Genomic DNA, 70,757 nt, shown 5'->3' on the forward strand with positions numbered 1-70,757 from the left:
ATTTTCTTAGAATGAGATTTTACCATAATGAAGAAACTCCGGTCGCCCCACAAGGATATTTGTTTCCTGTTAGTGACTCTACAATACAGATGGCCTTTGCCCAGGCCATGTCCATATCGCCAGAAACCACCTAAGGAATCGAAACCCAGACGTGTTAAGTTGCCGGACTTCTACTTCATGACGTTGATGCCAGGGAAGAAGCCAGAGAAAAATAAGGGCCTGTTTGGTGTGGCTTTTGGAGGCTTTCCACCAAAAAAAGCAGCCTAAATGAGCCAAAGGGCTCGGCTTCGCGTTGGGCTTTTCCAAAAGCCACACCGTTTCCTTCATACGGGGAAAAGCACCTCAAACGGTGCTTCCCGAGGTTCCGAAGCGAGCGACTCGTCTCTCCTCGTTTTTTTTCCCGAGCTAGCCCCTGCTCGCCTGCCCCCCCGCTAGGGTTGCCGCGCCTCCCCCGCACGCCGCCGCCGCACGCCGCGCCTCCCCATCGCCGCCGCCGCCGCACGCCGCGCCTCCCCATCGCCGCCGACGCACGCCGCGCCTCCCCATCGCCGCCGACGCACGCCGCGCGTCCCCATCGCCGCACGCCGCGCCTTCCCAGGACCGCGCCGTCCTCCCCATCGCCTCCCGGTCCAGGACCGCCGTCCCCTCCACCACCCCACAGTCCCGCCGCAGGTGAGCACACCCAGCCCCCCCCCCCCCCGCCCATTTGTTCAATTGTTTGTTGTTTTCAATTTCTGAATTGATTTGGACTGTGAATGAGTATGAATTGACTGCCCATATTGCTGCTGTATAGATCAAGTTTCTTCTTGCTTGCTTATAGCACATTGTGAATGAGTATGAATTGATGCCAGTACATTATTTTTATGTGTTTCTTCTTGCTTGCTTATACCACATTGTGATTGTATAACTATTTCGTATAGTAATTCTGTAGTTATTTGTGTGTTATAGCTTGTGTCCCCCGTTTCCATGGAGAAGGCAATTTGGGATGCACACTACCTTCGTTTTTTTTGCGACATTTTTATGGAGGAAGTGAATGCAAACAATAGGGATGGAGGTTGTTTGAGTAGGAAGGGGTACAAGAATCTTGAGGATAAATTTGCCGAGAAAACGGGAAAAAGGTTAACAAAGAAGCAATTTAAGAACAAATGGGATTCTCTAAAAAAAGAATACACCGGTTGGATGGAGTTGCTAAATGCAACCGGCCTAGGTTGGGATCCGGAAACAAAGACTATGGATGCAGATAATGATTGGTGGCAGACTCACCTACTAGTAAGTTATATATTCATGTTATGTGTTATCTTCTTGTCTATTGTGATTCGATGATAATAGTTCCCTAATTTATTTGTTGTACTCTATTTGTAGTATCGTCCTGAGCATGTCAAGTTCAGATATGGACCACCCGCTAACTTGACACAACTTGATGTCATGTTTAATAAGGCTCATGTAACCGGAGAATCTTCGGCCATCCCGGGGGAAGAGGAAACGGGAGCGGACAAGGAAGCTGCAATTCCAGTGGATGATGACGATGATGCGTCCAAAAAAACACCAAACTTCGTGAAGCGCCTCAAGTTTGGTGGTGGAGAGAAGGAGAAAGAGAGCCCCTTTTACAGGGACTACAAAACAGCCTTGACTAGCCTTGTTTCATTTGGAAGGGGGGATGCTGGAGGTTCAAGCGGCATGGGTGACTCTGTCCCAACAATGAAGGAGTTTCTATCTATGGTTCGAGAGTGTGGAATCAAAGAAGGCATTGACCTCATGTTCACAGCTAGTAAGCTAGCAGTGAAAAGGGAGCATAGAGAGTTGTTGGCGGCATTTGAGACATCTGAGGGGAGGCTTGACTATCTTCAAAGGATGCACAATGAGATGAACAAGTAGAACCATCACTTGTGATCATTCTAGAACCATAACTTGTACTATTTATTTGCTGAAACTATTTGTGATCATTCTAGAACCTTGTACTATTATATTTGTGAACCATATGTAAGCTTTGTGAACCATATGTATGCTTTGTGCTACCTTCCATTAACCATTATATGTGTTGTTTGTTATCACCTGACAATTGTTGCCTTTATTTAGCTATGCCATGTCCAAAAATTTGACATGATCTTATATGAAATTTGTAGGATGGATGGTGGTGGCGACAATGGAAGTGATGAAGAAAGGATTCGACACCTCCTTGGGGTGGCGCATGACATGGCTGTGTTGGGCTACCTTGGTAATCTCTATTCAGATAAATATTTGAACAAGGCACCTCAGCGGATTCCACAACAAACTGGGAATGAATGGGTGCATGAACAACTTGCTGATAGAAAAAGGTGCTACAAAATGTTTAGAATGTATCCTGATGTGTTTCACAAACTGCACAACCTCTTAGTTACCAACTATGGGTTAATTTAAACTAGATACATGGGATCTGTTGAATGTCTAGGGATGTTTCTATGGACTGTTGGAGCACCTCAATCATTTAGCCAAGTCCAGAACCATTTCAGTCGGTCTCTTGAAACAGTTCATAGAAAGTTCCATATGATGTTGAATTGTTTGTACAAACTGGGTAAAGATAATATAAAACCAGTGGATAGAACTTTCAAGGATGTGCATCCAAGACTTCAAGATGCACGTTTTTATCCTCATTTCAAAGATGCCATTGGTGCCATTGATGGCTCACACATCCCTGTTGAAGTTGCAAAAGATGAAGAGGTCAACCACACAGGAAGACATGGGTACACATCACAAAATCTGTTAGCGATATGTGACTTCGATCTCAGATTCACATTTGTGGTTGCTGGATGGCCAGGTTCGGTACATGATAACCGCATTCTGCAACACAGCATGGAGAAGTATCCACTTCAGTTCCCAACCCCTCCTGATGGTAGTACTCTAATTTTCATTATGCACACTTGTTTCTATGCATTATTGTTTTCAGATTTCTTAAATTTGTTCTCCTGTGTGTAGGTACATACTATCTTGTTGATTCTGGTTATCCAAACAGAAAGGGATTTCTAGCTCCTTACAAAAACAACACATACCATATTCCTGATTTCCGTCGAGAAGGGCCACCAACGAAGAAGGAAGAAATTTTCAACCATGCCCACTCATCGTTGCGAAATTGCATCGAGCGCATCTTTGGGATCTTGAAGAATAAGTGGCGCATTTTGAAAGGCATCCCTCATTTCGACTTGGTTACACAGAAAAAAATTATCATTGCTTGTTGTGTGCTTCACAATTTCATTAGAGACTCCAACTTGCGTGATAAACAGTTTGATCGATGTGATGCTGATGAGGATTACATGCCCAAGGCCCAGAGGCAAATAATTACCTTGCCTAGTGATCATGTGTCGGGTGAACTACACACAAGAGGCATGAACGGAACACGTGACGACATTGCCAACACGTTGTTCATTTCTAGACAACGGAGGAATTAGCTAGTATAATGTAGTGGAAATGTATTTTGGACAAATATATTCCTAATGGTTATGTAATGACAATTGTATGGCGACTTGAATTTTAGATGCATATTCTATTTATTACACGTGAAGCAGCGACAGTACACCTTTTCATTAATGTAAGGGTGTTTCAGACAATTCAACAGTTTACAGCCAGACAGCCAGCTGGTTTGCCAAAGACTTCCACTCAGAAAAGCAGCTTCTACTAGACAGCAGCTTTTCTGCACAGCACCCACAGCCAGCCACAGCCAGCCACTCCAAACAGGCCCTAAGTGTGGGATCATACTTCCTACACCAAAAGGCCAATAACGAAATATCTATAATATGAAAGTTTTTGCACCCCAAAGCTTACACGCAGCTCCGCCACATGAATGAATGAACCTTTCTACCAAAGCATTAAACTAATTATTTTGTTGTTTGAGATGTACCTCTGCTCTAGAAAAAAATATATATATGAGAAAGAGTTATACTATCAATATACCCAAATTCTATTCTTTGCCTGGGCACGCTCTGGTCTTAGGCGGTGCTCCCGTCTCTCCTGCGTCAGATCCGGATCTAGGGGTCTGGAAAAAAGCGTACCAATCAACCTGCACGTGGCTCTCCTCTCATCCACGCAACCCTTATCCCCGCGACCTTCCCCACCCACGAATTGCCGGAGACCCCGAGCGCCCTCGCCGTCACTCCCTTCTCCGGCGACCTCATGTTCGTCAAGCCTCCGCGCCACCCCGCCGGAAATTCCTGCTCGCGGCGGTCTTGCCCTCCGCCTTCTTCCGCCAACTCTCCACTTCCCTTCCCCAACCTCCCGCGAGTTTTGTCCCTCGCGCAATGGCGCCATGGTCGCCCATATGTCGTTGACCTCCGCCCCGGCGAGCCGCCTATAGCTGTTGCGGAAGAGTAGGAAAACAACGGCGGGGAGGAGGAAGAGTTGAAGCTCGATCTCGAAGACTCGAACTCCGCGTCGAGATCTGACATCCCAGCATCCCGCCGTGCTCAACCCCGTCTGCCCATGCCACTGGAGCGCCATCATACTCTTCCACATCTCGGCGGCAAGCTGGAGCTCCTCGATCTGGGGGAGGATGCAAGGGCCGCAACGCCGCGCCACACTTTGTTTTTCCCAGCGCGCGCCATGGCGCCCATTGTCCCCGCCTTGCGCTGGCTCCCGATCGAGAACAGCAGCGCTACAGCCATGCCCGTGCACGCAAGCAGGCCAGCAGGCTACCTTTTCCTCTCCTGTGTGTATGTGGCGTCCTCTTCCTCTCTTGTATTTTCTTGCCGCTGTTCATGCGCTGCTACTTATAATTACCACTTGATCTACTCTATTGCATATTGGTGATGTGGTTTTTTACTTCCAGATCAATAGAAGGATCTAAACTATGTCCACTAGATGTATTTTTTGCACACTAACTTTTGCCTCTTAATTTTTCTTATTTCCAGATCGGTAGATGTATATTATTTCAATCTATGTAGTTTTTGGAGTAATTTTTGCGTCTTAAATTGTTCACTTTCAGATCAGTAGATGGATGTAACAATATTAATTTCTCTCTACTTTGGATGTAATTTTTATCATTTTCTACATCTAGAATTTTTAGTAGATCAAGGTGTAAATCACTAATATATTTGTGATCCCAGTATTTGTGACTTTGGATGTAATTTTAATCATTTTCTACATCCAGAACTTTGAATACATCAAGTTGTAAATCACTAATATTTCTGTGGTCCCAATATTTGTGACTTTGGATGTACTTCTTATAATCTTTTACATCCATATTTGCATTTTTTACATCCTCAATTAGATCACAAAATAAGTGTTATAAGCTGTTTTTTACTAAGGATGTTTTTTTTTTGGAAAAACTACGGAGTAGATGAAATTTTGCGTCTAAATTACAAGGGTCGGAATAGTGTAGAGGGTGTTTTTTTTCTCGTTCAATTGCATGTGCGTGATTAATTTGCATGTGCGTGAGCAGGGCCTGTTTTTTTTTTTCTTGGACCAGTCGGGGTCTCGCTCTGGCATGCATAACAGAGGAGAAAACGTGGGGCGGGGTGGGGACCAAACTTCCCTTTTTAGTAACATGTGGGCAGACACAACTGTTTCTTTCTATTTTAAGATGGGGCACCGTCTAAGACTATACAGTGCCTGAGCACCGTGTAGCAACGTCCATCAATATATCATGTTTTGGGCAATAATAAACATGGTACCGTAGTTTTGGGTACTGAATAGAAACAATATTTGGAAAAAAAATTTAATTATTCGTAGTTCTCCATTATTTCTTAGGTTGATTATCTATTTGTCACCCAATTTGATCTTGGCCCCTTTTTGACAAAGGAAAATACTCACTTTGCATCTGGTTGTTTTGGCATATTTGGTGGTCCTTGTTGGACTCCGTAGCTTACCTTAAGGATGGTTGGACTTCGCTCTAAACTAGCCTAGTGCACCCTGTTACCCTGCCCAATTCACTTGCCTTGGCTCCTAACAACTTGGGCACCACCGCACTAGAACCGTTGCACCATCTTTTTACATGTCGTTAGCCTGTCGTGACTGGTCCAAATGTGTTTTGTTTGTGTTACTGTCTGTTGTGGTAAGTTGAACTGTTGCATCACCTCTTTACATGTCTTTGGCCGGTCGTTGACAGGTGATTGATCATTTCTTTTCTTTGTGTGTGGTGCCTTATGTAAAAAGTGTATCTAAACACCTATGATTTGTTCTGATTTCTGAAAAGTGTATCTAAATGTCCATGATTGGTCTATCCGTCTATGCATATTCGTGTGTTTTATTTTGCACCTCTCGCTTCTTATACTGCAACTTTCTGCCTAATAAAATCGACTATGCCTATACTGTTAGCTCTGTTGTCTTTCACCACCGTTATTCGTAACCGCTTACCTGCCATTTTGTATGCTCAATTTAACAATTTCAGACACTTTTACAAACTTTGAAGACTATGCACGAAGTTAATGCAACTTTTCTTTATTTCTTTGTTAATCCTGCAAGCTCCCATTTAATATTTGAAATAAACATGAAACGTTTCAAACTTTCTCAAATGTCATGAAAACTACTACTACATGAATAAGGGTGGCCGCAAATTGGGAGTCACTTACCCTGTACAAATTACCATCTCTTATTGAATCAAAGTTTTTTTACGCAGCTTCTGAATGAATTATCCGTTCTCCTGAACTCCGATCCTTCCATCTTCCACTGCATCAAGTCAGCACCTGGAAATAATGCAAACAATTCACCGTTCTTAAACCTATGTGCTGCTAGAATAAAAGAGGCCATTAACTATGTTGATATTTAGTAAAAATGATATATGACATAAATGCAAAGGAAGATTTTGTACCTGCAATGCAAGGAAACATTCAGTTATATGTAAGGAAAATAATAGCTGTGCAATAGCTGCTGGGACAGCCTCCCATGATGATAAGCCCGTTTCTGCCGCTATGATCTACGTCCGCTAAAGCGCCGCTAATTACCGCTAAACAGTGTAGCCACAAGAGGAGCTATAGTGCTCCTAAAAAGATTGCCGCCCTAGGCTAGAATTTTAAGCCCAATGCATGTTTGCGTCGGCCCAAAATCACGCCCCCGTTGCATAGTCGATTGCTCCCAGCCGTAACCCTAGCCATTCCTCTCGTCTCCACTTGACCAGCGAGGAATTGAAACGAGATGCAGCTGACACCATCCCCAGATGCTAGAACCAAGCCGGCTGTGCTCCACAGCTGCTGCACCGAGGCCACGACGACCGGTGGCCAGGGAGACATGTGCTGAATTGAGATGACCAACAACACCGTGATGTCACATCCTGAAACCCAAGATGGATTATTTCTACTCCTTTGTCCTTTACTCCTTGTTCCTTGGTGAATTGTTCCAGTTTCCAGACACTAGAACTCCATAATTGATTTGTATATGGAAGCTTGCTTGTTCCATTCGGACACTAGAACTGCTACATCGGAGCTTGCATCTCTGTCCTTTTCCTCTCTGTTCTATACTCCTATATGGAACAGAAGCGAGCATGTCGTAAGAAACAAGACTTATTGGGTTGAGCTGCAGTCGTAAGAAACGAGACTTGCGGTTCCCCGTTCCCCCTCGTCGCTCCCGTGGGCGACGGGAGGGAACCCTAGCCGCCACCTACCCAGGCCCCCTCCCTCTCCTCGCCGCCGCCGGAGGGCGTCGCTGGGCAAAGCCCGGGCGCTGGCGGCAGCGGGGACTCCTCTCCCCGTCGCACGGAGGACTTGGCGCGGGCTGACGGGGCCGGTGAGGGTGGCGCGCTTGACGAGGGGTGCGGCGGCGCGGCTGCCTCGGCAGCGGCGTGGCGACTTCGTGGTGTGGCGGCGTCCCCGTGCTGGAGGTGGCGGCTGCTCTCGGGCGGCCACCAAGTCCGGTGGCGGGCGGTGCGGCCCAGGTGGTTTCTCGGATGGCCAGCGATGGCGACGGCGCTGGGGATGTTGGCGACGTCATTGGGGATGACGGCAACGGCGCTGGCGGCAAGCGGTGTTGGGCGACCGGAGATGGCGCCATGGCGGCGCGCTCTGGGCCCTTCGGGCCCGATCTGGGTTTGGTGGGCCCCAGCCGTTCTGCCCTCCCCCGCATGGGTGCGGTCAGGCATCTCCTCCTTGTCCGTCCTCCTCGGCTCCGAGCGCATGGTGCTTCTGCTCTGGCTGGGTTGAGCGGAACCCAACGCCATCTTGACGTGGCGGCTCATGGCGTCTGTGCGGCGTTGGCGACAAGTTGGACGGGGCTAGGTGGGCGGCGATGCTCTCTAAGGTGGTTGTGTGCAGACCCGCAGCGACCCATCCCATGGTGGCACCTGCACCGCTCGCGGCTCAGTGGTGCCCCTCTTAGCCGGCTTGTCCCTTTGTGGGCATGGCTACCCCCGACCTGGCGCACTGGATGTGTTGCCGGTGGGTTGCACTGCCAAGGCTAGCGGTCAGCGCGGAGAATGGACAGTGCCTGCAGTGGTGAGGTACCATGCTCTGGGCGAAAGCCCTGCCATTCGGGGCCGGTGACGGCGACGCCTAGGGCGCCGTTTCCTCTGTGGTGTCATTGAGGAGTTTCGGCACCTTCCTTGCCTAGGGTGAAAACCTCAGATTTGGCTTGCCAAATCGGGCGACGACGGCGTCTTTGACGTCATGCCCTCCTTGGAGGCGTCGTCTTGGGAACTTGAGTTCAGGCCGTAGTTCTTACTCGTGGATCTCAGCGCTGACAACGTGGGAGGTGCCTTGCGATGCAGGTACCGCGCCGGCCGCTCAAGTGGTATCGCGGTGGCTTGCGCGACAAGGATCTTCCTCGAACAGCGCGAGCATGCCTCTAGATGAGCAGTGGTGGCTGGCCTCTGTGTTTGTTGGCGGGCTGCTGAAGACTGCACGCTTGCACGTCTGTCGAGGTTGTCGGGAGCTAGCCGCTGCGCCGACGACGTTCCTTGGATTTGGGCCGAGGCTGGAGCAGCAATGCTCCCAGCTGAGCCGTGGTGGGCTCGCGTGATTCAGGTGGTACGCACTGGCTGCGGCTGGCTGGCTCTTGGTAATTTCGACGATGCACAAGCATTGCGACTTTCATCGGCAAGGGTTCTGTCTTGCGGAGGAGCTCACTCTGCAACGTCTTGGAGGAGCACTCGACAGATTTCGGCCTTTTGTCGTAGTCTTGTTTTGAGTGTTGGGTGTGTACTGTGAGTGTTCGGCCTTTTCTTAGGCTTGTAATGTAAAGCTTTTTGCGTTTTCGCGAAAATACATGGAACAGAAGCAGCCCGCTTATTCCATTCCATCCACATGCCATTTGTTCAGAAAAAAGGATTGTAGATAGAAATCATTGAATTGGCGTATCTTTATCAGGTCTGTAGCAGATTATAATAAGCAATGTAATGGTCCTGAAGACCAAGAAAATTATTATTTTCCATGATGTATGCTAAAATTCCCTGTTTCTATGCCATATAATGATTTTTTTAGAAAAACCGCTAAATGTTTTAGCTGCCACTATTATACCGGTACAGCTTCTATAGCTTCTGGAGGCAGCAGCTAAATCAAATAGCCAGCTATTTTTTTCCTTGTTTATATGACACTCAATAGTGCATGAGCAAAACATGGCAGTAAGTGGTATTCAGAAAGGGGCATTCAGTTGTGTAATAGGTGTAGCCTCAGTTAAAATTTCAGTTATGTAATTGGTAAATATATAAGATGATCTTTATCTTATATGAAAGCTGACCACAAATAGATTAATATGGCAATGTCAGATTATATTAATTACATCATCCTATAGATGGTTAGCTTACTATCTTAAATATTGCTCATTGTACTACTCTTTCTGGAGGACGAACAAATAAGCATTTCACAAACTACCCAACAGGGTATCTTTAAAGTTTTGATTTACCTTGAACAACTCTCCTTGTTGTATCTGCTCTAGCAAAATCATCAGAAATCAGACTTGTGTAATGGCCTCTATAAAATTTGAAGCATTCAACTATCACCAGCATGAGTCAAGAAAAAAGAAAATATGATGGACAATCGAGAATAAATTCGTAACACATTTAAGAAAATAAAAGAGTTCTGTACTGAGGTAAATAGCAATAACTTACAGGGATGATCTGATATAGAGCCAACTATGCATCTAAAAAGCATTTTTACTAACCACAGACAAAAAAAACGTTCATAAGACGATTATCAGACAGATCAATAGTCCTGTCAGTTATTCAATAGAGCAATGCTAGCATAGGAGCACGACTTGATAAGTTAAAAAAACAGAGTTTGAAAAGGAAACATATTCTTATAGAAGGCTTTCCAGGAGCTCTAGCAAACTACCTACAGATTCCTTGAGTATCTGGCCGGCTGCACCAAAGGTATATGATTATCTTGATTGTCACGACAATAATCCACACAATTGACCAGAGATCTTTCCTGTGGCTAAAACTAAAGAAATGTTGTAAGACAAATATGCATGATTGATTATCAAACCTAGTAAATAATAATAATAATGATAATAATAATAAATAGATATGCCCATCATTGCAGAGAAACAATGCAACCCTTCATACGGCCAAACTGTCTCTTAAAAGAATTGGCTGTCGTGAAATGAGAAAAAGTGGATATTTGATCTTTATCTGAGCAGAATGGTTTGAAAGATGTGATACTTAAGTGAAGTAGGAATCTGCACCACTGAGGTCTCCGAAAGAATGCTTCTGAAATGGACCGGAGAAATTGTTGTTTTCCAGACGCAACACCTTGAAGCAAACATGAAGTTAAACGATGGGCATTGCCACTGAGTGTATTGTAACTTGCATCGAACACCTCCAGAATGAGGAACAATGGTGTTGGATCACTCTCAAACACCTCACAGCAGATTATTTCAACTGATTGCAACTAAAATCAACATGAATTGGGAGCTGCAGCTGTGCAAATATATCATCCAACTTACCAACAATCCCTCTCCCTCCACCAGCTCCTTCCCTGCCGTCGCCGGTGGTCTCCGCCGGGCAAAGCCCGCGCGGAGCCGGCGGCGGCAGGACCTGTTTTCTCCGGCCGGCGGAGGGGCTCGCTCGCAGTTTGGGGAAGCTGCGGCGGCGGGATGAAGCTCGGGGCGTGGCGGGAGGTTGCGGCGCACCGGCCGGCGGAGCCGGTGGTCGCGGTGGAGGGTGTCTGCGGCGGTCTGGTGCGTGGCTGCTGGCGGCGGCGCGGCGAGCCCGATCTGGGCTTGGCCTGGGCCGGTCGGGCAGTGGCTGGTCGGGCCTTGCGTGGCTGCTGGCGGCCGGTGCTGGGGAAGATGGTGGCGCGACGCCGTGCGGGGGCGGCGGCGCTGGGGGTGGCGGGGCGTGGCCGGGCCGGATCTGGGCCCTGCAGGCCGGCTCCAGGCGCGGGTGGCCTGGGCGTCGCGGATGGCTGGCGCGGAGGGCCTTGGCCGTGGTGCTGCTGCATTGGTACAGCGGCTAGGTGCTGGCAGGGGTCGGGGGCGGCGGCCCCGGGCAGCGGCGGGGTGTTGCTGGGCAAGGTGGAAGAAGGTGGTCCGATCTTGGGCACGATGCAGGATGGCGCGACAAGTCCCGGGCTAACGCCTTGTCTCGGTTGCTGGCCGGCCGGCAGCTGGCCGAGACCGGCGATGGCGGCGGCTTCAGGCGCCGCTCCCTTCTTGAAGGCATCGCCCTGGTGACGTTGTGGCTTCCTGTCTGGGTATGCTCCAGGGAAATCCCTAGATCCACTGTGATCGGTCGATGGGCGGCGCTCTTGTGTCGTCTTCCCTCTTGAGGGCATCGATTTGGAGCTGCTTAAGTCGGAGGGACCCGTGGAAGATGGATGGTGTTGGCGTCGTGGGTTGCGTGGCGACGATGACAATGGTGAGCGGATCGGAGTTGCGGCATGTCCTTCGTCACCCCTGCCGTGATTGTGAAGTCGGAGCTGCGAGGCGACTTGTGGCAACGATGCCACTTTATTGGTGCTTGCGTCGGTGCAAGGCGTGCAACTTTCTCCTATGAAGATCACGGTTGAAGTCGGAGCTGCCTCCTCCTCGACGTGCTTGTGGGTCGACTGTTTGGCATAGGCTCACTTGGGTTCCGATGTCGTTTGCGGCGAGGGTCTCGGTGGCGGTTGTCTAAGGTGAAGTCGGAATCGCTGGCTCGTGGAGGAGTGACGATGATGACGCTCCATGACATCCTCAATGATGGTCTTTCTTCTCGATGGCGTGTGTGCTTCGTGTGAGTAGCCAGGTTGGCAAGGGTGCTAAGGGTGTGTTGTTGGTTTTCGCCCGATTTTCTCCTAAAAATTGGGCACCTTCTTCTTAATTAATAGAATGAGGCAAAGCTTTTGCCTCCGTTTCAAAAAAAAAAAACCGTTGCGAGAGGGGGGGGTCCAAATACTTCAATTTTCCTCATTAGACAGATGCAGATTTTGCAACAAAGTCACCCAATGCACAGGGAAGAACATGAATTGGGCGCTGCAGCTATGCAAATATGTCATCCAACTTACCGACAAAACCGTTGCCACGGGTCCTAATACTTCAATTTCCTCAAGTTTCAGAAACCCAACGGCAATGTGCCACCAAACGCTGCAATGAAGTAATAGAACCCGTCATTAGTCAGATCCCTTCCGGATTTTGTAAAAAAAAGGAAATATAAACCAAAAATGCAAGGCGCTAATGTCATCGTTAACTATGTAGAAAATATAGCATAAACCCTAGAAATTTGGAATTGTAAAAGAGAAATGTGAAACAAAAATCCAGGCACTAATGTCTAGCGCATGCCAGCACGAGGGTTGCAATTGCGTTTTTTTTACGACTGTGCCCTCATAGTGGTTCATTTTTTTCGTCCGTGTGCAGTTATCGGAGGTGGGTCACGATGGGCTCGGAGGTCTTCTTTTCTCACATGTGCACTTTTTAGCGCTGGGTCACAGGCTGAAAGATAGTGTGCATCTTATTTATTTCAACCTTCTCACCAGTTTGGTAAATATCTGAACGAACAACATTGTAACTCCCTCTGACAATATCTGAACGAACAATATTTGTTAGCATCACCACATTCACTGAAGAAGTCCATCTCCAAGAGAAAAGTGCAACAGAGATTATAACTCCCTCCACCTATTCACTAATGCTACACTAGTCCTAAATAGGTTGGCTACTCTCCACCACTCTATCTCAACAAAGATTTTACTAAACACCAACGCAGGTGAAGGAGTTGCTCCCTCAAAGACGGTGTCATTGCGGTGGAGCCACACGTACCAACAAACCAAAGCTATCCGTGTCCAAAAGTCATGGATCATCCAAAAGTCACGGATCATGTCTCTTCCGCCACACCATCCCTGCAGACAATCCATCAATGAGGTCCCTACAAATTATTGTTCAGCAGTCGCAACACCTTGAGCGAAATCATGAAGTTACACGATAGGACACTGCTACTAAGCGCATTGTAACTTGTATCGAACACCTCAAGGATGTGGGAAAATGGCGTTGGATCACTCTCAAATACCTGACTAGATTATTTCAACTGATTGCAGCTGATATCAACATAAATTGGGCGTTGTAAATGTACAAATATGGCATTTTCACCTCTAGAATGTAGATCAATGGTGTTGGATCACTCTCAAACACCTGACATCAGATTATTTCAAATGATTGCAACTGAAATCGATTGCAGCTGATATCAACATAAATTGGGCGTTGTAAATGTACAAATATGGCATTTTCACCTCTAGAATGTAGATCAATGGCGTTGGATCACTCTCAAACACCTAACATCAGATTATTTCAAATGATTGCAACTGAAATCGACATGAATTGGGTGTTGCAACTGTGCAAATATGTCATCCAACTTATCGTTGCCACGGGGGTCCAAATACTTCAATTGCCTCAAGTTTCAGAAACCCAACGGCAATGTGCCAGGCAACGCTGCAATGAAGTGACAAAACCCGTCATTAGTCGGATCCACATGCTACAACGAAATCACCCAATGCACCGAGAAGACCCCTTCGAGAGTTTGTAAAAAATTAGAAATATAAAACAAAAATGCCAAGTGGTAATGTCTATTTAGAAGGATGAATTAGCCAACGTGAAAAATATAGCATAAACCCTAAGAATTTGGAATGGCATGCCAGCACGGTGGGCTCGGACGAGCTCCGTCACGGGAAGCTTCGATCGCTGCCGTTCCAAGGTCACCCTCGAGCCAAGATCATCACGGTTGATCGGGAAATCCGATTCGCCGCCGATTTCTGGTCAAGCGGAGTCCAACGCGCTCCGTCCAACAACCTCTCCATCGTCGGCACGACGAAGGCCCGCCGCGCCATTAACGATACGTTCGCCGGACTTGTAGAAGAAGAAGTAGTATAAGTTTAGGCTAGCTCCGACTTACTTAGCTTACCACATGGGTGCAGCCGAAAGTATGTCACCTAGCTCACCAAAATGTACTGGTAGTTCTCCGAATAGTCCCGAACCCAGCTCAGTAGAACCAAGCTGTCCGGAACCTATAGCATTCCTGCCACCATATATTTTCGACACCAAGTTAGCTCAACCATTCTCCGGCTCTTCCAGCAACGCATTAAGCCGGATCCCAACTCTCCAAGAGATCCAAGAGGAACTTGAAGGCCAAGCTAGGATGGCAGCTAAGGTGCAGGAGGCGGAGATGAAGAAGGCTTCCAAGGCCCGGAGCCGAGAGGGTGAGAAAGGGCAATGGTGGCCTTGCGAGATCAAGGAGTCGGAGCTCAGAGACCTCCAGAGCGAGGGTATGATATCTCCAAATTGGAGCTTCATGGTGGACTCCACTTCCCCCAAGCCAGATAAAGACGAATGCGTCTTGACCAAAGCTTGGGTCGAGCGCGGACTTCCAAAGAACAAAGAAAACGTGAAGTTCAGAAAATGTTAGGAATCATCCAAAAATGAGACTAACAAAGAATTTATGTATGAAAACAGAAAAACTTTGCAGGGGCATATGTGGATTTAGCATATTTACAAATTTCATATAGGAATACGAACATATTTAAGCCGTTTCAAACGAACACTTGGTGTTTCTGCGAAAAATAACCAAAGGAAGTTGCAAAAAAATTGATCAAAATTTGCATTAGATGTTTTTCTACAGCACATGATCTCTAATTTGTTGCAGAGCAGATGAGAAACTCAGCCCTACTACCTGTAAGATGGAAAACCTCATCCCCCAACCCTACTTTGGTCTCTCTTCTAACACTACTGGGGTAACTGGTGGTTACATAAAGCAATTCACATCTACTAAAACCTCTCAGCAACCCAACAAGTATCATCTACGCTACACGTGTTGCCTCAAGCTGAATTTCAATTACCAGAGCTCGAGTCCATCAGCTAGGTCCAGTATTGTGCAATTTCGGTTGCAGCTATCGAGGCACGATCGTCAAGGTGTACCGAGCATGCTACATATTTACGTCCAGGGAGAGTGTTCGCTAGATGAGAGCACTCCAAACAGAAGAATCTCCTTCACCGCATCGGGCATGTACATCCTTGAGCCTCTCGACAGACTTGCATATGCCGCTACAGCTCCAATCAAAAGACGCGACACAAACATTGCCAGCTTGCCCTTTCCACTCACAATCTGCAGAAGTGTTGATGCACAATTAGGACAGGTCAGAGAAGTGCATGATAAGGGTAAGAGAAGTTAGAGAAGTGTATGATAAGGGCTGTTCAGCGGTGAGGAGACAGACCTGGTGGAGTTCCACAACACATGTTCCTTTCATCTATATGATTAACCTCTAAACCAATAAACCAGGACCCAAGTGATACATCTTCATTTGCATACTTGTGTAAAATAGGCCTGCCAAAGATCATAGGCATCATTAGATTTACTTCATTTGTATCCAGGGGATTATTTTACAATATGACCATCGACAAAAGATACTGATTTATTGAGATATAGGTCGCAAGGTCTTTTGAGATGTCATATATTTGTCCCGTAGCATGGCGAAAGTACTTGTTTCCATCCTCCCCAAATTTCCAGGACTCAGGTTCATGGTACTTCAAGTTCCTATATGACAAGAGCAGGTTCAGCAAGAAATTTATAGTTTGTACGTCAAGCTAACATTTAACTTCAAGCAAGTTCAGTTAGCATTACGTGTCAGCAAGAACTGGACCTGACTTCATGCAGCCAATGTAAGTTCTTGGTTTCGATTTATGCCGAACAAGGGTAGTGGCAAGCATTCCTGTTTTTACCATGTGCAACATACTGATAAGGTGATAAATAGAACTGGGTTGGGGATTTTCTCTAAAAGAAGGCTATAACATCAAAGAAATAAAATGCACCTAAGTTCACATGCACGTCATCATCGACCTTGACGTAGAAGTCAGCATCCCAAATGCCCACTGCTGTGGAGAAGAAGATTTTTGTCTTTGCGGAGAGTTCATGATACCCTTCAACATGGTCCTGGATGACAAATCAACATCAAGAGGAACATGGTCAGTGCCAATGCAAAAAAAAAGTATGATTGAATGTCACAACATAGTTGAAGAGTAGACCCTTACCAGTCTAAGAAAGTCGTGATGCTGCGCATCTTCTGCATCTATTGATTTGTCCAATATACTATTGGATGTAGCACTGCACAATCACCAAAACAGTTCACATTTGTAAGGAACTACTTTTTTTTTAGCTTAGGAACTACTAATTTTCAAACAGAAAGGAAGAACAACATGGATGAACAAGCTAACACCCATTATTGTGAACCTTGACCCACAGCAGGATAATTACTATACTCAAGACAGCCGACAGCATGAACTAGATGAGATAATATTTGAGAGAGAATAGACTTATTCTTTTTCGCTTGCCTCAAAGATAGATACATGACCTTTCCTAATATGGTACGAACTCCTAACGGATTAGACTCCTTCAATCATAGATTTTCTAATACACCACTATTACCTAAAGGACTCCGGATCCCCTATGTGACTCCCTGCTGCTAGTCCACAGTAACTGTGTGAAAGAGGGCGTTGAATTAAATCAGGGCTGTGTCACTGGTTAGCCATTGCAACTCAAACAGTCAAGGTGCTCGGCTGGCAAATGGACAAATCGCAATTTGGTAAGAGTTTTTTGCAAGTCTTAAGTGCAAAAATTCGTGACAATTGTTGTTTATAACTTATTTCTGGATGCCTGCACCCTGCAGGAATACTAATATGTTCTATAATATGTCAGCAAGATAGCAACACCAACTTGTGTAGAGTTTTCAACACACACATTATCTACGAGACTGTAGAAATGTTAACAGAACTTGATTCATTCTAAAATAGAAAACAAAATGCATCCAAGTGTCAAAACAGGCTCTAGGCAGAAAAAATTGGAAGACCAGAAATGATTAAACAGTACAAATGATCTGGCGGTAACAAGAAACAACTGATTACCTATGCCCTATAGTGAAGCGGATAACTATTCCCTTCTGTTCTTCAAGCTGTAGCAACTTTTCACCTAAGTGCAGTAAAAGAGCTTTATTAAAACAAAAATAGTGGACTGTGCTAACATTTGGAACTCAATAAAAATGTAACAAACATCAAGCTGGAGGTTATTATAATGGTTATGGCTGACATTACAAAAAAAAAAACGCAAAGAACAATATACATATATAGAGTTCACACCTACTTAATGAACAGCATTTGCTACAAGAAAAAAACAGCAAGTTATCTTACGAAGTAATCATACGGCTAAATAACAAGATACACAGGTTATTAAATAAGTGTCGTGTACCAAATCCTAAATTTTTTTGGACAAGCATAGATAATAGACCTCTACACTAACCCCATAAGCTACCACCATTGCTCACCAGCTTCTACTTCTCTATGATCGCAGTGGATAAAAGTTACAAGGCCAGCAGCTTGCCGTTTCATTGCAGTTAAGTTATTATGATTATATGTTTGTCAGTGCCATGTACTGCATCAGGGGCATATTCCGAAAATCAGTCCAATAGATCTATTCAATCATGCCGTGATAGGAAAACATGGTGACTGTGATGCTGCTAACTGCAAATAAATGGCTTGTGGTACGAAATACAACCACAATATGCGAATTAGCTCATCAACATCCAAATTCAGTAAGCACAAACATGCTCTTATTCATCTAAATTAACAACAAAGAGTTGCCAACCTTGTGGCATCCATGTCTCCCGGACTGAATCACGACGCTTGCGGCTAGTGACTGCAGTGTTAACTCCAACAACCACAAATGCCTTTTTCCTTCGTTGGCTAGTTTCTGAAGTTACTGGCACACCTTTGCGGACCAGTTCCAACGTGCTTCGCTTGGCTGCAAGCTCCATCTGCAGTGTTGAGATTGACTTATCCAACAATCTAAGACCACAAACAGGCCCAGCAGAATATTCAGATGAAACTAGTCTGGACGCAGTTGAATTCTTTGATTTAACACTAGATGGGATCAAACGAACTTATTGTATGGCTTCGTGGGTCCTGGTTACCTCTCCCATTATATCCTTGTCTACCCCATGCTTCTGCAATCAAAGTGTAGTGTTGAATCCAAAAGCAATGTACAAATTGATGGTGAGATCATGCGAATTAACTGAACTTGGAGACCCACCCTCTTTGTGTTGCAATCCTCTGACACGAGTTGCATGATGTGGTTACTGGTATCTGGTGCTTGTCCAGAAGCTGTAAAAGCACCCGAAATGGTTCGTCAAGATATAGCAAAGAGCAACCAAGAAGAAGCATCTCAAGTCCCTTGGACTTTGAGATCAAGAACTGAAACGTTTGTTGCCCTCTGTGCTATCTATTTCAGCCCCTGAACTTTCAGGAGAGCAACTCAACCAACCAACTTTCACAATAACTATTCCCTTCATCCAACTGACCAACATAAAACAAAAATGGCAGGCGCTAATGTCTATTCGGAAAGACGAATTAGTCATCATTAACTATATGGAAAATATAGCATAAACCCTAGAAATTTGGAATTGTAAAAGAGGAATGTAAGACAAAAAGGCAGGCGCTAATGTGGAAAATATAGGCTCACCTTTACTATTCCGCAATCACCTTTACGTCTCCGCAACCAACATAAAAAGTTGTAAAAGCTAAAAATTTGGTAGCTCCTATTCAACCCCTGATACGTCTCAAACGTATCCATAATTTCTTATGTTCCATGCTACTTTTATGATGATACTCACATGTTTTATACACATTATATGTCATTATTATGCATTTTCCGGCACTAACCTATTGACGAGATGCCGAAGAGCCAGTTGCTGTTTTCTGCTGTTTTTGGTTTCAGAAATCCTACAAAGGAAATATTCTCGGAATTGGACGAAATCAACGCTCAGGGTCTTATTTTTCCACGAAGCTTCCAGAAGACCGAAAGGGAAACGAAGTGGGGCGACGAGGCGCCGACACAACAGGGCGGCGCGGCCTAGGCCTTGGCCGCGCGGCCCTGGAGTGTGGGGCCCTCGCGTCGCCCCTAAACCTACCCTTCCGCCTACTTAAAGCCTTCGTCACGAAACCCCCAGTACCGAGAGCCACGATACGGAAAACCTTCCAGAGACGCCGCCACCGCCAATCCCATCTCGGGGGATTCAGGAGATCGCCTCCGGCACCCTGCCGGAGAGGGGAATCATCTCCCGGAGGTCTCTTCATCGCCATGATCGCCTCCGGATCGATGTGTGAGTAGTTCACCCCTGGACTATGGGTCCATAGCAGTAGCTAGATGGTTGTCTTCTCCTCATTGTGCTATCATGTTAGATCTTGTGAGCTGCCTATCATGATCAAGATCATCTATTTGTAATGCTACATGTTGTGTTTGTTGGGATCCGATGAATATTGAATACTATGTCAAGTTGATTATCAATCTATCATATATGTTGTTTATGTTCTTGCATGCTCTCCGTTGCTAGTAGAGGCTCTGGCCAAGTTGATACTTGTAACTCCAAGAGGGAGTATTTATGCTCGATAGTGGGTTCATGCCTCCATTGAATCTGGGACAGTGAAAGAAAGTTCTAAGGTTGTGGATGTGCTGTTGCCACTAGGGATAAAACATCAATGCTTTGTCTAAGCATATTTGTGTTGATTACATTACGCACCATACTTAATGCAATTGTCTGTTGTTTGCAACTTAATACCGGAAGGGGTTCGGATGATAACCTGAAAGTGGACTTTTTAGACATAGATGCATGCTGGATAGCGGTCTATGTACTTTGTCGTAGTGCCCTGATTAAATCTCATAGTACTCATCATGATATATGTATGTGCATTGTTATGCCTTCTTTATTTGTCAATTACCCAACTGTAATTTGTTCACCCAACATGCTATTTATCTTATGGGAGAGACACCACTAGTGAACTGTGGACCCCGGTCCATTCTTTACATCTGAAATACAAATCTACTGCAATTGTTCTTTACTGTTCTTCGCAAGCAAACATCATCTTCCACACTATACAATTAATCCTTTGTTTACAGCAAGCCGGTGAGATTGACAACCTCACTGTTACGTTGGGGCAAAGTACTTTGATTGTGTTGTGCAGGTTCCACGTTGGCGCCAGAATCCCTGGTGTTGCGCCGCGCTACACTCCATCACCAACGACCTTCACGTGATCCTTGACTCCTACTGGTTCGATAACCTTAGTTTCATACTGAGGGAAAACTTGCTACTGTACGCATCACACCTTCCTCTTGGGGTTCCCAACGGACGTGTGTTAACTGCACGCATCAACCCCCCCCCCCCCCATCTCTAGTCGCTAGTTCACCCTTTCAGTAGGTATGGTGGGTGTTTGGTTTGAGGTGTATGGAGACAAATCTTAGCTTGTTTTGAGAATTTGGGCAAGCAAAAAGATCTAAAAGCATGCCATAGTGCCCACAGTGCCAATCATTTATTATTAACAAGGCTCCTTAGTATTAAACATCCATGTATATGTGCAAAAGGTAGCACTATATAAGGGACTAGCAAATTATCATTCATCAAAGTATTTGAAACTAGCAACACTAAGCATAACTTTGAATTTCAGCTTTTTTTTCCTTTCATTCCCTTTTCTTTTCATAGCACACACCTCAACGACGCCTCCAAGGAGGGGAACGACACCTGCAGGCGTCCTCGTCGCGGGCACCAACCGAAGATGGGCAAGATTTTCATCCGTATCGCCGCACACCTCCTTCTCAATCCACCGGAATGGGGTAAGCGTCCACATTGTCCACATAGCTGCCACCACAGCAAATCATCATCATGATCGAAGTGTCGCAGAACTCCCGTGATCCGCACGGACGTGAGCATTCCCTTTCCTACTTCTCCAACATGGCTGAGCACCCGCAGCCCTCCTCCGTCTTCCACCTCCTGCAGGTCAAGGACTTGCCGCCGACGCAGTTGTCGCGGTCCGGATAGCTACGAAACGGTAGAGGCCCTAAGACCTAGATCCGGCCCTGTTGGGCCCCGATCTGGCCCATACTTCCACCACCATGGCCATCGGCCCTGCTCCTCTGCGACCTTCGCCGCCTCCTGTAGCCATCGGCGGCGGTCATGGCACCACCACATCCTCCTCCCGATCCCGGGGAGGCCCGCGCCACCGCTAGGACGACGCTCGGTTACCCTCGCCGAGCTTCGGCCTCCATCGCATCTAGCTCCGCTCCAAGGTGCTCCGCCATATCCAGCTCTAGCCCAGCTCCTCCTCCGGCCATGCGCCGCCGCTCAACACCGCCTCCAAGCGCCACCCATTGACATCTCCACAACTGCACGTCGTTGGCCCGTATGGGCGCGCCCTCCCTCCTCCATGCCTCCTTCGACGACCAGGGGGCGCCACCACCGCCGATGGCAGCGACAGGGGAAGCGCGGGGAGGTGGCGGCTGGTTAGGGTTTTGGCCCCTCGGGGTCACCCGCGTGTGCGACCCTGGAGGGGAGAGAGGTGTGACCGGGATCGATATCGATCCTTCCGCATTGGATCACTCTGAACTGATTATTTCAAATGATGGCAACTGAAATCAACATGAATTAGGCATTGCAACTGTGCAAATAGGTCATCCAACTTACCGACAAATTCGTTGCCACGGGGGTCCAAATACTTCAATTTCCTCAAGTTTCAGAAACCCAACGGCAATGTGTCACCAAACGCTGCAATGAAGTGATAAAACCCGTCATTAGTCAGATCCACATGCTACAACGAAGTCACCCAATGCACGGGAGACCCCTTCCATACTTTGTAAAAGAAAGAAATATAAAAGAAAAATGGCACGCGGTAATGTCTATTTGGAAGGATGAATTAGCCAATGTGAAATACATAGCATAAACCCTTGAAATTTGGCATTGTAAAAAAAGGAATGTGAGACAAAAAGAAAAAAGCCAGGCGCTAATGTCTAGCGCATGCCAGCACGGGGGATGCAATTGCGCTTATTTTTACGACTATGCCCTCATAGGGGTTCTTTTCACTGCATTTTTTTTGTCCGTGCGCACTTATCGGTGCAGGGTCACGGTGGGCTCGGAGGCCTTCTTTTCTCCCGTGTGCACTTTTTTAGTGCTGGGTCACGGGCTGGGCACGGTGGCCTCTTTTGTTTGTGCTCTTTGGCATCTTTCGCAGCTGATAGCCGTGCATCATCCCCGTGCTGGCTATGCAATCAGCAGAACTCAGCCTTATAAACAGGTCAGATTTTCACTAAACTTCCGGTACGGTACTAAACCGCGCAGAGAATAGCCGCGAACGGTAGATTTCGCGTCCCGCGCCGCACCCGCACTAAAAGGCCTCTCTAATGAGGCCCAGCTAGGCCCGTTCCGGCCCCCGAGGCCCGTTCCCCATCCACTCTCGCGTCGTCGCCGCAAATTCTCGTGTCGTTGTCGCCGCCGCCGCCGCCCAGGTCAATTAGCCTCCCCGTTTTCTTCGTCCCCGCAGTCGGAGCAGCGAGGAGGCGCGGCAGCGTAGCGTGGCCGGCTCGATGCCTGTATGCGCGTGACGCAGCGGCGGCGACTGTGACCTTGTCCCGACGGACCCGAGCACTCCCACCGCCCACAGCGCCTGGAGGAACCGCTTGATGGGGTTGACGTAGATGTGGATCAGGACGACCGACAGTCCCAGCCCCGCTGCCCCGGCGGCGTAGAGAAGGTCGGCGCCCTAAAGGACGGCGTCGCCGGCGGGGTTCGCCGCCGGCAGGAACGCCCCCGAGGAGGCGACCAGGAAGGAGGCGGCGACGGTGACGAGCCCGGCATGGTACAGAAGCACCTCGCACACGTCCGCGTCGTCCACGGACCAGGGTCCGTACACGGTGGTCTGGTCGGCGAGACCGTCGCCGGCGGCCCTGATGGCGCCCGCGTCGCGGTCGCGGTGGCGGCCGAGGGGCTGGAGGAGAGCGGGCCTTGGGGAGCTGGGGGCGCGAGGCCCGTTCCCCTTCCAGCAGCACGGCCGTCGTCGCTGGCTGCTCCCCGTTCTCTTCATTCCCCGCGGAGCGACAACGGAGGGGCAACGGTGGATCCACCAGCATCGGAGATTCGTGGCTGCTCGAGGACGGCCTCCCGCAGGGGCACGTCGAGCACACATAGTGCAGAGAATGGCAACTTGCCGGCCACCTTGCCACGGCATGACGATTGGAGCTCAAGACTTCCTTTTGGGTCCGGTCATTGATGCTGCAGATGTGAAAATTTTTGATGTGGAGGAGCAGCTGCACATTGTGAGAATTTGGGGAAAATACGGATCGGGAGAGCTTGGGACGGACCCGACAGGAAAGAAGGATCGGATATCACGAGAGAAAAATAGAAACCTGGACAGATGGAGAGATTAGAAGATACAATTGATGAAAGAAAATCCTTTTCAGTGCCAAAGAAGAAATTTTAAAAATGTGAAACTATACTTTGTGGATGGAAATTCCCGTGCGGATGATGGATTTCGGTTTCCAAAAGGCAAAGTATTACTTTTTCACTTTTCCTATTAAACAGCTAGCTGTTTTGTGATTGGCGCACAGCCACTTTTTGGTCCGTTAGATGTGTTCGCGAATCTTGGCGTTGTCTCTCGGTTCTCTGTTTTCCTGTCTCAGGTCGTGGCTCGTGGGCAAAGTGGACCTAGCTGTTAGGATTGATCTCCACCGCACCAGAGCCCAACGGCTCTGGCACGACCCCTTGACCTCGTCCGCGCCCTGATCGGGGGCGCCCAACCGTTCGCTGGTTGGTGGACCCCTGTCGCCTGCACTATAAAGAGTGGTGGGGGCCAGTGGCACAGGTTACGAGGTTGCCCTGAGCTGCCACTCGCCCCACCAGACGACCCACCGATTAGGGTTAGTGCAGTGCCGACGGGAAGCTCCGCCGCCACCTCTCTCGCTCGACCTCACGCCGTCATCGTCGCCATCACCACCATGGGCCGTGTTACCGCGGGCCGCGTGGACAGTAACAGTTACAACAGTTTTTTACTGTTTTATTATTTACAGAGGCGTTTTTAGGCATTTTTGGATCATTATTTGGCCAAAATTTTGTCTAGTTTTTTCTGAATAAATAGGACCAACGAAATATTTGTTCAGAAATTAAAAAGTAAAAGAAATGCCTCTGAAAAGTTCAAAGTTTAAAGTTTAAAGTCACAGTTTCCGCTGCAAATAAAAAAAGTAGCATTTTTTAAAATGCAAAATGATAGTTAAAATTCAAAGTTAAATGAAAAAGTGGATATTGTGACAATTATGGTTCTGTTATTTTTTGACCAACGTTATTAATGACATGACCATGTTTTGTTGCAATGACATGTGCATTTATCTCTATTTCTGCCCAACGGTGATATAGTTTTATTTGCATAAACAATTGTATGTTCTAATTTTGACCAACGTTGGATTATTGCATGCAATTGTTGTTATGATCTCATTTCATTGTGGTTTAAAGGAGGGTACTACTTGATGAGATGCATCAAGGATGTTCCAACCCTCAGAGGTGACAACTACACTGAATGGAGAAAGAAGGTCGATTTGTGTTGAGGTGGACTGGGTTCCCACAGCCGGTCAGACCAAAAGATGATGCTGCATGGCAGAATAAAAAGTGGCTAAGTGCCTTTTATAAAGAATACAACTGAGAACGCTATTGCGGGCTCAATTGCAGAGTGTGCTTCCGTAAGGGAAGTATCTTGAAAGAATAAAGAGCCAGTTCAACGTTCTTCAAAGATATGTGCGACCAAATTTCTTTGTAGCAACCGTGACGAAAAAGTACACATGGACAGGAAGGACATGGCAACTGTGCCATATGGTGTAATAATGCTTATGTGGGTGTTGTCTGTGTGTAATGTGAGTGAAAAAGTGTTGTCCGCGTTGGACAAAGAACAAAAGAAAAGAACAGATGAATCGTCGAAATATGGCATTATGGCTTAGGCCATATTTCGAGGGGGAGAATAGAAAGACTTGTTAAAAATGGTATTCTTCCTCCATTAGAATTCTCGAGACATAGAGCAGCATCGATTGCATCAAAGAAAAATTTGTAAAGCAAATTAAAAAGGGTGCAAATCGATGCACAACAGCACTAGAAATAATTCACACCGAGATATGTGGATCATTTCCTGTGAAAAGTGTGGATGGCTATGATTCGTTCATAACATTCAAGAATGATTACTCGATATGGTTATATTTATCCAATAAAAGAAAGAAACAGAAGCGTTGGATAAATTTAACCATATTCAAAGCTGAAGTTGAAAATCAACATGATAAAAGAATAAAGATAGTCAGGTCTGATCGTGGAGGGGAGAACTACGGTCGACATACTCCATATGGCCAAGTCCCTGGACCTTTTTGCAAGGTTTCTACAGGGAGGCGGAATAGTCGCCAAAGATTCGATGCGAGCGAACCTCAGTGAGAATGGGGTAGCTGAAAGGCGCAACCCTTATGGATATGGTGCGCAGTATGATGAGCTATTCCACCCTACCATTGGGATTGTGGATTGAGGCGTTAAAAACCGCTATTCGCATTCTAAATAGAGTACCAAGCAAATCGGTGCCCAAAACGCCGTATGAGCTATGGACATGGAGAGTGCCTTCTCTAAACCACCTGAAAGTGTGGGGGAGCCCTGCTGAGGCCAAAGTATTCAATCCAAATGTCGCAAAGTTAGATACCAAAACAGTCGTTTGCCATTTTATTGGTTATCTGAAAAGTCAAAAGGTTATCGTTTCTCGCCCGAGAGAAATACACAAAGTTTGTGGAAACGAGACATGTTGTCTTCTTAGAGGACGAAATGATGAGGGGGAGCATGGTAGCTCGGAAAATTGATCTTGAGGAGAAGAGGGTGCAGGCACCTAATCCGATGACTCAGGAGCCATTTTTTGCGCTACCATGTGCACATGTACCGACGATCCCTGCGATTGTGGTGCAAGCGCCTGTTGTAACTCCACCCATGACAACGATGAGTGAAAATTCGGAACCTGTCCATCAGGAGCCGAATGAACCATTTGTTGAGCATGAAAGGGAGCAACAACAGCCACCTCTAGAGGCAAAAGGATTTACACAAAGAGAAGGGATAGATTACAATGAGACATTTTCTCCGGTCTCATGTAAGGATTCCTTCAGAATCATCATGGCACTAGTTGCACATTTTGATTTAGAGTTGCATCAAATGGATGTAAATATGACATTTCTAAACGGGGATTTAGAAGAAAATATCTACATGAAACAACCCAAGGGTTTTATCATGGAAGGCAAGGAAGAAATGGGATGCCGCCTAAAGAAATCCATTTATGGATTAAAGCAAGCCTCCAGACAGTGGTATATAAAGTTTAATGAAATAATTAAGAGATTTGGATTTAAAGAAAATATTGAGGACAATTGCGTTTATGCAAAGTTTAAAAGTGGGAAATATATTTTCCTAATCTTGTAAGTGGATGATATTCTGCTCGCCAGTAGTGATTTTAGTCTACTTCAAGAGACAAAGAAGTTCTTGTCCTCAAATTTTGATATGAAAGATCTTGGTGAAGCGTCATATGTTTTGGGCATAGAAATTCACCGAGATAGAAACAATGGAGTATTAGGACTATCGCAAAAGGCTTATTTAGAAAAGATTCTAAGTAAGTATAATATGCATAAGTGCAGTGCCACACCTGCCCCTATAGTCAAGGGCGACAGTTTTGGGAAACATCAAAGTCCCCAAAATCAATACGAGCTCGATCAAATGAAAGCGGTTCCATATGCTTCGGCTATTGGAAGCCTACAGTATGCACAAGTGTGCACTCGCCCTGACTTAGCATTTATCACCGGAGTACTCGGTAGATATCAAGAAAATCCAGGTTTTGAACACTGGAAAATGGTAAAAAAGGCATTGCGTTATGTGAAAGGCACAAAGAGTTACATGCTAACATACAGAAGATCTGATTCCCTAGAAATAAGAGGGTATTCAGATGCAGATTTTGCGGGGGATAAAGATGATAGAAAATCCACATCTGGATATGTATTCACCCTCGCAGGGGGAGCTATTTCGTGGAGAAACTCCAAACAGACGATAGTTGCATCATCCACGATGTATGCATAATTTATAGCATGTTATGAAGCCACGGGGCAGGCATTATGGTTAAAGAAATTTATACCCGACTTGAAAGTGGTAGATTGTATTGACAAACCACTAAAGATGTACTGCGACAATGAGCCTGCAGTATTTTATGCTCACAACAACAAGTCGAGTAATGCTACTAAACCGATTGAGGTTAAGTATTATGTTGTGAAACACAAGGTCCAGGATCAAACTATAAGTCTCGAGCATATAAGGACAAAAGATATGCTTGCGGATCCGCTAACGAAAGGCTTACCACCCAGCGTGTTCAAGGAGCACGTAGCCGGCATGGGTTTAAGGGAAAGTCTTACCTATCCTGGATCATAAGAGGCCCAAAAGTAAAAGAATTTGTTTCAAAACAGAGAAATGTATTGTGGCTGTCTGATTCTATCGGCAATAGAGCTGTGACGATGAAACATGCCCTATGGACTGATCTGAAATGAAACGAATAAAATAAAAGTATAAAGTTAAAAGTAAAGTTGAGATCAAAGGGGAGAATGTTAGGTTGATCTCCACCACGTTCGAGCCCAACGGCTCGACGTGCCCTTTGACCGCGCCCTGATCGGGGGCGCCCAACCGTTAGCTGGTTGGTGGGCCCCTGTCGCCTGCACTATATACAGTGGTGGGGGCTGGTGGCACTCGACACGAGGTTACCCTGAGCTGCCACTCGCCCCACCAGACGACCCACCGATTAGGGTTAGTGCAGTGCCGACGGGAAGCTCCGCCGCCACCTCTCTCCCTCGACCTCACGCCATCGCCGTCGCCACCTCCACCATGGCGACCGCGGCGGATTCCTCCTCCAAATGAAAGGTAAACGCTCATAGTACCCTCTACTACCCGGCACAGATCCTACACCTAGATGATCCTAGAGTAATAACACTAGCCTCTGTTTCGTCCCTGTTTCACGCCGCGCTGTCTCAGCCTTTGTTCACCATGTCGGTCTCATTTTCTCTGTGCTGTCTGGGCTTAGTCAACGCACTTGTTTCTGGTCTTTTTTTTTTTTTTTTGAATATCATTTTGTTGGAGCCCCTAGGAGGAGAACAACGGAGGCTTCCATGGCGGAGAGGTCCGCACCTGACCCCGCCCGCTGCCGGCTCCGGAGGGAGCGGTGCTTCGTGGGCTCGCGTGACCAGAGACAGGACGAGCAGTACTTCGTGAAGCAGAGCTACCGGCGACGGAGCGAGCAGTGGCTCACGAGCTTGCTAAACCTGCGACGGAGAGAGCGGCGATTCGCGAGCCTGGAAGGCAGGGTCGCCGATCGGGAGTCGGGTACTCCTATGTCCTTCTCCCTCTGTTCATTTTGTGGTCTGATTTCATCTTCTGTTTATTTATCTGGCCTGCTGCCTGCGTGATTGTTTGGTTCGGGTGGTATCGCCGGTGGCGTGGTCTCCGCGAGATCTACAAAGTCAGTGACTAAATCTTTTCTCCGCTAGGGTAGCTCGTATTTAGATGGAACGCGGTGGATGTAGTAGGGTAGATAAGATTTGATTTTGGGGTTAGTGATTTCGTCCTATTCCGTTTAGTTTTTGTGACTGGTGCGTGAGCTACTCCCAAAGGCCCAGGGTTTAGGTCTCAGTTTTGGTGATGAAATTTGTTGATTATAGGGTTTAGTTGATATCAGGTACGGTAATGTTATTCTAACTTCTGAAACAGATTTCCTAACCAGTTACTCTGTCCTGATGTTAATGCGTTTCCTGCTAGTTTGGTTAAGCATGCACGCTCTGGCAGAGTGTCAGCATGGTTTCTCGGTGAGATCATGCGGCAAGGAACCTGAATGTTTTTTGTTTTGTTTTTCAGATAGAGAAACCACCTAGTTGTCCTCACTGTCTTGTTGTGTCTGTTCTTTATATATTGTTCTAAACTACTAGCATATTGGATCAAACATGCGAGTTTGATTTGATTTATGTTCAGTAAAAGATACCACAAATTCACATAATCATACTCCAACTCTCTGCTACCTGCGATGCAACCATGTTCAGACTAAACATCTATTAATACCAGGGTACAATCATGTGTGTGCGCTGTGAAAAGGGCAGAGCGTCACTACGACTGAAAACTATTGACAAGCAATACTGTTGTCTACAGCCGAACATTTAGATAACTCGCATGTCATACGCTTCCAGAACCCTGAATATTAAAGGTTTTGGGATACTTGCCTGTATAGAGGTTTCTAATTCTTGATCTAATTTCATATCTTGACAAGCTGGTTCAGTTTCATTGTTTTACAGATCAGGTATGAGCTAGCAAGCTCTTATACCGTGACTACTGTTTGTTGCTAATAAGTAAATTCTTCTATGTAAATAATTTCGTTTGGACATGTAAATTGTACATAAATTATCATGTTGTGGCCGGCATCCATGTTGTCCCTTTTGGACGTCCTGATTTTCAATATTTATACATTGTCTACTTTTTTTTTAGTTCGGCATACAATGTTGTCAAGTTCTTACTTGTTTTGTCACATTGCATCTACTGTCCAGATACCTGATGCCATTAGAGATATTGCTGAAGGATTTTCTAGGATGCAATACGGGGCTATTTCTAAATTGTCTTGCACCCTGGCACTTGTTATCCTTTTTATTTATCTCTTTCACACTCAGATGCTTGTGTTAAATGTGAATAAATTTTGCTTTTTTTCTTCGAGCTGGGCTGGGCATGAATCAGGTTCAGTTATGTGATGTGCACGCAAGTTAAAGTTATTTTCTCTCATTGAGCGTTAGTCCTGATACCATTCTTCAGTCTTAGTCTTTATTCTTCAGTTTGCAGTTCAGTCTCACACATAGTTTAGTTCTTTCTTTCTATCTCAGATTTCTAGTTCATTATACATGCTTCATTTATCATTATTTAGTCATTCAGTTTGCAGTTGTTAAGTTCAGTTTCTTTCATTCTTTCTCAGTTCGTTTAGTCTTTGTGTCTTTTTTTCCACTAACTTCTTATGTCATCAGTCTTATTCATGTTTTTGTCGTTATTCTTCTTCATTCATCAGTGTTCGGTCTTCTTCTTTTTTCGATAAAGGGCGCTTCATTACTCAAATTCGGTCTTCTTCTTGTCATTCAGTCCTTAGTTTACTGGTGTCTCTTTTTTTCATTTCCTTTCTTCAGCCTTCATTTCTTTTATTTCTTCAATTGTGTATTTTTTTCAGTCTTTTGCCTCACTCTTCTGTCTGTCTTTCTTCAGTTTTTTTACTAAAAGCCAAAGGTTCTCGCTATGGATTAACTTCCGAGTTCCGACGTTTATGATACCAATGCTATGCTTAGTAGCAAGGTGTGATGATAGTTATTCAATCCTTCATTATCTCTTTTCCGTCTCTTAGCCCTTTTATTTCTTCATTCTCTTTTTTAAGTCCTATTGCTTATCTATCTCTCATTTTATTTTCTTAAATATCTCATTAATTCAATCACTCTTGTTTCAGCATTTCACTTAGTATCTTAGTTATTCTTAAGTATCTCAATTCCTTTTCACTCATTTCTTGGCATTTAAAATTCAGTTAAGTCTATAATGTTTTCAGTCACTCATTTCTTGGCATTTCAAAATTCAGTACTCGTTACTTTGCTTTGATATTTTGAGTTGTTCATCATTTACCTTTTTTATTAGTCAGCAAGTCTCTCTGTCTTGGCATTTCAAAATTCAGTCATGCATTCGCGGTTTTGAATATTTTGGGTTGATCAGTTGATTCAGTTCATGATTTTCCTCTTTTTGATTCTTCATTTTCTTTCTTCATTCATTAGCTTATTAGCTTAGTTTTTTCTTCATTCCATAAGGTACTAATCCTTTCTTCAGTCTCCTTTTTCTCATATTAATTTTTTAAACATATTAATTTTCCATCGACTTTCATGATCATTCTTTCTTCAGTCTCCATTTCATTTTTATCCTGTTCTCTTTTTCCATAGCATGTCTCCTCTTGGGTTTTTTGTTGTTGTTCTTTGTGTTGTCAGTCTATTTCTGGTATAGGCAATTAGCTCTTTATTTTCCAAAATAAAATTCGTCCAAGTACATCTCTGGTCAACTAAGCATTGTTGTAATTATATCTAAGTTTTTAAGTAAACTTGCTCTGCTCTTGTAGGAGAACGTGTTGGGCCAAAGGGGCAGATTGGAGTGTGATTGTATTTTCTGATCCATCTTATAGCCGCGATGATGGACGATTGCTGATACAATTTCTCATGCCAATTGACCCCTTCTTCCAGTATTATGATATAGCATTTCCTTCCAGTATTATGTTCTGTCAGTTTCTAGTATCTCAATCTTCTTTGTTGTGTCCTTTAGCTCTCAGCTTTAGTTTGCTTAGTCTTTAGTTCTCAGTATGTTATGTAGGGATCTCAGTCCTTATTCTTCAGGTCTTAGTCTTTAGTTTTCATTGTTTGGAAAGTTGATAGTTCATAGGTTCTTGAGTTCGTAGGTTCTCGAGTTCTCAGTATGTAGGGATCTCAGTCCTTATTATTCAGGTCTTAGTCTTTAGTTTTCATTGTTTGGAAAGTTGATAGTTCATAGGTTCCTGAGTTTCTAATTATTTCTCCATATAGTATTTTCTTAGTGCACACCAAGTTGTTTGATACTTGTCCCCTGTGTTTGGTTCAGTATTTCGTGGGCTGCACAAAGAAAACGGCGACAGATCGGCTGCCCTTTGAGCTTCTCTGCGGTTCACGCTCTGCATCCTTGACAAGACTGACTGCGCTCTTCTGTGGCGCCATCTCCTCGGTCACGGTGGCGCTCGCAACCCTGGATGGTGTCGCCGACAGGCTCATGGGGCTGCGCGTGGCCGCGGTGTAAGGGATCGGCAGAATGGGTATCACCGTCAGTCTCCCGCAGCTTACCATAGGTTGCCAGGGTGCTGACCATGAACCGGGTTAGTTGGTTTTACCATATCACCGTCATCTTAGTTCAACTCTGTTCATAGTTCTGCATTTCATTTCTTTTTAGCAGTTTATCTCACTTTGTTCCAGTGTCACAGAACAACAGTTTTGCAGTATATTGAAATATGCAGACTATGGCTAGGAATGGCAGCTGGTTAATGTCTAACAGATATCCTACCCGCGAAAAACAGATATCCGTAATGTAGTATTTATTTTCCAAATCTCAGTGTTCTTTTTGTTGCGTGTTCTTCTGTCTTTCAATCGTCGTTTTAAATAACTCCCTGTCATTGGAAGCCTACAAATGAATAACTCACTAATCTCCATTCCACTCTGGGAGAGCTCACGAATCTCAGCGTTCTTCCATGTTTCATTAAAGTTTTCTATTTGTTCTTCAGTTCTACTATTCATAGAATTATTCTGTTTTTCATTATTAAGTTTCCTATTTATTCTTCAGTTCTATTATTTAACTTGCCTACCCCAACTTGTTTGGGACTGAAAGGCTTGGTTATTGGTTGTTGTTGTTTGCATCTCCCTACCCACTTTATTACTCCTCAACTGTATCCACTTCATTTTTGACGCATTTTTTTTGGAAAGAGATCAGCTTGGCATTTTCAGATTTTTTATTAATACAACATTATCTTACTTAGCGGCAAACCTTCAGCAACAACTTGGTCTGCAATGGAAATTACAGGAGCTCCCAAACCCGAAGCCACTACCAAACCTGGTAAGTGCCACTTTATTCAACAATCATCAGCTACTGTATGTTCAGTTCCACCTTTGAATATGTCTTTCTATGTGTCGGGCTCATCAGGAAACTTACGCTATAGGGGCAACAAATTCTAATGAACTTACACTGTTTGTCTCAGTAAAATGGAGTGGGGTTTCGTTCTTGTTTTTAGTTAAGATTTGGCACCTATTTTTAACTTGATTGCTGGGGAGTAATTTGTAATTTTGTATGCATTCTGTTTGCAGTTGAAACAAGAGTTCAGGTGTACATCCAGTGATCCAGGTGTATTTAGCTGGTCAAGAAGGCCGAGATGCAGTCATGGGTTTTATGGTATTTTCTTGTTAGCTGTTTTTGGGCTTGGCATATTTTGAGCCGTTAGGTTGCACGTTCGGACTTTAACGTGGGCTGAGGAAATGGTTTGGGGCCTTCACGTGGGCTAAGGAAGTTAACTGTTGTCTGTTGAAAACTCAGCTGGAACTCAACGTGTACTGAAAACAAAATGTGGCTGTTTACTGGGACTGAAAACAGACAGTTTTTGAGTAAACTGAATCATTTTTCATTGAGCGTTTGAGTAGTACAGCTGTACTTTTCTGATTGGGCATAAAAAACTGTCTGTTTTCGAATTGAAAAACAGCTAGCTGTTGTATAGTGACTTCTTTCTCTAGAAGCAAAAATTGTTGGGCCATGTAGGAACCAGAAATTAAATTAATTTGTAGGGTATGCCGCATGTTGATTGGAAACAGAGGATGAGCGACCGTTTGCGTCCGCCGGGCGAAAAATGTGTCTGCTATCACCTCCAGCGAGACGACGCAAAGTTACCGGATAGTCCGCGGCGACGCAAACCTGTCCCAAATATGCGTCTCGGATGCGTCTCTGCGTACGCTGCGCGGACGCGCAAAGTGTCCGCTCGTGTCTGGCGGACATTTCGTCTGGCCCGCCTGGCAGTGACCCAACGTTGATGCGTCTTCTCCGCTAGTACTGGCGCCGAGGCGTCGCTTCGGCAGGCCGCAGGGTCCAAATACTTCAATTTCCTCAACTTTGAGAAACCCAACAACAATGTGCCACCAAACGCTACAATGAAGTAACAAAATCTGTCATTAGTCAGATCCACATGCTACAACGAAGTCGCCCAATGCACAAAGAAAACCCCTTCCGGACTTTGTAAAAACAGAAAAATATAAAACAAAAATGTCAGGCGTTAATGTCTATTCGGAAAGATGAATCAGTCATCATTAACTCTTTAGAAAAGACAGCATAAATCCTAGAAATTAGGAATTGAAGAGAAATGTGAGAAAAAAGGCTAGGTGCTAATGTCTAGCGCATGCCAGCACGGTTGCAAACCCGTCATTAGTCAGATCCACATGCTACAACGAAGTCACCCAATGCACGGGGACGACCCCTTCCAGACTTTGTAAAAAAAGAAATATAAAACAGAAATACCAAGCGCTAATGTCTATTTAGAAGGATAAATTAGCCAACGTGGAAAATATAGCATAAACCCTAGAAATTTGGCGTTGTAAAAGAGGTACCGGAGACAAAAATAAGCCAGGCGCTAATGTCTAGCGCATGCCACCACGACATCGACCACGACATCCCCTCGCGCGGCTACCCCGACCAAGGTTGCAGAGCTCTCGGCCACATGAGTCCGGGAGGCCCGCGCCACTAGGACGCCGCCCGGCTACCCTCGCCGAGCGCCGGCCTGCGCCGCATCTAGCTCCGCTCCAAGGAGGGAAACGACACACCCGAGTGCCATCGTCCCCGGCACCGAACGAAGACGGGCAAGATTTTCATCCGTATCGCCGCACACCTCCTTCTCAATCCACCGGAATGGTGCAAGCGTCCACATTGTTCACACAGCTGCCACCACATCACCTCATCATCATGGCCGATGTGTCACAGAACCCTCGCGAGCCGCACGGACGTGAGCAGTCCGTTGAGCACCTGCAGCCCTCCTCTGTCTTCCATCTCCTGCAGGGCAAGGACTTGCGGCCGACGCAGCTTTCGCACTCCGGACAGGTACTAATGGCGGAGGCCCAAAGACCCAGATCAGGCCCTGTTGGGCCCAGATCAGGGCCGCACTTCCACCACCGAACAATGAGGCAGATTCCTCATCTGTAGGTTGCAATCTGTGTGATTTCTTTTCTCGGTCTTTGTCTTGTGTTTCACCTCGCACCTAAGCATCATGTTCCTAGGGACAGAGACATCTGCGCTCTAAGGCAATCATAGTACTACCAGCATGGTTACATTGTTCTGCGACAAACTTCAACTTCAAAGTCACCTGATTTGGCACCAGCCAAAGGAGTAGGAACAACAGCTGGGGAAGCACCATTACTATCCATGGGATGCTTTGTGAAGGCCGACTCGCCACTAGGACGCCGCCCGGTTACCCTCGCCGAGCGCCGGCCTCCGCCGCATCTGGCCCCGCTCCAAGGTGCTCCGCCATATCCAGCTCTAGCCCAGCTCCTCCTCCCCTCCTCCCGCTGTGTGCCCCCGCTCAACACCGCCTCCAAGCGCCACCCATTGACGTCTCCATTCGCACGTCGTTGGCCCGTATGGGCGCGCCCTCCCTCCTCCATGCCTCCTTCGACGACAAGGGGGCGCCACCACCGCCGGCGGCAGGGGGAGCTCGGGGAGGTGGCGGCTGGTTAGGGTTTCGGCCCCCCAGGGTCGCCCACGTGTGCGACCCGGGATGGGAGAGAGATGCGACCGGGATCGATATCGATCCTTCCGCATTGGATCACTCTCAACTGATTATTTCAAATGATTGCAACTGAAATCAACATGAATTGGGCGTTGCAACTGTGCAAATATGTCATCAAACTTACCAACAAAGTTGTTGCCACGGGGTCCAAATACTTCAATTTCCTCAAGTTTCAGAGATTCAACGTCAATGTGCCACCAAACGCTGCAATGAAGTGACAAAACCCGTCATTAGTCAGATCCACATGCTACAACAAAGGTCACCCAATGCACGGGGAAGACACCTTCTAGACTTTGGAAAAAGAATATAAAACAAAAATGCCAAGCGCCAATGTCTATTTAGAAGGATGAATTAGCCAAATATAGCATAAACCCTAGAAATTTGGAATTGTAAAAGAGAAATGTGAGAAAAAAAAAAGCCAGGCGCTAATGTCTAGCGCATGCCAGTACGGGGGATGCAGTTGCGCTTATTTTTTTACGACTATGCCCTCATAGGGGTTCTTTTCACTGCATTTTTTTTGTCCGTGCGCACTTATCGGTGCAGGGTCACGGTGGGCTCGGAGGCCTTCTTTTCTCCCGTGTGCACTTTTTAGTGCTGGGTCACGGGCTGGGCACGGTGGCCTCTTTTGTTTGTGCTCTTTGGCATCTTTCGCAGCTGATAGCCGTGCATCATCCCCGTGCTGGCGATGCAATCAGTAGAATTGTGCCTTATAAACAGGTCAGATTTTACCTAAACTTCCGGTACGGTACTAAACCGTCGAGAGAATAGCCGCGGAAGGTAGATCGCGTCCCGCTCCCGCACCGCACCGGCCCTAAAAGGGCTCTCTGGAGAACTCAGATGAGGCCCAGCTAGGCCCGTTCCGGGCCCCCGAGGCCCGTTCCCCTTCCACTCTCGTGTCGTCGCCACAAATTCTCTCCGTCGTCTGCTCTGTGTTCTGTGGAGCTCCATCGTCTCTCCAGATCCAGGCTAGAGGACGAAGGCGACCACCCAAGCTGCTAGAGGGCGGAGACTCGCATCGTCCCCGAGATCCTGTTCCCCATGGCCGATACTCGGAGGTGTTCTCTCATGGCGGATCTGGGACCTATGCGCGCACGTTGTGGTCGTCGCCGCCGCCAACAGCATGGCCGCCGAAGCCATCGTCGCTGGCTGCTCCCTTGTCTCCACCTATCAATTAGCCTCCCTGTTCTCGTCATCCTGCGGAGTGACAACGGACGGCCTGTTGGCGCGGCAACGTAGAGGGCGCCGGCTCGACGCCTGTATGCCTGTGAGACAGCGGCGGCGAGTGTGGCCAGCTCGAGCGCGCGGTCGGACAAGCAGCATCGGAGATTCGTGGCTGCTCGAGGACGGCATGCTGCAGGGGCAGGTCGAGCACACGAACGGCGGCGGCGGCCACCTTGCCACGGCTCGGTTTGGAGCTAAGGTTCCGGTCATTGGTGCTGCTGATGGGGAAATTTTGGATCTCTACTTGCTGATTTTGGTGATTGGAGGGGAGGAGCAGCTGTACATTGAGAGGATTTGGAGAAAAGATGGATCGGGAATCTGGACCGGACAAGAAAGAAGGATCGGGATATATCAGGACAGAAAAATAGATACCTAGACAGATGGAGAGATTTGAAGATGCACGAAAAAAATTCCTTTTCAGTATCAAACAAATTTTCAAAATGTGACACTATTCTTTGTGGATGCAAATTCCCATGCAGCCGATGAATTTCGGTTTCCTATGTGCCAAAGGCAATGTATTGTTTTTTCAAGCAATCAAAATTGTTTCTTCTCTAGATGCAAAACTTCTGTGTAAAAATTGTTGGACCATGCAGGAACCAGAAACTAAACTAATTTGTAGGGTATGCAGCACGTTGATAGGGCTTTCAAAGAATAAAGAAAACATGAGGTTCAAAAATAATTAGGAATCCCATGAAAATGAGACAAACCAAGAATGAAAAAGAAAAACTTTGTAGCGGCATATGTGGGTTTAGCATGTTTACAAATTTCATAGATGAATACGAACATAATTAAGCAGTTTCAAACAAGCACTTGGTGTTTGTGCGAAAAATAACAAAAGGAAGTTGCACAAAAGTTGACCAAAAATTGCATTATATGTTTTTCTACAGCACATGATCTCTAATTTGTTGCAGAGCAGCTGAGAAACTCACCCCTGCTACATGTAAGATGCAAAATCTCAGCCCCCAAACATACTTTGGTCTCTCTTCTAACACTACCGGGGTCACTGATGGTAACATAAAGCAATTCACATCTCAGCAACCCAACAAGTATCATCTACACTACACGTGTTGCCTCAAGCCGAACTTCAACTACCAGAGCTCGAGTCCATCAGTTAGGACCCGTATTGTGCAATTTCAGTTGCAGCCACCGAGGCACGATCGTCAAGGTGTACAGAGCATGCTACATATTTACGTCCAGGGAGGGTATTCGCTAGATGAGAGCACTCAAAACAGAAGAATCGTCTTCACCTCATTGAGCAAGTACATCCTTGAGCCCCTCGACAGACTTGTGTATGCCGCTACAGCTCCAATCAGAGGACACAACACAAACATTGCCAGCTTGCCCTTTCCAATCGCAATCTGCAGAAGTGTTGATGCACAATTAGGAGAGGCCAGCGAAGTGCATGATAAGGGTAAAGAAAAGTTAGAGAAGTGTATGGTAAGGGTTGTTCAGCGGTGAGGAAGCAGACAGACCTGGTGGAGTTCCACATCACATGTTCCTTTCATCTATATGATTAACCTCTAAACCAATAAACCACGACCCGAGTGATACATCTTCATTTATATACTTGTGTAAGATAGGCATGCCAAAGATCATAGGTGTTATGTGGCTGCTAGGGTTTGGGAGGGAGAGAGAGGGCTGCGAAGGCGCGAGAGGGCCGGCCGGGGGCCTTGCCCACGGCCGGTGGCAAGAGGGAAGGGATTTCCTTCTTAATTCTTGCTTGATTAGATTGATACATCTCCTCTCCATATATAGAGAGGTTTACTTGACTCCCAAGCAAGGCTTACTTGACCCCTAAGCAAACCCTAAGACTAACGGGCCCAGCCCATGACATACTCTAAGGGTGTGTTTGGTAGCCCGGTCCAACAGAGAACAACTATCTGCCTTCATACAAGCTGACCCTAACTTGGTTGAACATAGATTTTCTTGTATGTTTGGTAGGTCGGGCCAACCGAGATATGTTGAGTGCATCTATTGTTTGGTAGGTTGTATGTGCTAAGAATAGCTGAGGTTGTCTAAAATTTGCACAAAGACCACTGCATATAAAAATGAAACGAGATCCAGTCCACATGTACACAAAATAACCAATAAGGTCCCTGTAAATAGGGGAAAAAAAAGCAATCGGGTCCCTCAAGAGGAACCCTGGCCGGAGCTCCCTCGCCCACGCCGGAGCTCGTCAGTGGCGGCCTTGACTGCGCTCTGCCGTGGCGGCGCTCGTCAGTGGCGGCGCTCGTCCGTTGTCCGTCGTTCGTCGCGGAACTCGGCCGTGGCGGCGCTCGGGCGTGACGGAGCTGTCCCTCGAGGAAGCACGGCGGCGCTGGCTAGCGGCGCTCGATCGCGGAGGCGCTCGGCCGCGGCGGCGCTCGGCCGTGGCGGAGCTTTCCCCCGAGGAAGCGCGGCGGCGCTGGCTGGCGGAGCTCGGCCGTGGCGGAGCCTCCCTCGAGGAAGCGGCGGCGCAGCCCTCGCCGTGGCCATGGAGGCGCTCGTCTGCGGCTGTGGTGGAGCCGGCCCTCGCCGTGGCCATGGAGGCGCTCGTCTGCGAGGCCCTTGGCGGCGGCGCGAGGCTGTGGAGGCGGCGCGAGACCGCGGCGGCGCGCGAGGTTGTGGAGGCGATGAGGAGGAGGCGGTCGTGGATGGAATACGGGGGCAAATGGGCCTGCGGGGCTGTGACCCCTAGCTGGCTGCCTCGCGCACGCGGCCCGCGGTGGCTTTTTCCGTATGAGCTCAGCTCGGTTGAGTAGAGAAGCTCGATCTGAGCTTCGCTCTCGGGCAGGGCTAAGGCCTCTTTTTCGTATCATGTGGGCAGTGCCCAGTTGACCCGAGCCGGTCTAACAAACAACATCTCTTGGAAAAAAGTGGGATGAGGTGAGAAAATCTGAGCTCCCCCAGTCTACCAAACAGGCCCTAACACTACACCCCACCTGGAGATGCAGCTCGTCCTCGAGCTGCAACCTAAACAAACCATGACTCGACGCAACACAAACCTAACACCTAAAAACGAGCCTTTTACATCTCAGCTTGTTTTATTACTCTCAACCTGAAATAGACTGAGACGCTTTATTGTTGACCCCTGAAAATAAAGTGGACACCATCCGCCCGTCGGACGTGCACCTGTAGAGCCACCTGGATCCCATGGAAACCAGCGGGACAAAAGGAGCCCGCGCGGCGGCCGGCGGCGCAATGCAGTGGTGCTACGCGATGCGCTCCTGTCGGGGACACCAGGCCTTCTCCCCGCCGGATGACTGTCGATGGCGCAGACTTTGAGGTCACTGCCCGCGGGAAAAACAGCATGCCCGCCGCCCGTGGGGGAAACCGCACGCCCAAGATCCCCAACGCAGCGGACGAGATCGAGGTCCGTTGCGCAACGAAGCGCAACTTGGAGGAGCTGCAGCTGCAGATCACGCATCTCCCGCACACGCCGACGCACTAGGAGGCCGCGCGCAGCAGCCTGCAGCCTCACCGCCGCCGACACATGGCGGATAGCGATCCAAGCCGGAAGCGGTGACGGCGATGGAGGGAAACGGACCTGGTGGAAGGGCATCCCGGGCGGTGTCGATGTAGAGCCCGGGGCCAAGGTCGTTCCCACACCGCCGAAAGGCAGGGACGGCATCGGTGGCGGCAGCAGCCGCTGCTGTGGTGTTGGTGGCGACGGCAGCTGCTGCTGCTGTTGCAACTGCCCACCGAACGGCAGGGACAACGTCGGTGAGGACAGCAGCTGCAACGGCGGCGTTGGTGGCTGCGGCAGCTGCTGCTGTTGCTGCAGCGTCCCGGTGGGGAAGAAGGCGGCCGGCTGCTGGAGATGAGGGACCCCCGGCGCCGAGGTAGGGCCCGTCCCGGAGATGGTGGACAGCGGCAGCGGGGACTGCAGCAGCGTCAGCTGCATCGGCCCGGCGATCGCGGAGGAGGCCACCTGGTCCGTCGGCTGCCACGGCAGCAGCGCCGCCGGCGGCGGCAGCCCGTAGGGTCCAGCCAAGTAGAGGTGGATCTCCTGGACAGCAGTGGTGAGATTGCGGAGGGCTGCGGTGATCTCCGTCGGGGAGAGAACGGCGGGGACGTTGGAGTGCGGCGGCGGCGGGTGGGAAGAACTCGGTGGAGGGCTGGACATGATCGAACCCGGGAAAGCTGATACCAAGTGTTATGTGGCTGCTAGGGTTTGGGAGGGAGAGAGAGGGCTGCGAATGCGCGAGAGGGCCGGCCGGGGGCCTTGCCCACGGCCGGTGGCAAGAGGGAAGGGATTTCCTTCTTAATTCTTGCTTGATTAGATTGATACATCTCCTCTCCATATATAGAGAGGTTTACTTGACTCCCAAGCAAGGCTTACTTGACCCCTAAGCAAACCCTAAGACTAACGGGCCCAGGCCCATGACATACTCTAACAATAGGAACCATTAGATTTACTTCATTTGTATCCAGGGGATTATTTTACAATATATGACCATCGACAAAACACTGATTTATTGAGATATAGGTCGGAAGGTCTTTTGAGATGGCATATATCTGTCTCGGAGCATGGTGGAAGTACTTGTTTCCATCCTCCCCAAATTTCCAGGACTCAGGTTCATGGTACTTCAAGTTCCTACATGACAGGAGCAGATTCAAGCAGGAAATTTGTAGTTTGTACCTCAAACTAGCATTTAATTTCAAGAAAGTTTAGTTGGCATTACTTGTCAGCAAGAACTGGACCCAACTTCATGCAGCCTATGCAAGTTCTTGGTTTCGATTTATGACGAGCAAGGGTAGTGGCAAACATTACTGTTTTTTCCATGTAAAACATACCGATAAGGTGATAAATAGAACTAGGTTGGTTTTTTTTCTCCAAAAGAAGGCTATAATATCGAAGAAATAAAATGCACCTAAGTTGACATGCACGTCATCATCGACCTTGACGTAGAAGTCAGCATCCTAAATGCCCAATTTAACAATTTCAGACACTTTTAAGACTATGCACGAAGTTAACGCATTTTTTTTATTTCTTTGTTAATCCTGCAACCTCCCATTTAATATTTGAAATAAACATGAAAACTTCAAACTTGCTCAAGTGTTATGACAACTACTACTTCACTGAATAAGGGTAGCCGCAAATTGGGAGTCACTTAACCTGTACGAATTACCATCTCTTATTGAATCAAAGTTTCTTTACGAAACTTCTGGATGAATTCTCCGTTCTCGTCTGAACTCTGCTCCTTCCATCTTTCGCTGTATCAAGGCTCCCTAATGCAACACCTGGAAACGATTCACCGTTCTTAAACAGATAAACCTATGTGCTGCTAGAATAAAATAGGCCATTAGCTCTGTTTATAATTTGTAATAATATAGCGCCGCTAATTACCGCTAAACAGTGTAGCCGCAAGAGGATATATAGCACCGCTAAAGAATTGCCACACCACGCTAGAATTTTAAGACCAATGCATGTTTACGTCGGCCCAAAACCACGCCCTCGTTGCATAGTCGATTTGCTCCCCAACCATAACCCTTGGCCATTCCTCTTATCTCTACTTGACCGGTGCAGGATTGAAACAGGATGCAGCTAACGCCATCCCCGGACGCCAGAACCAAGCCGATTGTGCTCCACGGCTGATGCACCGAGGATGTGATGACCGATGGCCAGGGAGACATGTGCTAAATCGAGAAGACCGACAGCACCGTGATGTCACAGCCTGAAACCCAAGATGGATCGTTTCTACTCCTTTGTCCTTTCCTTCTTGTTTCTTGGTGAATTGTTTCAGCTTTTAGACACTAGAACCACATAATTGATTTGTATATTGAAGCTTGCTCGTTACATTCGGACACTGGAACTGCTACATCAGGGCTTGCTTCTTTGTTCTATACTTTTATATATGGAACAGATGCAGTCTGCTTATTCCATTCCATCAACATGTCATTTGTTCAGAAATAAGGATTGTAGATAGAAATCATTAAATAGGTGTATCTAGATTAGGTATGGAAGATTATAATAAGAAATGTAATGGTCAGGAAGACCAAGAAAATTATTATTTTCCATGATATATGCTGAAATTTCGTGTTTCTGTGCCATACATTGCTTTTTTTAGTAAACCACTAAATAATTTAGCTGCTAGTATTGCGCCGGTATAGCTTGTGTAACTTCTGGAGGCAGCAGCCAAATCAAATAGCCAGCTATTTTTTTCCTTGGTTATGTGACACTCAATCGTGCATAAGCAAAACATGGCAGTAAGTTTGTGCATCATCCAAAATCCAAAATCAGAAAGGGAGCATTCAATTGTGTAATAGATGCAGCCTCAGTTAAAAATTCAGCTATGTAATCGGTAAATATATAAGATGATCATTTATCTTAATGAAAGCCGGTGGCAAATAGATTAATTTGGCAAAGTTAGATTAATTTAATTCCATCATCCTATAGATGGTTAGTTTACAATGTTAAATATTGCTCGTTGTACTACTCTTTCTGAAGGACGAACAAATAAATATTTTTACAAAATAGGAAACAATATGGTATCTTTTAAGTTTTGATTTACCTGAACAACTCTCCTCGTTGTATATGCTCTAGAAAAATCATCTGAAATCATACCCTGTGTAATTGCCTCTATAAAATTTGAAGCATTCAACTACACCTGCATGAGTTAAGAAAAAAAGAATCAATGGTAGACAATTGAGAATAAATCCGTAACAAAAGAGTTTTGCACAGAGGTAAATAGTATTAACTTGCAGGGATGATCTGATATAGATCCAACCATGCATCTAAAAAGCATTTTATTAGCCATACACACAAAAAAACATTCATAAGACGATTATCAGACAAATAGATAGTCCTTTCAATTATTCAATAGAACAATGCTTGCATATGAGGACGACTTGATAGCTTTAAAAACGAAAGTTTGAAAAGGATACATATTCTTACAAAAGGCTTTCCAGGAGTTCTAACGGACCTTCTACAAATTCCTTGAGTACCTGTGCCGCTACACCAGAGGTATATGATTATCTTCATTGTCACAACAATAATCCAAGCAACTGACCAGAGATCTTTCCTGTAGTTGAAACTAAAGATAAGTTTCATGACCGCTATAGCTGCCGGGACAGCCTTCCATGACGATAAGCCTGTTTCTGCCGCTACGGTGCTATGTCCAATAAAGCTCCGTTAATTACCGCTAAACAGTGTAGCCACAAGAGGAGCTATAGTGCCACTAAAACAAATTCCACACCATGCTAGAAATTCAAGCCCAATGCATGTTTGCGTCGGCCCAAAACTACACCCCTGTTGCATAGTCGATTTGCTCCCAGCCATAACCCTAGCCATTCCTCTCGTCTCCACTCGACCGGCGCGGTATTGAAACGAGATGCAGCTGACGCCATCCCCAGAAACCAGCATCAACCTGGCCATGCTCCACGACTGCTGCTCCGAGGCCACGGCAATTAGTGACCAGGGAGACATGGGCTGAAGTGAGGCACCGACAACACCGTGATGTCTCACCCGGAAGTTCATCGGTGAATTGTTACAGCTTTCAGACACTAGAACCGCATAATTGATTTGTATATAGAAGCTTGATTGTTCCATTTAAACACTAGAAGTCTAGAACTGCTACGATGCTAGCTTCTCTGTCATTTCCTCTCTGTTCTATATTTCTATGTATGGAACATATGCAGTCTGCTTATTCCATTACATCCCCATGTCATTTGTTCAGAAATAAGGACTGTAGATAGAAATCATAGAATTGGTGTATCTAAAAATCTTAGAATCCTGACGACCAAGAAAAATATTATTTTCCATGATGTACGTTGAAATTCCCTATTTATATGCCATATAGTGCTTTTGTTAGAAAACCCGCTAAATGGTTTAACTGCCACTATTGCGCCGCTATAGCTTCTATAGCTTCTCGAGGCAACAACTAAATCAAATAGGCCAGCTATTTTTTTCCTTGGTTATGTGACACTCAATCGCCCATGAGCAAAACATGACAGTAAGTTTGTTCATGATCCAAAATCAGAAAGGGGCATTCAGTTGTGTAATAGGTGTAGCCTCATTTAAAATTTCAGTTATGTAATCGGTAAATACATAAGATGATTATTTATCTTATATGAAAGCCTATAACAAATAGATTAATAAGGCAAAGTCACATTGTTTAAATTTCATTATCATATAGATGGTTAGCTTACAATGTTAAATATTGCTACTCCTTCTACATGACAAAATAAATAAACAGTTTACAAAATAGGCAACACTAGGGTACCTTTTGAGTTTTAATTTATCTTGAAGAACTTCTCCTCATTGTATCTTCTCTAGCAAAATCATCTGAAATCAGATCCTGTGTAAAGGCCTCTATACAATCTGAAGAATTCAACTATCAGCTGGATGAGTGAATAAAAAAAATCATATGGTAGACAATCAAGAATAAATTCATGAAACTTTTATGAAAATAAAAAAGTTTGCAACAAGGTAAAGTACTAACTCGCAGGGACAATCATATAGAGCCAACCAAGCATCTGAAAAGCATTTGATTAGGCATACACAAAGAGAAGGTCCATAAGCCAATTATCAGATTTGTCCCTGACAGATAGGTAGTCGTTTCAATTATTCAATGGAGCAATGCTAGCATAGGAGCATGACTTGATAACTTACAAAATCAAAGTTTGAAAAGGACACATATTCATATAGACGGCTTTCGAGGAGCCCTAGCAGACTATCTACAGATTCCTTGAGTACCTGCGTGGTTGCGTTCTTAGTATATGATTATCTTGTTTGTCAAGACAATAACCCACAAAAATGACCGGAGATCCTTCATGTGGGTGAATCTGAAGACAATAACACATATGCATGATTCATGATCAAACGTAGTAAATAATAATAATAAATAGACAATGCAGAACCTCATAGGACCAAACTGGAGTCATTCTCTCTCAAAAGAATTAGCTGTCGTGAATCGTGAAATGAGAAAAGTGCAGAATTGATCTTTACCTGAAAAGAATGGTTAGAGAGATGTGATACTTGAGTGAAGTAGGAATATGCACCATTTCAAGGATACGTCATGGAAAGGCGCATCGGTTACATAGAAGAGAAGACCAATAGGCCGAGTTACAACACGGTCGACACAAGCATCGAGACCGCAAGATCCACACGGTCACAAGGACAGACACGCTCGAGAAAACCTACTCTCACAACCTCCACCTGTCCACTAATGCTAGACTAGTCCAAAATAGGTTGGCTACTCTCCACAACTCTGCCTCAACATAGATCTTATTAAGCACCATCGCAGGTGATGAGGTGAAGGAGTCGCTCCCTCAAAGACGATGGCATCACGGTGGAGCCACATGCGCCAACAAACCAAAGATATATGTGTCCAAAACTCGCGGATCACGTCTCTTCCGCCACACCATCCCTGCATACAAACGTGAACCACCATTGACGTAGAGAAATTATTGCTCAACATGCTCAACACTTTGAGGGAAATCATGAAGTTAAACTAGAGGGCATTGTAACTTGTATTGAACACCTCGAGAATGACGAACCATGGCGTTGGATCACTCTCAAACACCTAACCAGATTGTTTCAACTGATTGCAGCTGAAATCAACATGAATTGGGCGCTGCAAATTTGCAAATATGGAATTTTCATCTCTAGAATGTCGAACAATGGCATTGGATCACTCTTTTTTTTCGAGAGTACGCCAAAGGCGTACCATATTTTTATAGAAGGCAGAGGTTTGAGTACAAGAACACTACCACGTGTTGCAAGCAACAAGTGTAGCAACAACTCCACACCGGCTAGTCCTAACTCCTAAGACAACCACACCGAAAAAACAACAACACAACATGAAGAGCTTGTCCTAAGCTATATACGAAGTCGTGTCTCGACCGATGCCGATGACTCCGAAGAACAACAACTCCAAAAGGACTCCCCTTGCCGACACACCATCTAAAGGAGAAAGATGGTGGAACTTAGTCGGTCCCAAGAAGGCATCGTCTTGGCCTCGCCGACATTGGTGTGCATTGCGCCTCTAAAGAACAACCTTGGACAGTGGCAAGCACCGGAGGAGGGCAACCTAGATCCTCCATGTCGTTTCTCCAAACGCGATGCTCCCAACAGAGTAATGGCGACGTCAAGGACGTCGCCATCATCACGCCGATCCAACTCCGGACCTAGGCTTTCACCCTGAGACAAACAACCAAACTGGAGAAAGATCGAGAGACGTGTCGACACACCTCAACGATGCCTCCAAGCAGGGAAACGACACCCGCTAGTGCTATCATCACCGGCACCGAACGAAGACGAGCAAGATTTTCATCTGTATCGCCGCACACCTCCTTCTCAATCCACCGGAATGGTGCAAGCGTCCACATTGTTCACACAGCTGCCACCACATCACCTCATCATCATGGCCGAAGTGTCACAGAACTCCCACGAGCTGCACGGACATGAGCAGTCCGCTGAGCACCTGCGGCCCTCCTCCGTCTTCCACCTCCTGCAGGTCAAGGACTTGCGGCCGACGCAGCTTTCGCACTCCGGACAGCTACTAATGGCGGAGGCTCAAAGACCCAGATCAGGCCCTGTTGGGCCTAGATCAGGACCACACTTCCACCACTGAACAATGAGGCAGATTCCTCATCTGTAGGTTGCAATCTGTATGATTTCTTTTCTCGATCTCCTTCTTGTGTTTCACCTCGCACCTAAGCATCACGTTCCTAGGGATAGAGACATCTGCGCTCTAAGGCAATCATAGTACTACCAGCATGGTTAAATCGTTCTGCGGGCAAACTTCAACTTCAAAGTGACCTGATTTCGCACCAGCCAAAGGAGACATCTGCGCTCTAAGGCAATCATAGTACTACCAGCATGCTTTGTGAAGGCCCACGTGCCACTAGGATGCCGCCCGGTTACCCTCGCCGAGCGCCGGTCTCTGCCGCATCTGGCTCCGCTCCAAGGTGCTCCGCCATATCCAGCTCCAGGCCAACTCCTCCTCCCGCCGTGCGCTGCCACTCAACCCTTGAAATTTGGCGTAGTAAAAGGGGAATGTGAAACAAAAAGCCAGGCGCTAATGTCTAGTGCATGCCAGCACGAGGGATGCAATTGCACGCCTATGCCCTCATAGGGGTTCTTTTCACCGCATTTTTTCGTCTGTGCGCACTTATTGGTGCAGGGTCACGGTGGGCTCGGAGGCCTTCTTTGTGAAGGCCGACTCGCCACTAGGACACCACCCGGTTATCCTCGTCGAGCGCCGGCCTCCGCCGCATCTGGCTCCGCTCCAAGGTGCTCCGTCATATCCAGCTCTAGCCCAGCTCCTCCTCCCGCTATGCGCCCCCGCTCAACACCGCCTCCAAGCGCCACCCATTGACGTCTCCAGCCGCACGTCGTTGGCCCGTATGAGCGCGCCCTCCCTCCTCCATGCCTCCTTCGACGACTAGGGGGCGCCACCACCGCCGGTGGCAGGGGGAAGCTCGGGGAGGTGGCGGCTGGTTAGGGTTTCGGCCCCCGGGGTCGCCCGCGTGTGCGACCCGGGATGGGAGAGAGATGCGACCAGGATCGATATCGATCCTTCCGTATTGGATCACTCTCAGCTGATTATTTCAATTGATCGCAACTGAAATCAACATGAATTGGGCGTTGCAACTGTGCAAATATGTCATCAAACTTACCGACAAAGTCGTTGCCACGGGTCCAAATACTTCAATTTCTTCAAGTTTCAGAGACCCAATGTCAATGTGCCACCAAACGCTGCAACGAAGTGACAAAACCCGTTATTAGTCAGATCCACATGCTACAACGAAGTCACCCAATGCACAGGAAAGACCCCTTCCAGACATTGTAAAAAAATTAAAAAAATAAAACAAAAATGTGAGGCGCTAATGTCTATTAACTATGTGGAAAATAGAGCATAAAGCGTAGCAATTTAGAATTGTAAAAGAGAAATGTCAGATAAAAAGCCAGGCGCTAATGTCTAGCGCATGCCAGCACGAGGGATGCAATTGCGCTTATTTTTTACGACTATGCCCTCGTAGGGGTTCTTTTCACTGCATATTTTTCGTCCATGCGCATTTATCGGTGCAGGATCACGGTGGGCTCGGAGACCATCTTTTCTCCCGTTTGCACTTTTTAGTGCTATAGGTCACGGGGTGGGCACGGTGGCCTTTTTTTTTTGTGCTCTTTGGCATCTTTCGCAGCTGATAGCCGTGCATCATCCCCGTGCTGGCGAGGGAATCAGCAGAACTCAGCCTTATAAACAGCTCGGATTTTACCTAAACTTCCGGTACGGTACTAAAAACGAAAACGCGCGAAGAGAATAGCCGCGGACGGTATTTCGTGTCCCGCACCGGCACTAAAAGGCCTCTCTGGAAAACTCAGATGAGGCCCAGCTAGGCCCGTTCCGGCCCCTGAGGCCCGTTCCCCGTCCAGCAGCTCGCCTCGTCTCGTTGTCGTCGCCGCCGCCGCCAGCAGCACGGCCGTCGTCGCTCCCCGTTCTCTTCATTCCCCGCGGAGAGGCAGCGAGGAGGCCCTGCTGGTGCGGAGGGGCAGCGACGGCGACTGTGACCATGAGCCCGAGGTGGCCAACTCGAGCGCGCGGAGATTCGTGGCCGCCTCAGGTGCGCGACCACATGGTGCAGAGAATGGGAACTTGCCGGGCACCTTCCGATGGCTCGGTTTGGAGCTCAAGATTTCCTTTTGGGTCCGGTCATTGATGCTGCAGATGTGGAAGTTTTTGATGTGGAGGAGCAGCTGCACATTGAGAGCTTGCGACGGACCCGACAGGAAAGAAGGATATCAGGAGAGAAAAATAGTACCTGGACAGATGGAGAGATTAGAAGATACAATTGATGAACAAAAAATCCTTTTCAGTAGCAAAGAAGAAATTTTAAAAATGTGAAACTATACTTTGGTGTTGGAAATTCCCGTGCAGATGATGGATTTCGGTTTCCAAAAGGCAAAGTATTATTTTTTCAAGCAATAAAAATTGTTTCTTTCTCTAGAAGCAAAAAATGTTGGGCCGTGCAGGACCCAGAAATTAAATTAATTTGTAGGGTATGCCGCATGTTGATCAATTGGACTTCCAAACAACAAAGAAAACGTGAGGTTCAGAAAATGTTAGGAATCATCCAAAAATGAGACTAACAAAGAATTTATGTATGAAAACAGAAAAACTTTGCAGGGACATATGTGGATTTAGCATATTTACAAATTTCATATAGGAATACGAACATATTTAAGCCGTTTCAAACGAACACTTGGTGTTTGTGCGAAAAATAACCAAAGGAATTTGCACAAAAATTGATCAAAATTTGCATTAGATGTTTTTCTACAGCACATGATCTCTAATTTGTTGCAGAGCAGCTGAGAAACTCACCCCTACTACATGTAAGATGCAAAACCTCAGCCCCCAACCCTACTTTGGTCTCTCTTCTAACACTACTGGGGTCACTGGTGGTCACATAAAGCAATTCACATCTACTAAAACCTCTCAGCAACCCAACAAGTATCATCTACGCTACACGTGTTGCCTCAAGCTGAATTTCAATCACCAGAGCTCGAGTCCATCAGATAGGTCCAGTATTGTGCAATTTCAGTTCCAGCCATCGAGGCACGATCGTCAAGGTGTACCGAGCACACTACATATTTACATCCAGGGAGGGTATTCGCTAGATGAGAGCACTCCAAACAGAAGAATCTCCTTCACCGCATCGGGCATGTACATCCTTGAGCCTCTCGACAGACTTGCATATGCCGCTGCAGCTCCAATCAAAGGACGCGACACAAACATTGCCAGCTTGCCCTTTCCACTCACAATCTGCAGAAGTGTTGATGCACAATTAGGACAGGTCAGAGAAGTGCATGATAATAAGGGTAAAGAGAAGTTAGAGAGGTGTACGATAAGGGCTGTTCAGCGGTGAGGAAGCAGACAGACCTGGTGGAGTTCCACAGCACATGTTCCTTTCATCTATATGATTAACCTCTAAACCAATAAACCACGACCCGAGTGATACATCTTCATTTGCATACTTGTGTAAGATAGGCCTGCCAAAGATCACAGGCATCATTAGATTTACTTCATTTGTATCCAGGGGATTATGATACAATATGGCCATCGACAAAACATACTGATTTATTGAGATATAGGTCGCAAGGTCTTTTGAGATGGCATATATCTGTCCCGTAGCATGGCGAAAGTACTTGTTTCCATCCTCCCCAAATTTCCAGGACTCAGGTTCATGGTACTTCAAGTTCCTATATGACAAAAGCAGGTTCAAACAGGAAATTATAGTTTGTACCTCAAGCTAGCATTTAATTTCAAGAGAGTTCAGTTAGCATTACTTGTCAGCAAGAACTGGACCCGACTTCATGCAGCCAATGTAAGTTCTTGGTTTCGATTTATGCCGAGCAAGGGTAGTGGCAAGCATTCCTGTTTTTTCCATGTGCAACACACCGACAAGGTGCTAAATATAATTGGGTTGGGTTTTTTCTCCAAAAGAAGGCTATAACATCAAAGAAATAAAATGCACCTAAGTTCACATGCACATCATCATCGACCTTGACGTAGAAGTCAGCATCCCAAATGCCCACAGCTGTGGAGAAGAAGATTTTTGTCTTTGCAGAGAGTTCATGATACCCTTCAACATGGTCCTGGATGGTAAATCAACATCAAGAGGAACATGGTCAGTGCTAGTGCAAAAAAAAAGTATGATTGAATGTCACAACATAGTCGAAGAGTAGACCCTTACCAGTCTAAGAAAGTCCTGATGCTGCGCATCTTCTGCATCTATTGCTTTGTCCAATATACTATTGGATGTAGCACTGCACAATCACCAAAACAGTTCACATTTGTAAGGAACTACTAATTTTCAAACAGAAAGGAAGAACATGGATGAACAAGCTAACACCCATTATTGTGACCCTTGACCCACAGCAGGATAACTACTATACTGAAGACAGCCGACAGCATGGACCAGATGAGATAATATTTGAGAGAGAATAGACTTATTCTTTTCCGCTTGCGTCAAACATAGATGCATGACCTTTCCTAATATGGTACGAACTCCTAACGGATTTGACTCCTTCAATCCTAGATTTTCTAATACACCCCTATTACCTAAAGGACTCCTGATCTCCCTCTGTGACTCCCTGCTGCTAGTCCACAGCAACCATGTTCCACAGAAAGAGGGTGTTGAATTAAATCAGGGCTGTGTCACTGGTTAGCCATTGCAACTCAAGCAGTCAAGGTGCTCTGCTGGCAAATGGACAAATCGCAATTTGGTAAGAGTTTCTTTGCATGTCTTAAGTGCAAAAATTCGTGAAAATTGTTGTTTATAACTTATTTCTGGATGCCCTGCACCCTGCAGGGCTTAAGAAAAAAGAGCCTGTTCGTACGTCAATAAAACCAGATGCTAGCTTTCCGTCGGCCTCTTCCTTCGTGTGTAAAAAAACCCAGAGGTATTTGGAAAAAACCGTTCGCGCCTATATCTTCCCTTGCAAGGACCGCGTCGCCACGAATAGAACTCCTATACGGTATGTTCCAGCGGTCCAGGAGCCGGCCACATCCAAGAGTCCAACAGCCATACGTCCCTGGAGTCTGAACCGGTTTCAGTTTGTTTCTTGTTGATTTTCAACGATGTTATAGGACAACCTGCCAATTCTGTACCGTGAATCAATCCTCTCCTTCGTCCTTCCAGGCCGTCGTCCTCATGTGACCTAGGGTTCTCGGGCGTCGTCCTCATGTGACCTAGGGATCCCAAACTGAAGATGGTTTACAGTCAATGATACCAGCATCGCCCAGCTGCCCAGCGCTGTCGTCCAACTCAGCGCTGCCGACTCGGCCCAATCAATGATACCAGCATCGCTGCCTCCAAACTGGGGACGTCGACATCACAGTGCTACAGGACAGGGTGGTCGGATTTCTTCAGGCCAGCTATTAACAGCGGCGGCGACAACCGGGATGAGACCATGAGACCTGATGCGTCTCCTGCGAGTGAGGCTGGTGGCACTCTGCGCACACTTGCCTCCGTCGTGGCCTCTGCTTCCGACGAGTCCGGCGTCCTGCCCAGCACCAGCGGTGGCGGGCGTAATTACAGGTGCCGGCCGAGGTTAGCTGGTCATGGGCAGTACTACCAATATTAGCACGTCACGACATGAAGGATGTCGTGGACGCTCTGCCGATCGTGGAGTGGAGGTGAACATTCACACGCACGCCTTTCTGGTGGACTCTCGCATGATTTCCACGAAGAAACAAAAAAAAACACATCCCAGCTTGCTAAACTTGGCCGCGCCTCCCTGCTGGTCCATAGTCGGTCATCTGCATACTGGAATCCGATATTCAAAATCTGGCAGGTGAGCCAATCTAGCATCTCTGGCTTCTGATACAACATATCGCAGGCTTACTATAACTCTTTTTCAAGGTCTCGGTGACATGCATCGGATGCTGCATGAGAAGGCAACCATGAATGATGAGCAGGATCATCAACTGGTTCTTGGGCACCGGCTGTGCCTGTACTTCCTTGGCATCACGAGGAAAGCCACATTAAGTGTCAGTGTTTGCCAAAATCTAAAGAGTACATATTACAATTGTACACTCTCACTTAGTTGTATAAGTTAGCATAGCATGCAAAGAGGCCCAACTCACTCGCCAACACAGGTGACCTCCTCGCCTTTGACTTTGGCTACAATGACACCGGCTGCCGGCAAGGCCAAGATCTCGCAAGTCAAGACCGTCATCACCCCTAAGTTGTCAAATCAAGCATAAAACGGTGCTAACTATCAATTAAAATTTTGAGCTAGCAGTTCATATATTGTTTCCAACACATGTTGCATGTTTTATTTCAATACATATGTTTCATTTCTATGGATCACAGATCAATTATGTCGATGCTAAATATTGAATACTAACCGAGTTTTACACATCAAAGAATTTACATATTGAGTTGCCTATTCAAATTTATATGCATACATGTCCTAGGAGTAGATCTTAATTACTATGTTCCATAATATGTCACCAAGACAGCAACACCAACTTGTGTACAGTTTGGAACACACACATTATCAATGAGACTGTAGAAATGTTAACAGAACTTGATTCATTCTAAAATAGAAAAGAAAATGCATCCAAGTGTCAAAACAGGCTCTAGGCAGAAAAAATTGGAAGACCACAAAAATGATTAAACAGTACAAATGATCTGGCGGTAACAAGAAACAATTGATTACCTATGCCCTATAGTGAAGAGGATAACTATTCCCTTCTGTTCTTCAAGCTGTAGCAACTTTTCACCTAAGTGCAGTAAAAGAGCTTTATTAAAACAAAAATAGTGGACTGTGCTAACATTTGGAACTCAATAAAAATGTAACAAACATCAAGCTGGAGGTTATTATAATGGTTATGGCTGACACTACAAAAAAATACGCAAAGAACAATATACATATATAGAGTTCACACCTACTTAATAAACAGAATTTGCTACAAGAAAAAAAAACAGCAAGTTATCTTACGAAGTAATCATTCGGCTAAATAACAAGATACACATCTTATTAAATAAGTGTCGTGTACCAAATCCTAAATTTTCTTGGACAAGCATAGATAATAGACCTCTACACTAACCCCATAAGCTACCACCATTCCTCACCAGCTTCTACTTCTCTATGATCGCAGTGGATAAAAGTTACAAGGCCAGCAGCTTGCCATTTCATTGCAGTTAAGTTATTGTGATTATTTGTTTGTCAGTGCCATGTACTGCATCAGGGGCATATTCCGAAAATCAGTCAATTAGATCTATTCAATCATGCCATGGTAGGAAAACATGGTGACTACAGAAATAAATAAATAAAGTCAAGATAAAGAGCCGTGATGCTGCTAACTGCAAATAAATGGCTTGTGGTACGAAACACAACCACAATATGCGAATTAGCTCATCAACATCCAAATTCAGTAAGCACAAACATGCTCTTATTCATCTAAATTAACAACAAAGAGTTACCAACCTTGTGGCATCCATGTCTCCCGGACTGAATTACGACGCTTGTGGCTATACTGAATGCAGTGTTAACTCCAACAACCACAAATGCCTTTTTCCTTGGTTGGCTAGTTTCTGAAGTTACTGGCACACCTTTGCGGACCAGTTCCAACGTGCTTCGCTTGGCTGCAAGCTCCATCTGCAGCGTTGAGATCGACTTATCCAACAATCTAAGACCACAAACAAGCCCAGCAGAATGAAACTAGTCCAGATGCAGTTGAATTCTTTGATTTAACACTGGATGGGATCAAACGAATTTACTGTATGGCTTCGTGGGTCCTGGTTACCTCTCCCATTATATCCTTGTCTGCCCCATGCTTCTGCAATCAAAGTGTAGTGTTGAATCCAAAAGCAATGTACAAATTGATGGTGAGATCATGCGAATTAACTGAACTTGGAGACCCACCCTCTTTGTGTTGCAATCCTCTGACACGAGTTGCAACTCCTGATCCTGCCTCCTGCGTTGAGACATGATGTGGTTACTGGTATCTGGGGCTGTCCAGAAGCTGTAAACGCACCCGAAATGGTTCGTCAAGATATAGCAAAGAGCAACCAAGAAGAAGCATCTCAAGTCCCTTCGACTTTGAGATCAAGAACTGAAACGTTTGTTGTCCTCTGTGCTATCTATTTCAGCCCCTGAACTTTCAGGAGAGCAACTGAACCAACCAACTTTCACAATAACTATTCCCTTCATCCAACTGACCAACATAAAACAAAAATGGCAGGCGCTAATGTCTATTCAGAAAGACGAATTAGTCATCATTAATTATGTAGAAAATATAGCATAAACCCTAGAAATTTGAAATTGTAAAAGAGGAACGTGAGACAAAAAGCCAGGCGCTAATGTGGAAAATATAGGCTCACATTTACTATTCCGCAATCACCTTTACGTTTCCGCAATAAAAGCTAAAAATTTGGTAGGTAGGTATGGTGGGTGTTTGGTTTGAGGTGTATGGAGACAAATCTTAGCTTGTTTTGAGAATTTTGGGCAAGCAAAAATATCTAAAAGCATGCCATAGTGCCCAATCATTTATTATTAACAAGGCTCCTTAGTATTAAACATCCATGTATATGTGCAAAAGGTAGCACTATATAAGCCACTAGCAAATTATCATTCATCAAAGTATCTGAAACTAGCAACACTAAGCATAACTTTGAATTTCATCTTTTTTTGCTTTCATTCCCTTTTCTTTTCATAGCACACACCTCAACGACGCCTCTAAGGAGGGGAACGACACCTGCAGGCGTCATCGTCGCCGGCACCAATCGAAGACGGGCAAGATTTTCATCCGTATCTCTGCACACCTCCTTCTCAATCCACCGGAATAGGGTAAGCGTCCACATTGTTCACACAGCTACCACCACAGCAACTCATCATCATGACCGAAGTGTCGCTGAACTCCCAGCAGCAAGGACGTGAGCATCCCTTTCCTACTTCTCCAACATGGCTGAGCACCTGCAGCCCTCCTCCGTCTTCCACCTCCTGCAGGTCAAGGACTTGCCGCCGACGCAGCTGTCGCACTCCGGACAACTAAGAAACAGCAAAGGCCCAAAGACCTAGATCCGACCCTGTTGGGCCCAGATCTGGCCCGCACTTCCACCACCATGGTTGTCGGCCCCTGCTCCTCTGTGACCTCCGGCGCCTCCTGTAGCCGGCGGCGGCTGCCATGGCACCACCACATCCTCCTCCCGGGCCCGGGGAGGCCCGCGCCACCGGTAGGATGAGGCCCGGTTACCCTTGCCGAGCGTTGGCCTCCACCGCATCTAGCTCTGCTCCGAGGTGCTCCGCCATATCCAGCTCCAGCTCCTCCTCCTGTCGTGCGCCGCCGCTCAACACCGCCTCCAAGCGCCGCCCATTGACGTATGCATCCACACGTCGTTGGCCCGTATGGGCGCGCCCTTCCTTCGACGACCAGGGGGGCGCCATAACCGCCAGAAGTAGCGGCAGGGGAAGCTCGGTTAGGGTTTCAGCCCCCCGGGGTTGCCCGCGTGTGCGACCCGGGAGGGGAGAGAGATGCGACCGGGATCGATATCGATCTTTCCGCATTGGATTACTCTCAACTGATTATTTCAAATGATTGCAACTGAATCAATATGAATTGGGCGTTGCAACTGTGCAAATATGGAATCCAACTTACCCGACAAAGTCGTTGCCATGGGGTCCAAATACTTCAACTTCCTCAAGTTTTAGAGACCCAGCGGCAATGTGCCACCAAACGCTACAATGAAGTGATAAAACCCGTCATTAGTCAGATCCACATACTACAAAGAAATCACCCAATGCACGGGAAGACCCCTTCCAGACATTGTAAAAAAAAAGTATAAAACAAAAATGTGAGGCGCTAATGTCTATTAACTATGTGGAAAATAGAGCATAAAGCGTAGCAATTTAGAATTGTAAAAGAGAAATGTGAGATAAAAAGCCAGGCGCTAATGTCTAGCGCATGCCAGCACGAGGGACGCAATTGCGCTTATTTTTTACGACTATGTCCTCATAGGGGTTCTTTTCACTGCATATTTTTCGTCCGTGCGCACTTATCGGTGCAGGGTCACGGTGGGCTCGGAGGCCATCTTTTCTCCCGTTTGCACTTTTTAGTGCTGGATCACGGGGTGGGCACGGTGGCCTCTTTTGTTTGTGCTCTTTGGCATCTTTCGCAGCTGATAGCCGTGCATCATCAGTTGATTCAAGGTTTAAGTTGCTTCTTAGGGTGGGGGCGCTAGCAGTTATCTGGGCGCTTTGGCTATGTAGAAACGACAAGATTTTTAATGATAAAAATTGCTCTTTGTTGCAGGTCATCTACAGATGTACAGGTATTCTCCGTTCGTGGTTACCTCTTCAGCGAGTGGAGAACCGAGACCTGTTTACGGAGGTCTGTACACGGTTGGAGGCTGCGGCGAGGGATACTTTTTCCCAACATGGGTGGCAGCATAGTCTACGGATAGATGCCCCACCTACTTCTTAGGCGTTATATGTTTCATCTTGATGTGTATCTCGCCTAGTTTTTTGTTTTTATCACTTTCGAACCTGAGACAACATAAACGGCTGTGTGCATCCTGGTTATGCAGAGGCTGGATGTAATTGCTTATAAAAGTAATGAAAGCATCCTTTATCGAAAAAAAAGCCGTGCATCATCCCCGTGCTGGCGAGGCAATCAGCAGAACTCAGCCTTATAAACAGCTCGGATTTTACCTAAACTTCCGGTACGGTACTAAAAACGAAAACGCGCGAAGAGAATAGCCGCGGACGGTATTTCGTGTCCCGCACCGGCACTAAAAGGCCTCTCTGGAAAACTCAGATGAGGCCCAGCTAGGCCCGTTCCGGCCCCCGCCGCCGCCAGCAGCACGGCCGTCGTCGCTGGCTGCTCCCCGTTCTCTTCATCCCCGCGGAGCGACAACGGAGGGGCAGCGAGGAGGCCCTGCTGGTGCGGCACCGTAGCGGGCGCCGGCTCGACGCCTGTATGCGTGTGAGGCCACGGCGGCGATTGTGACCCTGAGGTGGCCACTGGCCAACTCGACCGCGCGGTGGATCCACCAGCGTCGGAGATTCGTGTCTGCTCGAGGACGGCCTCCCGCAGGGGCACGTCGAGCACACCAACGGCGGCGGCCACCTCAGGTGCGCGACCACATGCTGCAGAGAATGGCAACTTGCCGGCCACCTTCCGACGGCTCGGTTTGGAGTTCAAGACTTCCTTTTTGGGTCTGTCATGGCGATTGGGTCTGGTCAATGGTGCCGCAGATGGGGAAATTTTTGATGTCTACTTGCTGATTTTGGTGATTGGAGGGAGGAGCAGCTGCCCATTGAGAGGATTTGGAGAAAAGATGGATCTGGACTCTCGAGAGGTTGGGACGGACCCGGCAGGAAAGGAAGGATTGGGATGTCAGGAGCCAGGACAGAAAAATAGATACCTGGACTGGACAGATGGAGAGATTTGAATATACAGTTAATAGAAAAAAAAAACCTTTTCAGTACCAAACACTAAAATTGTGACACTTATTCTTTGTGGATGGAAATTCTCATGCAGATGATGAATTTCGGTTTTCTATGTGACAAAGGCAATGTATTGTTTAATCAAATTTGTTGCTTTCTTTTTCTAAAAGCAAAATCTTTGAATCAAAATTTTCCAGCAAGATAAAAAACCAAATATGTTGTGCCGTACTAGATATTGTGCATGATCCTAGGGGTATCGTCGATAGTGTCCAACCTCATGCAGCCCCACGACCACTCCCCCGCCGTCGTGGGAAATGATTGTTGAGGGACCGAAGGTCCCATGGCCGGCGTCGGCTGGTTCTCTCGCTGCCTCGGGCGGCCCGCCCTCCTCTCCGAGCCATGGTTGTAGCTGCCCACACGCCTCCTCTCATCGACCCAAGCCCCAGCCACTACTCTTCCCCTATGAGCTAGCCGTCGTTTCCCTAAGCTCACCGCCAATGCCATGGTTTCATGGGATATGAACAAGGAGAGTGAGCCCCTCGACACTATCGGGAACAACTCAAACTTGTCTAACAAGGTACATTTTTGCAGGGTTTGCTCCATTGGTTTATTTGTGAACTTTTGTTGAATTGACTTGCTTTATGAAAAATTTAGAAATCTACGTGTGGTTGTAGTTTGAAAGTTCAGTTTAGATGTTATCTTGAATAGGAAAAAAAGGCTTACATCAGAAGATTTGACTTTGTGGTTAAACCAGACTAACTAACTTAGAAACTGGGAAACAACTAATCTAGAGATAAGGCATATCTTAGCCTTGGGCAGCAGCCTTCCCCTTGGGTGACCCCACATAACAGCAGCAGTACTATTGCGCCGGTATAGCTTCTATAGCTTCTGGAGGCAGCAGCCAAATCAAATAGCCAGCTATGAGTCACACAGAAGAACCTTATCCCCTCCCGCGTCGCTCCCGCGAGCGACCGGGGGGAAACCCTAGCCGCCGGGGAGCCCGCACCCTCCGCCTCCACCCCCCTCCTCGCCGCCGCCGGGCGCTCTGACGGGCGAAGCCCGGTCGGCGTCGGCGGCGGCGGGGCTTCCTCTCCCCTCGCTCGGCAGGGACGGCGCGGGCTGGCGTGGTCGAGCGGCGTCATCGTGCTGGGCGGCTGCGTGGAGGGCTTCGCGGCGGAGGGCCTGGGGTGGTGGCGGCGTTGCTGCCCTGCTCCAAACTATGCAGGCGGAGGTTGCTGGTGGGGAACAGGAGATTCCCCTCGTGGCGGGCGGCGGCGGGCGTTGAGGCTGAGCAGGGATGTCCGGCGGCGCGGCTGCGGGCGGCTGCATGGCCGGATGCTTGGAGGTCAGGTGAGCCTCCGGCATTCTTCTGGTTGCCGGCGGCGGGTGGCCAGACCGCCCTCTCCAGCTCCGGCTCGTCGTTGACGCGATGCAGTCATCCCTGAGGGCGGCGACAACTTTCAATTCTTCGAGCACATTGGCGGGGCGGTTGCAGGTTTGCCGAGGTGCTGCTGTCCGGACGAAAGTCCCACTCCTGTCGGAGTCGACGCCGGCGACACCCACGGGTGCCGCAACCTTCTTGAAGGCGGTGTTTCGGGGACTTCTAGTTCTTCCTTGGTCAGGCTCTGCATTTCTCCGGGGGGAAACCCTAGATCTCTTTGATCCGGCGATGGCGGCGCTACACGTCGCTTACCTCGATGGAGGCATCGTCTTCGGAGCTGCCACTCTGTGCTGGTTGGTTGGCGTTGCTGGGAGACAAGTGGTTGTTTGGCTTGGCCGTAGCGTGTATGCGGCATTGGTTGACCTTCTCTCAGGGATGTTCGTGTCTACGGTGCAGTCTCGGTGGTTGTCGTCCTTCGATGGCGTATGAGGTTCTCATTGCCTCGTGTTGTGCTCAGGCTTGCTCATTCGGCGATGGCGGAGGCAAGAGGAAGTGTGGAGTTCGTCTCAGTGGAACTTTGCCCTTCGGTGATGTCGGCGGCTTTCGGTGTCGCGATGGCACTGGGATGCCCTTCGACTACTGTTGCGACCTTCCTAGTTCGAGGCCAAGAGGATGTGCAGCGACTGTCTTGGTGGAACTCTGCCCTTCGGTGGTGTTTGCGGCTCTCGGCGTCGCGTCACGACCTTGGTAGTGGGATGCCTTTCGACAATGGCTGCGACGCTCCTAGTTCTTTCAAGGTGTAGAGTAATTGCTGGGCAAGTGAGTTTCGTTTCTTTGCGCTGCCTCGACTTCAAGATCCTTTCGGCTTATCCTTCAACACCCCTTCCTGCTCTTCTCGGTCTGTTCCATTGTTGTTGGATGCTTAGTTGCTAGGCTTAGCGGTGTTATTTCTGTTTTCTCCTTTCTCCTTCAGACTTGTAATTTGACTCTGTACTTGAGACTTGGCTGAATATATGTTCCGGCTGGCTTATGCCCGACGGAGTTACAGTAAAAAAAAAATAGCCAGCTATTTTTTTCCTTGGTTATGTGACACTCAATTGTGCATTAGCAAAACATGGCAGTAAGTTTGTTCATCATCCAAAATCCAAAATCAGAAAGGGAGCATTCAATTGTGTAATAGACGCAGCCTCAGTTAAAAATTCAGCTATGTAATCGGTAAATATATAAGATGATCATTTATCTTAATGAAAGCCGGTGGCAAATAGATTAATTTGGCAAAGTTAGATTATTTTAATTCCATCATCCTATAGATGGTTAGTTTACAATAAAAGAGTCCGAGGTAAAGTTAGATTATTTTAATTTCTTCATCCTATAGATGGTTATTTTAATTCCATCATCCTATAGATGGCAAAGTTAGAATCATATGGTAGACAATTGAGAATAAATCCATAACACTTAAGAAAATAAAAGAGTTTTGCACAGAGGTAAATAGTACTAACTTGCAGGGATGATCTGATATAGATCCAACCATGCATCTAAAAAGCATTTTATTAGCCATACACAAAAAAAATCATAAGACGATTATCAGACAAATAGATAGTCCTTTCAATTATTCAATAAAACAATGCTTGCATATGAGCACGACTTGATAACTTTAAAAACCAAAGTTTGAAAAGGATACATATTCTTACAGAAGGCTTTCCCTTCAGTACCTGCACCGCTACACCAGAGGTATATGATTATCTTCATTGTCACAACAATAATCCAAGCAACTGACCAGAGATCTTTCCTGTAGTTGAAACTAAAGATAGTTGTAAGTGACATATGGATGATTAGCTGTCGTGAAATGAGAAAAGTGGATAATTGATCTTCCCATGAGCAGAATAGTTACAAAGATGTGATACTTGAGTGAAGTAGGAATCTACACCATTGAGGTTTCCTGAAATTGCGCTTTCTGAAATGGACCCAAAGAAATTGTTGTTCTGGCGCAACACCTTGAGGCAGACATGAAGTTAAACGACAGGATATTGCCACTGAGTGCATTGTAACTTGCATCGAACACCTCTGGAATGTGGAACAATAGCGTTGGGTCACTCTTAAACAGCTCACAACATATTATTTCAATTGATTACAACTGAAATCAACATGAATTGGGAGCTACAGCTGTGCAAATGTGTCATCCAGATACTTCAATTTTCGTCATTAGAAAGATGCAGATGCAACGAAGTCACCCAATGCACAGGGAAGAACATGAATTGTGTGTTGTAGATGTGCAAATATGTCATCCAACTTACCGAAAAAAAACCATTACCACAGGGTCCAAATACTTCAATTTCCTCAAGTTTGAGAAACCCAACAACAATGTGCCACCAAACGCTACAATGAAGTAACAAAATATGTCATTAGTCAGATCCACATGCTACAACGAAGTCGCCCAATGCACAAAGAAAACCCCTTCCGGACTTTGTAAAAACAGAAAAATATAAAACAAAAATGTCAGGCGTTAATGTCTATTCGGAAAGATGAATCAGTCATCATTAACTCTTTAAAAAGACAGCATAAACCCTAGAAATTAGGAATTGAAGAGAAATGTGAGACAAAAGCCAGGTGCTAATGTCTAGAGAATGATTGTGTCACCTCTGAATATGTTAATTTTTATTGTGCACTAACCCTCTAATGAGTTGTTTCGAGTTTTGTGTGGAGGAAGTTTTCAAGGATCAAGAGAGGAGTATGATGCAACATGATCAAGGAGAGTGAAAGCTCTAAGCTTGGGGATGCCCCGGTGGTTCACCCCTGCATATATCAAGAAGACTCAAGCGTCTAAGCTTGGGGATACCCAAGGCATCCCCTTCTTCATCGACAACATTATCAGGTTCCTCCCCTGAAACTATATTTTTATTCCATCACATCTTATGTGCTTTTCTTGGAGCGTCGGTTTGTTTTTGTTTTTGTTTGTGTTTGAATAAATTGGATTACATCATGCTTGTGTGGGAGAGAGACACGCTCCGCTGTTGCATATGAACACATGTGTTCTTAGCTTTTAGTATTCATGGCGAAGTTTCTTCTTCGATAAATTGTTATATGGTTGGAATTGGAAAATAATACATGTAGTAATTGCTATAATGTCTTGGGTAATGTGATACTTGGCAATTGTTGTGCTCATGTTTAAGCTCTTGCATCATATGCTTTGCACCCATTAATGAAGAAATACATAGAGCATGCTAAAATTTGGTTTGCATATTTGGTTTCTCTAAGGTCTAGATAATTTCTAGTATTGAGTTTGAACAACAAGGAAGACGGTGTAGAGTCTTATAATGTTTTCAATATGTCTTTTATGTGAGTTTTGCTGCACCGGTTCATCCTTGTGTTTGTTTCAAATAAGCCTTGCTAGCCTAAACCTTGTATCGAGAGGGAATACTTCTTATGCATCCAAAATCCTTGAGCCAACCACTATGCCATTTGTGTCCACCATACCTACCTACTACATGGTATTTCTCCGCCATTCCAAAGTAAATTGCGTGAGTGCTACCTTTAAATTTCCATTCTCCACCTTTACAATATATAGCTCATGGGACAAATAGCTTAAAAACTATTGTGGTATTGAATATGTACTTATGCACTTTATCTCTTATTAAGTTGCTTGTTGTGCGATAACCATGTTCACTGGGGACGCCATCAACTATTCATTGTTGAATTTCATGTGAGTTGCTATGCATGTCCGTCTTGTCTGAAGTAAGAGAGATCTACCACCTTATGGTTAAGCATGCATATTGTTAGAGAAGAGCATTGGGCCGCTAACTAAAGCCATGATCCATGGTGGAAGTTTTAGTTTTGGACATACATCCTCAATCTCATATGAGAAAATTATTAATTGTTGTTACATGCTTATGCATAAAAGAGGAGTCCATTATCTGTTGTCTATGTTGTCCCGGTATGGATGTCTAAGTTGAAGAATAATCAATAGCGAGAAATCCAATGCGAGCTTTCTCCTTAGACCTTTGTACAGGCGGCATAGAGGTACCCCTTTGTGACACTTGGTAAAAACATGTGCATTGTGATGATCCGGTAGTCCAAGCTAATTAGGACAAGGTGCGGGCACTATTAGTATACTATGCATGAGGCTTGCAACTTATAAGATATAATTTACATGATACATATGCTTTATTACTACCGTTGACAAAATTGTTTCATGTTTTCAAAATCAAAGCTCTAGCACAAATATAGCAATCGATGCTTTTCCTCTATGGAGGACCATTCTTTTACTTTCAATGTTGAGTCAGTTCACCTATTTCTCTCCACCTCAAGAAGCAAACACTTGTGTGAACTGTGCATTGATTCCTACATACTTGCTTATTGCACTTATTATATTACTCTATGTTGACAATATCCATGAGATATACATGTTACAAGTTGAAAGCAACCGCTGAAACTTAATCTTCTTTTGTGTTGCTTCAATGCCTTTACTTTGAATTATTGCTTTATGAGTTAACTCTTATGCAAGACTTATTGATGCTTGTCTTGAAGTGCTATTCATGAAAAGTCTTTGCTTTATGATTCACTTGTTTACTCATGTCATATACATTGTTTTGATCGCTGCATTCACTACATATGCTTTACAAATAGTATGATCAAGGTTATGATGGCATGTCACTCCAGAAATTATCTGTGTTATCGTTTTACCTGCTCGGGACGAGCAGAACTAAGCTTGGGGATGCTGATACGTCTCCGACGTATCGATAATTTCTTATGTTCCATGCCACATTATTGATGTTATCTACATGTTTTATGCACACTTTATGTCATATTCGTGCATTTTCTGGAACTAACCTATTAACAAGATGCCGAAGTGCCAGTTGCTGTTTTCTGCTGTTTTTGGTTTCAGAAATCCTAGTAACGAAATATTCTCGGAATCGGACGAAATCAACGCCCAAGTTCCTATTTTCACCGGAAGCATCCAGAACACCCGAGAAGGACCAGAGGGGGCATCGGGCCCTCAGACCATAGGCCGGCGCGGCCCGAGCCCTGGCCGCGCCGCCCTATGGTGTCGTCGCCCCTTCGACCCTCCCCGCGCCGCCTCTTCGCCTATATAATGCCCCTGGATCGAAAACCCTGATGCGTTCGACGAAAACCACAGAAACCTTCCAGAGCCGCCGCCATCGCGAGGCCAAGATCTGGGGGACAGGAGTCTCTGTTCCGGCACGCTGCCGGAGCGGGGAAGTGCCCCCGGAAGGCTTCTCCATCGACACCGCTGCCATCTCCACCGCCATCATCATCACCGATGCTGCTCCCATGAGGAGGGAGTAGTTCTCCATCGAGGCTCGGGGCTGTACCGGTAGCTATGTGGTTCATCTCTCCCATGTACCTCAATACAATAATCTCATGAGCTGCTTTACATGATTGAGATTCATATGAGTTTGTATCACAATCTATCTATGTGCTACTCTAGCAATGTTATTAAAGTAGTTCTATTCCTCCTGCACGTGTGTAAAGGTGACAGTGTGTGCACCGTGTTAGTACTTGGTTTATGCTATGATCATGATCTCTTGTAGATTGCGAAGTTAACTATTGCTATGATAATATTGATGTGATCTATTCCTCCTACATATGCATGAAGGTGACAGTGTGCATGCTATGTTAGTACTTGGTTTAGTCTTTTGATCTATCTTACACTATAAGGTTACTTAAATATGAACAAATTGTGGAGCTTGTTAACTCCGGCATTGAGGGTTCGTGTAATTCTACGCAATGCGTTCATCATCCAACAAGAGTGTAGAGTATGCATTTATCTGTTCTGTTATGTGATCAATGTTGAGAGTGTCCACTAGTGAAAGTCTAATCCCTAGGCCTTATTCCTAAATACTGCTATCGCTGCTTGTTTACTGTTTTACTGCGTTACTACTGCTGCAATACTACCACCATCAACTACACGCCAGCAAGCTATTTTCTGGCACCGTTGCTACTGCTCATATATATTCATACCACCTGTATTTCACTATCTCTTCGCCGAACTAGTGCACCTATTTGGTGTGTTGGGGACACAAGAGACTTCTTGCTTTGTGGTTGCAGGGTTGCATGAGAGGGATATCTTTGACCTCTTCCTCCCTGAGTTCGATAAACCTTGGGTGATCCACTTAAGGGAAAACTTGCTGCTGTTCTACAAACCTCTGCTCTTGGAGGCCCAACACTGTCTACAGGAAAAGGAGGGGGAAGTAGACATCAGCTGCCACCACATCACCTCATCATCATGGCTGATGTGTCACAGAACCCTCGCGAGCCGCACGGACGTGAGCAGTCCGTTGAGCACCTGCAGCCCTCCTCCGTCTTCCATCTCCAGCAGGGCAAGGACTGGCGGCCGACGCAGCTTTCGCACTCCGGACAGGTACTAATGGCGGAAGCCCAAAGACCCAGATCAGGCCCTGTTGGGCCAAGATCAGGGCCGCACTTCCACCACCGAACAATGAGGCAGATTCCTCATATGTACGTTGCAATCTGTGTGATTTCTTTTCGCGGTCTCTTTCTTGTGTTTCACCTCGCACCTAAGCATCACGTTCCTAGGGACAGAGACATCTGCGCTCTAAGGCAATCATAGTACTACCAGCATGGTTACATCGTTCTGCGGGCAAGCTTCAACTTCAAAGTCACCTGATTTGGCACCAGCCAAAGGAGTAGGAACAGCAGCTGGGGAAGCACCATTACCATCCATGGGATGCTTTGTGAAGGCCGACTCGCCACTAGGACGCCGCCCGGTTACCCTTGCCGAGCGCCGGCCTCCGCCGCATCTGGCTCCGCTCCAAGGTGCTCCGCCATATCCAGCTCTAGCCCAGCTCCTCCTCCCACCGTGTGCCCCCGCTCAACACCGCCTCCAAGCGCCACCCATTGACGTCTCCAGTCGCACGTCGTTGGCCTATATGGGCGCACCCTCCCTCCTCCATGCCTCCTTCGATGACTAGGGGGCGCCACCACCGCTGGCGGCAGGGGGAGCTCGGGGAGGTGGCGGCTGGTTAGGGTTTTGGCCCCCCGGGGTCGCCCGCGTGTGTGACCCGGGATGGGAGAGAGATGCGACATTGGATCACTCTCAACTAATTATTTCAAATGATTGCAACTGAAATCAACATGAATTGGGCGTTGCAACTGTGCAAATATGTCATCAAATTTACCGACAAAGTCGTTGCATTAGGGTCCAAATACTTCAATTTCCTCAAGTTTTAGAGACCCAACGTCAATGTGCCACCAATCGCTGCAATGAAGTGACAAAACCCGTCATTAGGCAGTGAGGAGGCCCTGCTGGTGCGGAGGGGCAGCGACGGCGACTGTGACCATGAGCCCGAGGTGGCCAACTCGAGCGCGTGGAGATTCGTGGCTGCTCGAGGACGAACGGCGGCCGCCGCCTCAGGTGCGCGACCACATGGTGCAGAGAATGGGAACTTGCCGGGCACCTTCCGATGGCTCGGTTTGGAGCTCAAGATTTCCTTTTGGGTCCGGTCATTGATGCTGCAGATGTGGAAGTTTTTGATGTGGAGGAGCAGCTGCACATTGAGAGCTTGCGACGGACCCGACAGGAAAGAAGGATATCAGGAGAGAAAAATACTACCTGGACAGATGGAGAGATTAGAAGATACAATTGATGAAAAAAAAATCCTTTTCAGTAGCAAAGAAGAAATTTTAAAAATGTGAAACTATACTTTGGTGTTGGAAATTCCAGTGCAGATGATGGATTTCGGTTTCCAAAAGGCAAAGTATTATTTTTTCAAGCAATAAAAATTGTTTCTTTCTCTAGAAGCAAAAAATGTTGGGCCGTGCAGGACCCAGAAATTAAATTAATTTGTAGGGTATGCCGCATGTTGATCAATTGGACTTCCAAACAACAAAGAAAACGTGAGGTTCAGAAAATGTTAGGAATCATCCAAAAATGAGACTAACAAAGAATTTATGTATGAAAACAGAAAAACTTTGCAGGGACATATGTGGATTTAGCATATTTACAAATTTCATATAGGAATACGAACATATTTAAGCCGTTTCAAACGAACACTTGGTGTTTGTGCGAAAAATAACCAAAGGAATTTGCACAAAAATGATCAAAATTTGCATTAGATGTTTTTCTACAGCACATGATCTCTAATTTGTTGCAGAGCAGCTGAGAAACTCACCCCTACTACATGTAAGATGCAAAACCTCAGCCCCCAACCCTACTTTGGTCTCTCTTCTAACACTACTGGGGTCACTAGTGGTTACATAAAGCAATTCACATCTACTAAAACCTCTCAGCAACCCAACAAGTATCAACTACGCTACACGTGTTGCCTCAAGCTGAATTTCAATTACCAGAGCTCGAGTCCATCAGCTAGGTCCAGTATTGTGCAATTTCAGTTGCAGCCATCGAGGCATGATCGTCAAGGTGTACCGAGCATGCTACATATTTACGTCCAGAGAGGGTATTCGCTAGATGAGAGCACTCCAAACAGAAGAATCTCCTTCACCGCATCGGGCATGTACATCCTTGAGCCTCTCGACAGACTTGCATATGCCGCTGCAGCTCCAATCAAAGGACGCGACACAAACATTGCCAGCTTGCCCTTTCCACTCACAATCTGCAGAAGTGTTGATGCACAATTAGGACAGGCCAGAGAAGTGCATGATAAGGGTAAAGAGAGGTTAGAGAGGTGTATGATAAGGGCTGTTCAGCGGTGAGGAAGCAGACAGACCTGGTGGAGTTCCACAGCACATGTTCCTTTCATCTATATGATTAACCTCTAAACCAATAAACCACGACCCGAGTGATACATCTTCATTTGCATACTTGTGTAAGATAGGCCTGCCAAAGATCACAGGCATCATTAGATTTACTTCATTTGTATCCAGGGGATTATGATACAATATGGCCATCGACAAAACATACTGATTTATTGAGATATAGGTCGCAAGGTCTTTTGAGATGGCATATATCTGTCCCGTAGCATGGCGAAAGTACTTGTTTCCATCCTCCCCAAATTTCCAGGACTCAGGTTCATGGTACTTCAAGTTCCTATAGGACAAGGGCAGGTTCAAACAGGAAATTATAGTTTGTACCTCAAGCTAGCATTTAATTTCAAGAGAGTTCAGTTAGCATTACTTGTCAGCAAGAACTGGACCCGACTTCATGCAGCCAATGTAAGTTCTTGGTTTCGATTTATGCCGAGCAAGGGTAGTGGCAAGCATTCCTGTTTTTTCCATGTGCAACACACCGACAAGGTGATAAATATAATTGGGTTGGGTTTTTTCTCCAAAAGAAGGCTATAACATCAAAGAAATAAAATGCACCTAAGTTCACATGCACATCATCATCGACCTTGACGTAGAAGTCAGCATCCCAAATGCCCACAGCTGTGGAGAAGAAGATTTTTGTCTTTGCAGAGAGTTCATGATACCCTTCAACGTGGTCCTGGATGGTAAATCAACATCAAGAGGAACATGGTCAGTGCTAGTGCAAAAAAAAAGTATGATTGAATGTCACAACATAGTCGAAGAGTAGACCCTTACCAGTCTAAGAAAGTCCTGATGCTGCGCATCTTCTGCATCTATTGCTTTGTCCAATATACTATTGGATGTAGCACTGCACAATCACCAAAACAGTTCACATTTGTAAGGAACTACTAATTTTCAAACAGAAAGGAAGAACATGGATGAACAAGCTAACACCCATTATTGTGACCCTTGACCCACAGCAGGATAACTACTATACTGAAGACAGCCGACAGCATGGACCAGATGAGATAATATTTGAGAGAGAATAGACTTATTCTTTTTCGCTTGCGTCAAACATAGATGCATGACCTTTCCTAACATGGTACGAACTCCTAACGGATTTGACTCCTTCAATCCTAGATTTTCTAATACACCCCTATTACCTAAAGGACTCCTGATCTCCCTCTGTGACTCCCTGCTGCTAGTCCACAGCAACCATGTTCCACAGAAAGAGGGTGCTGAATTAAATCAGGGCTGTGTCACTGGTTAGCCATTGCAACTCAAGCAGTCAAGGTGCTCTGCTGGCAAATGGACAAATCGCAATTTGGTAAGAGTTTCTTTGCATGTCTTAAGCGCAAAAATTCGTGACAATTGTTGTTTATAACTTATTTCTGGATGCCTGCACCCTGCAGGAATACTAATATGTTCTATAATATGTCAGCAAGACAGCAACACCAACTTGTGTAGAGTTTGGAACACACACATTATCTATGAGACTGTAGAAATGTTAACAGAACTTGATTCATTCCAAAATAGAAAAGAAAATGCATCCAAGTGTCAAAACAGGCTCTAGGCAGAGAAAATTGGAAGACCAGAAATGATTAAACAGTATAAATGATCTGGCGGTAACAAGAAACAACTGATTACCTATGCCCAATAGTGAAGCGGATAACTATTCCCTTCTGTTCTTCAAGCTGTAGCAACTTTTCACCTAAGTGCAGTAAAAGAGCTTTATTAAAACAAAATAGCTAACATTTGAAACTCAATAAAAATGTAACAAACATCAAGCTGGAGGTTATTATAATGGTTATGGCTGACATTACAAAAAAATGCGCAAAGAAGAAAGAACAATATACATATATAGAGTTCACACCTACTTAATGAACAGCATTTGCTACAAGAAAAAAACATAAAGTTATCTTACGAAATCATTCGGCTAAAAAACAAGATACGCAGCTTATAAGATAAGTG

General features: G+C 46.2%; 3 protein-coding genes, 2 long non-coding RNA genes and 2 pseudogenes across 10 annotated transcripts in view; 2 read left to right on the forward strand and 5 right to left on the reverse strand.

The window, feature by feature from the left end:
• The first annotated feature begins 1,230 nt into the window (after window positions 1-1,230).
• LOC139832506 (uncharacterized) lies at window positions 1,231-3,422 on the forward strand (annotated as a pseudogene).
• An 11,409-nt stretch (window positions 3,423-14,831) lies between these two features.
• Window positions 14,832-18,180, reverse strand: LOC127334420 (beta-1,3-galactosyltransferase 7-like). Its single transcript, XM_071822684.1, has 8 exons — window positions 17,987-18,180; window positions 17,251-17,314; window positions 16,381-16,453; window positions 16,162-16,282; window positions 15,974-16,061; window positions 15,761-15,886; window positions 15,567-15,676; window positions 14,832-15,457 (listed from the first exon to the last, which is right to left on the reverse strand). The coding sequence occupies exons 1-8, from the start codon at window positions 18,153-18,155 to the stop codon at window positions 15,309-15,311; spliced, it is 900 nt and encodes a 299-aa protein (XP_071678785.1). The 5' UTR covers window positions 18,156-18,180; the 3' UTR covers window positions 14,832-15,308.
• Window positions 18,181-28,244: 10,064 nt separating this feature from the next.
• LOC127334422 (uncharacterized) lies at window positions 28,245-33,439 on the forward strand. Its single transcript, XR_007872153.2, has 3 exons — window positions 28,245-28,571; window positions 31,875-32,873; window positions 33,122-33,439. It is a non-coding gene; the product is annotated as an uncharacterized lncRNA (long non-coding RNA).
• Window positions 33,440-33,620: 181 nt separating this feature from the next.
• On the reverse strand, window positions 33,621-37,108 carry LOC139832799 (uncharacterized). The gene is made up of 3 exons (XR_011747281.1): window positions 36,307-37,108; window positions 35,702-35,781; window positions 33,621-33,947 (listed from the first exon to the last, which is right to left on the reverse strand). It is a non-coding gene; the product is annotated as an uncharacterized lncRNA (long non-coding RNA).
• A 534-nt stretch (window positions 37,109-37,642) lies between these two features.
• Window positions 37,643-49,499, reverse strand: LOC127334421 (uncharacterized). Of its 6 annotated transcripts, none has more exons than XR_011747280.1 (6): window positions 48,403-49,499; window positions 45,003-46,148; window positions 43,704-43,802; window positions 43,293-43,388; window positions 41,897-42,021; window positions 37,643-38,156 (listed from the first exon to the last, which is right to left on the reverse strand). XR_011747280.1 is itself a non-coding variant. In XM_071822686.1 (6 exons), exon 6 carries the CDS (start codon window positions 40,901-40,903, stop codon window positions 39,812-39,814), a length of 1,092 nt encoding a protein of 363 aa, XP_071678787.1. In that variant the 5' UTR covers window positions 40,904-42,021; window positions 43,293-43,388; window positions 43,704-43,802; window positions 45,003-46,148; window positions 48,403-48,481; window positions 49,078-49,499; the 3' UTR covers window positions 39,109-39,811. The 6 variants fall into 6 exon arrangements, 5 of the variants coding, with proteins under 5 accessions (XP_071678787.1, XP_071678786.1, XP_071678789.1 ...); XM_071822686.1 differs by lacking the exon at window positions 37,643-38,156 and having other exon boundaries at window positions 39,109-42,021; window positions 48,403-48,481; window positions 49,078-49,499; XM_071822685.1 differs by lacking the exon at window positions 37,643-38,156 and having other exon boundaries at window positions 39,109-42,021; window positions 45,003-45,564; window positions 45,728-46,148.
• Window positions 49,500-50,017: 518 nt separating this feature from the next.
• Window positions 50,018-55,259, reverse strand: LOC127334418 (beta-1,3-galactosyltransferase 7-like; annotated as a pseudogene).
• Window positions 55,260-68,100: 12,841 nt separating this feature from the next.
• Window positions 68,101-70,757, reverse strand: part of LOC127334417 (beta-1,3-galactosyltransferase 7) — a 4,956-nt gene continuing 2,299 nt past the window's right edge. The window contains exons 5-11 of the mRNA XM_051360866.2: window positions 70,434-70,497; window positions 69,582-69,654; window positions 69,363-69,483; window positions 69,175-69,262; window positions 68,962-69,087; window positions 68,768-68,877; window positions 68,101-68,653 (exon numbers count right to left, since the gene is read on the reverse strand). Of these exons, the coding sequence (XP_051216826.1) occupies window positions 68,505-68,653; window positions 68,768-68,877; window positions 68,962-69,087; window positions 69,175-69,262; window positions 69,363-69,483; window positions 69,582-69,654; window positions 70,434-70,497 (731 nt within the window). The 3' untranslated portion in view covers window positions 68,101-68,504. The remainder of the gene's footprint in view (window positions 68,654-68,767; window positions 68,878-68,961; window positions 69,088-69,174; window positions 69,263-69,362; window positions 69,484-69,581; window positions 69,655-70,433; window positions 70,498-70,757) is intronic.

This window comes from Lolium perenne, chromosome 6 (genome assembly GCF_019359855.2).
Source record: "Lolium perenne isolate Kyuss_39 chromosome 6, Kyuss_2.0, whole genome shotgun sequence".
NCBI lineage: Eukaryota > Viridiplantae > Streptophyta > Magnoliopsida > Poales > Poaceae > Lolium > Lolium perenne.

Coding starts and splice junctions, on each gene's coding strand:
- LOC127334421 (XM_071822686.1), bottom strand. CDS start 40,903: ATGTCCAGCCCTCCACCGAGTTCTTCCCACCCGCCGCCGCCGCACTCC.
- LOC127334420 (XM_071822684.1), bottom strand. CDS start 18,155: ATGGAGCTTGCAGCCAAGCGAAGCACGTTGGAACTGGTCCGCAAAGGT. Junction 16,062..16,161: donor TGACGTGCATGTGAACTTAG/GTGCATTTTATT, acceptor TGGTAAAAACAG/GAATGCTTGCCACTACCCTT. Junction 15,458..15,566: donor GTGTTGTGGAACTCCACCAG/GTCTGTCTCCTC, acceptor ACACTTCTGCAG/ATTGTGAGTGGAAAGGGCAA.